Below are 72,089 nucleotides of genomic sequence, written 5' to 3'. Positions count from 1 at the left end.
ACAGCTGCCACGTGAGAGCTTCAATGCAACAGTGCGGTTCCTTGGCTTTACAGTGATGAAATGATGCTTGCTAAGGCTCCAAAGATGTTGGTAGATGATGGCACAATGGACAGTAGCACAAGTTCTTTGCAGATTTTCAGAAAAAAATTCAGATGAAGAATTGAGTGTTTTTGAGAGAAAATGATTCAGATCTCGTTTTTCAAAAGTGGCTAGGGTTTTTCAATCAGAAATGAGTCATATATACTCTGTTTAATAATGCATAAGCTTGGTTAGTGGAATGGTAAGTGAAATTAGCTGAAATGAAGGTGTTTTGGCAATTTGCTAAAAACCACTCAATAATGCATGGGGTGCATGTTAATGCACGAAAATGGGCTTAGGCATACCCCAAATGTAGTTTCTGAACATTTACAATTGATAGAATGTATTGGAAATGATTAATTTGAAAGTTCAATTTTCACCTCACCCCTTTTTTAATTCAAACCACTTGAAAAAAGGCCATTTTGATTGGATGATTTTTGGTAAATTGTGATGAAGGATTTGGATAGAGCATATCAAATGTGACTTGTAGCAAAACACCTCACTCAATTTGGCCAAATGGTTTGGAAGATATGCCACTTTGAAGTTCAAAAATTCTTGAGAATGATTTGATCATAACTTGCCAACCATAAATGAGAAATGAGTGTTCTTGGACTTTTTGGAAAGGTGAGAGTAAGATCTTAAACTTTCATGTTGGACAAAATTTCATTTGAAGCTTGTATGATGATGTAAATTTGAGGAGAAAAACTTTCTATTTTTGGCAATTTCCAATTACAAGTCACCTGCTATTTTAGGAAACTTTTTGTCTGACTTTATTTTCTCCAATCTTGATCTTTGAAATGTCAAATGAGACTTGTATGGACATGAATGAACCCTTTCAAACCATCTCCCACCTTGAAATCCATAAATTCAAGCACAGTTGACCACAGTTGACCATAGTTGACTGTCTAGGGTTTCTGATGGATTGAACCATGACTGATGACTTCTGAGCACCCAATCTTTGACCAAACCACTTCAAAAGGACCCCTAGGTCATGTGAACATGTTGGACCAACCCTAGGGCCTTGTCTCAATGGAAATTGCACTTGCTTGCTTGATTGACTGATCTCCTGACCAGTTTGACCTAATTTGTCAGTTGAACTTGCACTTGGGCAAAGGACAATGCAATGTTATGCAGTGGACTATGTTATGTTAATGACCTAATGTGAAATGAATGTGCAAAAGGTAGGGTGCAAATTTGAGGTGCTACATTTGGTACCGATGTTGATGGTCTCAACCACCTCCTAATAAGGTGTAATAGCTCGGTCCTCCTGTTTCAACAATCTGGCTAACCCTTCAGGCAATTCACAATCTTCCTCAACCCCTTCTTCGGCTTAATAGATAGGATTGTCGAAGTCATACTTGGCCATAGCAGTGTCGTTAGTAGTGAGATCCGGGTGGTCGGCTCTGCATGATGGAGGATCATGCTTTACCTTAGAATGAGAGATTTTTTTTTTTTGAAAGAAAGGAAAAACGAAAAAAGAAACATTGCCATTTTTTTGGTAAAAAGTAAAAAAACTGAAAGAAAGAGAACACAAAATTGTTTGCAAAAGCCGTCCTTTATTGATGATAAAAATAATTGTGAAACGTAACTAAATGGATGGCCCTACAAATGAGCCGTTACACCTTGGGCAAAGTGTAAGACTTTATTATGCATGTAATAAAGGAAAACAATAAAAATCACTCTTTCAGTAGAGTAACCCGGACGGTTTTTTTTCAGACGACCAATTGTCGAGCTTTTCTCCCGGGACACACGGGCGAATCCAGCTATCTAAGTCACAGTCGCTGTCAGCCTTGTCTTCATCTGCAGCATTGACGATGTGGGGAGAAACCAAACCCCCGCTGGAGAGAGTACCGATTTCATTCTTCTGAGATCCCGGAGCATACCCCAATCCAAACTTGTCTTCTTTGATGACTGGGTCCACAAATTTTCCCCAGCCTTGGGCATTACCAGCTTCAACCACTTCGACAGCTTGCTTGTATGAAGAGATAGAAGTCCCGACCTTCTCAAACTCAGGTGAAAAGACAGCTTCGGGCGCGACCTCATTGATGTTTGTAGTTTCGAAACCCTGACACAGCATCTCATGCATCTCGCCATCCATCTCTACATACTTAAATGTAGACAGGTGGCTAACAAAAATATCTTCTTCACCATAGACAGTGACGATCTGACCTTCTAGTTCATATTTGAGCTTCTGGTGGAGGGTAGAAGTAACAGCACCGGCAACATGAATCCAAGGCCGACCTAGCAGACAGCTGTAGGCAGGCTGGATATCCATCACATAAAAGGTGATCTTGAACACCTGCGGTCCAATCTTAATTGGCAACTCAACTTCGCCAAAGACAGCTCTCTTAGAGCCATCAAAAGCCCTCACAACTAAGTTACTTGGCCTCAGGATGATGCCATCGCAATCCAACTTCATTAAGGCTTTCTCTGGAAGAACATTCAGAGAAGAGCCTGTATCAACCAAAACATGGGAAAGCACCACCCCTTTGCACTCCATTGTGATATGCAAGGCTTTTTTGTGATTCCTGCCCTCAGGTGTCAGGTCATTATCGGTGAAACCTAGCCCCCGGCTAGCGTTTACATTGGAAACTACCGACTCCAGCTGGTTAACAGTTATCTCCGGTGGAACATAGGCCATATTCAGTACTTTCAACAAGACTGCTCTGTGCGCCTCAGAACATAGGCCATATCAGAGTAAATTGCAACTGGTGCTGAACTTTCGATGTTCACTGCTGCTGGTTCTGTACTTTCTGGGAAATATATTGTTGTCGGAGCGAGTCTCTCGGGAACATATATTTCTTCAGGAGTGAAATAAAACGTCACCGTCGATACATCATTCTTCACCGGACGGGCCTGATCGAACTGAAGACAACCTTCATCTATCAGCTGCTGAATACCCCTTCTCAAACTGTCACATCCGTTCTCGCCAGCTTGACAATTTCTGCACTCTTCCCCACAGCCCGGGAAAATCTGTCCTTTCAGAAGTCGGTCTTTAACCACCGATAGCGAAGTCTTCACCTTAGTCACATCAGAAACCAAATTCAAAGTTTCCCCACTATCAACAACATTAATCCTCTGCCCGCCGTGAGCCGGCATCGGGTTCTGGATAACATTAGGCACCTGAGCAAAATTGATAGCCTGGGCATCTCTCAGATCTTGTACCTTTAACTGGAGAGCCTTGCGATTATCTGTAGTATGGCCAGGTGCGTTGGAGTGAAAAGCACATCTGGCGTTGACATCATAACCTCTAGGCAAATTATTGGGATCGATTGGTGGGGCCAAAGTTCTCAATGTAACCAGATTCATGTCAATCAGCTTGGGAAGTAATACTGAATAAGGCATTGGGATTGGCTCGATGACCCGGTCCGTCTGCCTTGGACGTTGTTGATAATGTCTCTGCTGACCCGGATTACCTCCTTGTTGTTGATTGTTGTACCTGGGTTGTTGTTGCGGGTGATATTGCGGTTGAGGAACAGGTGTTGGAATGGTGACTGCGGCCACTTGATCTTGATAGTAATTAGGGCGTCCTTTACTCCTGCCTTTACCGGCATACACAGCGCTTGTCTCGCCTTCTTTTCTTTGCTGACCGTTACCAGCAAACGGTCTCTTGGGACCTGATGAGTTGGAAGCACTATTGTCTTGAATGCGGCCCATCTTCAACAGACTCTCGATTCTTTCTCCAGCAATTACTATCTCTGCAAAGCTGATTGACGGGCAAGCAGCCAATCTCTCAATATAATTGCCTTGAAGAGTGTTCATGAACATGTCCGCCATCTCCCTTTCAGACATAGGGGGTTGGACGGACGCAGCAATCTGTCTCCAACGCTGAGCATACTCTCTAAAGGTCTCCTTGGCAGTCTGGGACATACCTTGCAACAAGGTCCAATTTGGAGCCATGTCCAAGTTGTATTGATATTGCTTGATAAAAGCCTCAGCCAAGTCTTTCCAGCTCTTGATGGTAGTACGGGACAAATGAGAATACCATTCACGAGAAGCTCCAGTTAGACTGTCTTCAAAATAGTACATCCACAGCTTTTCATCTTCCGTGTGAGCTCTCAACCTTCCCAAATAAGATTGGAGATGAGTGCATGGGCAAGAAGCCCTGTTGTATTTCTCTAAAGTAGGGGGTTTGAACTTGTGAGGAATCCTTACTCCCTGAACCAGACCAAGATTTGTGACATCAAAGCCTAAGGAATTTTGAGACTCCAAAGATTTGAGCTTCTCAGCAAGCTCATCCATACGGCGAGTGGTCTCGAGGGCTTCGTCGTGCAAAGAAAATTGATCATACTGACAATCTTCAGTAACGGGGTGCCCGTTAATCCGAATTCCTTGATTCACATTGTATCTTCCACCAATACCATTCCCAACATTCCCCGTGTTGCCAACATTACCCGGGTTTCCATCAACATTTACGTTACCCGCGTTTCCAGTGTTCACAGGGTTATCAGCGTTCCCAGGGTTACCAGGGTTTCCCTCAACACTTGGTATTTCCACCTCTGGATCGGGCCTCGGTTGCTCAACCAATTCCCCCAGCTTTTCCTGGCCTGCTGCCATACCAGTCATCAATGTCATGAACTGATCCATCCTTTCACGCATATCAGCCAGCTCTTTCTGTACTTGGTCCATCGCTAGTCGTGGACGGTTTTCCTTTGTTGGGTATTTGTGAACTCGCTTGGGACCAATAACTGCCTGATACAGGGAACAAACATTAGACACTGCGGTGACACCTGCAAAACAGACAAGGGTTAATATGCATGGTATGCGATGCACTGCTTGTTCAGTTTTAAGGCACCCCCGTTTTGAAAGGGAATACCCTGCAAATGAATAAGCATGAGATGTTGGATGCAAATATGCAGATGATGTTATGCAATGCAAAGGCATGTCAATCAGAATTGATGGATTCGCTTGAACATCTGTCAGGTTGCACTGTCTGGAGAGAAATTAAGAGCACACCAAACAAAGGTCATGGGATGGATCATGTTATCCTTAATATCAACCACCCATTTTGGTGGATTATGGTTTACACCTTATCAACACCCGAGTTTCATTGATATTAAGGATACCTGATCGGATTAACCATGAATCAAGGGTTTGTTGCAAGTCACGAGCATGGAGTTTAGGTTAAGAACCACCCAAAAGGAGTGTACTAAGGTTTAAACCTGCCAAACATGTTCTACAAAAGGTTCCCATAGTCATAATCCCATCTTTCGGATATTATCATAGGAACGACTACTCGTATTCCAACAATATTCTCAAGAGAGACTCTTATGAGTGTAGTATCGCGTAACAATCGTATCAAATCTTACATTTGAACGACTTTCGCACTACGTCCTACGAATAGGCCAAGATGGGTTAGGTAAACTAAGGTCCTTGGCTTCTTAGGTCTATATTGGAACAAGTAATGTCTAACCACAACTTACTTGTGTGACATCATTGATCTCAACATGACCTCCACCAAGTGAATGGGCTTGCAAGTCAACTCGCTAAGGAATACTCCACACAAGTTGACAGGACTATGCCATTCTCCTATCTTAAGTGCACTCGAGTTCGGGTATAGAACTCTTCTCACAAAGATCACCAAGCAGCCAGCCAACAGAAACAACAATGATATATACACAATGCAATAAGGTAAAGCAGGTAAATAAATAACCGTACAAAAGCATGAACACCCAATAAACAAACTACAAAAGCTAGGAGGGACTCGCTTAGGGAAGATGGACCAGCAAGAGGTCAACTTCTTTGTTTTCCCCAGCAGAGTCGCCAGCTGTCGCAACCGGAAAAATACAGTGCGAAAAAAAACAACCGGCGAAAGAAAATGACAGAAGAGTCGCCACCGTGCGTTATTCATCCCAAAGGAGGGAAAGGAAACGCTCGAAGTAAACCTGAAAAAGGAAAGGACAAGACAGGGTCTCGCAACCAAATCTTGGGTTCGGGAGTCGGTTATGCGAAGGGAAGGTATTAGCACCCCTACGCATCCGTAGTACTCTACGGGATCCACTTTTGTGTTTTTTGTCTAAAGGGTGTGGGTTTATCTTATGCTGTTTGCCAAAAAAAAGGGTTAAATGAAAATGACTCGCGCGGATGTCGCATCCACTGCATACGTATCTCATCTGAATATGAGAATCAGAGTCTTCGTAGCTCGGCTGACCTATGGGTTGGGGGATGTGTGCTCGCTAAGACATCACGTCTTATGCCTACGTATCTCATCTGGCCTGAGAATCAGAGCAAAACGTAGTTCGGCTAACTACGGGGTTATGGATTGGGTTTTGGAAGAACGACGTCACTACGCAATCTACCGGATGCTCGACCTTTGGAGACTTACTCGCCTATAGTAGAAGGAGTTAACGTGTTGCTTTGGGTTTTAGGGTTTGGGATGCTCGAGGGCAAAAAGGCAGTCCTTGACGAAGGAACCGCGCTACCTGCAGGGATATGAATACAAAACACAAAACATGTATCTCAAAGTAAAATGCCACCAAGGGGCTCAAACGTTGTCTCCTATCGAGGTCTTCCAGCTAGAAAAGCAGTAAAATGCGGGAAAAATGTAAAAGTACCACGCGGATAAAGATCCGAAGTAACAGCAATTAGAGGAATGGGAAACCCTGAGATCTCTCAAGCTAACATCATCAAAGAAAGTGCGTCAGTACAGGTAATCGGAATGAACCTCCAGGGGTTATCCCACAAATAAAGTGGGAAACCACGCAAGTTATCCCTGCAAAAGTCATGTGAGCCCTCACAAAAATTCAACAAAAGGGTTAGTGAAACACCATAAGCATTTTTTTCATGATCAACAGTATGGTTTCAGAAAAACTCAAACCCTGTGGCATACACTCAAAAATTAAACAGTTAAACATTCAAGGCATTGTTTATACATTCATATACATATTAAACCCATGGGCAAAGGTAATGGGAATAATGGCAAACCTGATTGGAGAGCTCACTACGCCAAATAAGGGAAAAGAGGGCGCTTATTTTGGCCTATAACAGCGCTTTTAAGCGCCCTCTAAAGTGGCGTTGGCATAGGTAAAGACAGCGCTTTGTTTTCCTGGAGAAAGCGCTGTCTAAAGTGGCCCTCTAAGGGCCACATTATAGTGCGCTTTCAGAAAAAAGCGCCCTCTGGAGTGGTCCATAAAGGGAAACCTTAGAGGGCGCTTTCTGGAAAAAGCGCCCTCTAAAGTTGTCAATGTAAAGTGTTTAGAGGGCGCTTTCTGGAAAAAGCGCCCTCTAAAGTTGTCAATGTAAAGTGTTTAGAGGGCGCTTTCAGGAAAAAGCGCCCTCTAAAGTTGTCAATGTAAAGTGTTTAGAGGGCGCTTTCTGGACAAAGCGCCCTCTAAAGTTGTCAATGTAAAGTGTTTAGAGGGCGCTTCCTACAAAAAGCGCCCTCTAAAGTGTTAGTTATTTTAAAAAAATTTGTTTGAAAAACAGTGGATATTTAATTGGTAACCTGTTCGCATGCTGCAAAAGTGTAAAATTCATATTGATTTCATCCTTTAATCCAATGTTATACACCATTAATGTTAGACGGTGTGGCTAGTGATCGAGAGGGGGGGTGAATAGATCACCTCTTTTTAATTAACGGATTTAACGTTTTATCAGAGTTTTCAAAAATGGCGGAAAAATCAGTCCCGAATCGACTTCCGTCTATTCTGAACCGCTACTAGAAAGCCGGACACACAAGTGTAATTGCTGGATTTTAATGAGAATGACAGAAACAGTTCACACCAGAGTTTTAACTAATTGAATACGCTTATCATTAAAGTCTATTTCCAATGGATAAAATCTAGCTAACCGTTTTATCAAACAGTTGGTGTGTGTGTGATCGTTAATGAACAGCAATGGAGTTTGATTAAAGTTTTCTTGCCACTGCTGTCTTGAACAAGAAGCAATCACCACACACTAACTGATATTGCGAAAACAGTTTGAAAAACGTAAAGAGGAGTAAGGTAAGAATACGATACGCAGAGATTTGGTAAGGAAGTTCCCCACGTCGTCCTCGCGTGTGGGTACGTCTCCCTCTCAATTTCAAATGAAATTGAGAACTTTGATTATCAATTATTGCCGAATCCGTTGATACAAGGTTTTGATACAAAGACAGAATTCTAAACTCTAAGAACCTCTTCTTGTATAAACCTTCACTTGATCTGAGCACGATCAAGATTTTCCTGCACAAAGTTGCAAACAATTCACCGGTTCCACGACCTGCTTGCGAAATCCCCCGATCTCCAAACGCAACGCTGCGGCTGAATGTGTTCTACAAATGTGACTCCCAAACCCTCAAGAACACTCCAGTTCTTGAAGGACAAACCAGTAGGTTTTTCCTAGAAACCCCCTTCAATCTTCGACTCAGCTAGATCCTCGATCGTTCCACTGCAAACCACAGCTAGATCCTTGATCGTACCACTGAACGTTATCTCTATGCTTCTTTAATCCAAAGAACAAGAATTGTTATGTGTAAATGTTCTTGAAGAAAAGTGATTGAGAAGATGAAGAAGATGAAGTCTCTTTCAGGTTTCTATGTGCTCTGAAAACAATTGCTCCAACACTGCTTTTTGATCTGTGTTCAATTGTTTTCCCTCAATGAATTCGTCTTGTTGCACTGCTGTTGTAACCTGTCTTTTATATGCTGCAAAAACCGTTACTGTTATACCACAAAACAGCTTTATGTATTGATACATGATAGTGTGCATCGATGCATACTGTAAGTAATGTAAATTTTGGTGAAATTTATTATTCATGTATCGATGCAAAAGTCGTGTGTATCGATGCAAGTGCTTATTACACTAGTATGTATCGATGCCTGGTGCGTATGTATTGATACACAGGCTATTTCAATTTGTCATGTATCGATGCAGGGATCGTGTGTATCGATGCATAGAGTATTTTGTCTTCCATGTATTGATGCATGGCTCGTATGCATCGATGCATACTGAACAGAAAGGTTTTGTGATTTATTTCATGCTGCATGTATCGATGCAGAGGCTTTATGTATCGATGCTTACTGACATAAAATGCATTTTAATTGATATTTAAAGGGAAATATCAATGTAGGTTTATATGTACAGTTATGCAACAATATAGTGGGATGAAAAACATAATAAACACACATGTATCATGTAATGCAATGCACAACCAACATTTGGATGATGATCACACAATTTGCTATCATTAAAAATTAATTCAAGGTAAAGAATTCTCTCACAATTAATCCATTGATATATACAACATGAATCCATTTATATACAACATTAATCCTCCATATATACAACATTAATATATGATTCTTTGATCAAGAATATACAACAACATATTCATGATTTAGTAAAAGTACAACAACAATATACAACATATATACAACAACAGCATACAACAACAACATTCCATACATATATGTACAACAATATACAACCTAGCTATATGATTCTTTGATCAACAATGAATTGACACAATTCATCCTTCATTTCATCCAAATTTGCTCTTGAGTAAGATTTGTATTCCTCAAAGTACTACAATTAAGAGAATAAAACATATTCATGATTTAGTAACAAATTAGATGAAATATCCGATAATATTAAAATAAACCCTAAGTTATTATTCAATACCATTTTTGGGATGTCTATACGATTCAACGCAATGATGTCTCTCATAAATCTCAATACAAAAAATCCGCAATCGACCGAATTATTTTGCTGAGGACACTACACAGAAAAACAAACAATATATATATAGTTAATTTCTTACAAACACTATTATAAGCAAAAAAACAAACACTATTATAAGCAAAAATAAGATACTTAATATATACCTGAACTCTGATCCAGGTAATGTCCTTCCTATTGCGGTAATTCTTTTTCGTTCTAAATTTTATTATTGCCCTAACAAAATAAAAACGTATATTGAGATCAATCTGACAGACATAATTAAATATACAAATACACACGAATATTTAGGGGAATTTCACTTACGTGTCAACCGTCTTCTTCATATTCGGATATTTACTCCAATCACCCGATAAAGAATCGAGATAATACACTATTAGTCTCGAAAGATCCATAGCAACCAACACCCAATGACCACTGTAAAATAAAACAAAAATTTAGATGAATGAAAATTTTCTACGTAAAAGATATACATAGATTAGAATGAAATTATTAGAAAGAAAATCTAACCCGTTGCCAGAATTAAACGGTAAAAAATACAAACTGGGTGTAGTATTATCGCCGGCCGCCATGAATCTATCGACTAGATCATTCTTTACGGATGTTGGATTTTTCGTTATTAACGTTGCGTTGATACGGGAAGCAGCAATAAAATTGAAACGGTTACACAATTCATTTTCCCGCATCAATGTTACATACATATACCTTAAATAGAAACATAATAAACATTATACTACTCATTGAAATGTGTAAATAAATTGTTCAACTAAGTAAATTATAGATTGATCGGAGTACCATATGTATGTATGAATGACAGCGATGCCCAATTCGGTGTGTTCAAAAAGTTGTTGGAAGTCCTCCTTTCCAAATATTTCGAAATGAGCAGCTCCGAAAACACCTTCATCAAAATCTATAGTACGAATGGCCCCGTGCATAATATCGGACTCATCCACCATTTTCTCAAGACGCATCATAATTTGAGATTTTGTCCCGGACGTCGTTGGAATATCCTTAGCAGCGCTTTTCAACTTTCGACCGGGAACCTAAAAATTCATATAAAATAAATCATGACTTTTTGTGATGCAACAAAATCGTCGCGTATATAATTCAATGAGTATATATATTTGTACCTCTTTTTGAGATGCAACCGACTCGATGCGTCTTGAAATCCCTTTACCAACTTTATGTGTGGGTCTTGTAGGAGTCTAACATTACCATGTAATAAGGATTGATTAAATATCACAATTGTAGCTGAATTGAAATGTGAATACTAAATATTCATAATCATTTAGAATATATATACCTCGGCATCAGGGAAAATTAGATCTGACGGCCAACCAACAAAGGATCCGACTGCATCTCGCATCAACGTTGTCTCTGAAACAACGTCAGGTAATGGTAGAACGGCGTCCGTATCTAATACAAGGTCAACCGAAACTTTCATAAATCCCACCGGGAGGGGATTATGGTGAAGTAATTCACCCGAAGTATTGTGCACTTTTCCCTTGCCAACCATGCGATAAGTTGGTGACGATAGATACAACTGACAAGGTGAAATGCCCTAAACCAATAATAAATGTTATTGTTAACGTGTATATGTGTCAAGTAAAAAAGTGCTATTTTAATTTCATAATAACATATATAATTACCTCGAGAAATTTCGGTTGATAATTGATACTAGCTCGGTCACTAGTATCTTTTGCCTCGGAGGCGCACCTTTCCTCTCTATACCTTGCATTCTCGATTTGCAGTTGGAGTACTTGTGCCCTTAACTCCGCCAAGGTCTCCATCACCTCTTTGTTGGTAGGATTTTTTGTTTTTGGTTTTTTATAAAATGACGACGGAGTCACACCAAAACCGTTACCCCCCACACGACCGGAATACTCAGGAACATTTAGTACTCGACTAAGTACGCTCCTGCAATCCTGGACCTCGGTTGAAGGTACGGTTTAGGATAAAGTCTCCTGAAATATTATTAGAGGAGATTAAAAATGAATTATATGTCTAACAAAATTTTCGATATAATTAAAGAAATAATGTTACATATACTTACACATTCGTCATAAACATTTTGGACCGCTTCAACGACAGCCCCATCCTTCCCAACCCGAGCAGCCTTCCATAATACGTGCTCCGGAAGAGATGTTGCGTCACTTTTCTCCTCGGCTAGCTACACATTGAATTAGATTATAAGATCATCAATTATAACATATTGTGACAATGTATAAGCTCATAGCATTTGAATATACTCACAATTCTTTGTTGTAACCGTGCGTAACCCGTACGCCCTTTTTTGTACGGATACGCGGGTTTTGATGCCCTTTTCCTATTTTTGTCGCTTACTTCCTGGATAAAAAAGTTTAAGGCATATTAGAACCAAGTAACTTAACAATTGTATAATACCATAATTAATAAACATTACATGGAATTTTTCGTTTCTTCGTTTGGCGACAAAGTTATCCCATTCATCGGCTGAAATAATCTCGGCATACTTCATTGGCCGTTCTCCTTCAACAAATTTTCCTTCCTCATCCTTGAGAAATTTGTTGCACAAAAAGGATCGAAATCCTCGGAGTCTTTTTCCGGCCAATTGAATACAATATTTTTGCCGGCTTTCATCGATGTGAAAGGATCTCTAAAAAACATACACATGGAGTGTGTTATTATAAAGTAATATTATAACAATATATGGTCAACAAATAGTCAACAAAAAAAACATATAACAATATATGGTAAGTACCTGTATCTCCGACCATATTTTTTCTTTGCCAACCTTCAAGTCCGGACTTCTCCAATTATCACATGTAATCGGAATATGTTATCGAACAAGAAAACCAATGTAACTTGCCAACATTGAACCGTTAGGCTCAATTAGTTGGTCTTCAGCACTCCAATGCACTTCAAATTTTACACCCTTGTCTCTTGCACGAATGATTGACTTCATAACAGTCAATCCTCGTTTGATTTCTTTTTCAACATTGTTACGTGATCCATTCTTGTCATGGGTATCGTCTTGGTTAGCCATTTTATCTGTAATATAGAAATGATTCAATAAGACCCAAGTAAGACAATGATTCAATACGTGAACACATTCATATACCTTCTATTTCTCATGCAAAAGACCTACTGCATGCAAAAGACCAATGCAAACTCACACACACCTACTGCATGCAAAAGACCAATGCAAACTTATGGTGTTTGGAACATGAACAAACTTGCATCCATAATCATCAAACTTCCAAGCACAAGCTCAAACACACTTCAAATGATATCAGTTTTCAATCAGAAATAAAAAACTCAGTTTGCCCTAAACAACATTAATCAACATAATGCACAAAATTTAAAACTAAGTTTAGAAAATGCCCTAATCAAACACATGAAGAAAGTGAACGGTAAAGATGGAGAAGAGAAATACCTTCAAGGTGACGGTAACGATGGAGAAGAAAGTGAACAGTGACGGTGGACGTGAACGTGAACGCAGCAGCAGAAAAAGGCGACGGCGACGACGACGGTGAGGGAGGGAGAACGAACGGAGGACGAGAGTAATCGCAGTAGACGGTGGACGCAGTAGAGAGAAAACCCTATTACGTAAACGAAATAGCTTGTAGAAAGGGAAAATAAAGAGACATGCAATATATGTTATAATTTTAATGTTTACTAAAGGGGACCTTAGAGGGCGCTTTTGTAAAAAAAGCGCCCTCTAAAGGGGGCCTAAGAGGGCGCTTCTGAAAGCGCTCTCTAAGGCTTTCCAAAAGCGCCTTCTAAACTGGAAATGTACATGGACTTAGAGAGCGCTTTTTTGAAAGCGCCCTCTAAGGGTAACCTTAGAGGGCGCTTTCACTAAAGCGCCCTCTATTGTTGTCCCTCCATTTCCTCATTATTTTTTTTGACTTCACTTTAGAGGGCGCTTTTTTACAAAAGCGCCCTCTAAAGGGGGCTTAAGAGGGCGCTTCTAAAAGCGCTCTCTAAGGCTTTCCAAAAGCGCCTTATAAACTGGAAATGTACATGGACATAGAGAGCGCTTTTTCAAAAGCGCCCTCTAAGGTTACCCTTAGAGGGCGCTTTCAATAAAGCGTCCTCTATTGGTGTCCCTCCATTTCCTCATTATTTTTTCGCTTCACTTTAGAGTGCGCTTTGTTACAAAAGCGCCCTCTAAAGTGCGCTGTCTATTCTAATAGTATGCTCCTTATTTTTTCTCTTCACTTTATAGTGCGCTTTTGTAATAAAGCGCCCTCTAAGGGGCGCTGTCTATTCTAGTTTTTGGCGTAGTGGCTTGATTGAAATTGAGTTGCACCCGTGAGGTTTACAAAACAATCTTCAGGGTTTATGTGAGGCAGAGGTGATTATGTGTAGTTGAGTTCCCTTCGGGGTTTGGAGGCTGCTCTGAACTCCGTTAGGTCTTCTCTCACTATCTTTTTCCTCAGGGTTTTGTTCCAAGGAAACCTCAGAGTATTTTGCTTCTCTTCCTTCTTCTCCTCTTCTGTGTGTGTGGCTTTTGTTTCAATGAAACTCTAGTATTTATAGGCTAATATTGGTAGCTTAGTGGGCTTTTGAGAAAGGTCCAAGTCCAAGATTTTTTATTATTTATTTTATTTATTTAATTATTTATTTAATTAATTAATTAATTAAAAAAAAATTTATTATGTTTTTTTTTTTGTAAAAAATTATATATATATATATTTTTTTTCGTTTTTTTTTTTAATTCTGATTGACATGATGAAATGCAATATGAAATGCTAAATGAATGCATGAATGAGGAGGGCAAATTTTGGGGTGTTACGCCATAGTCATATTCTGCAACTGTAGCCGAGTAGGCGCCAATTCAGAATTATACTGGTAGTGTTTGTAGAAAGCTGTCGCTAAATCAGTCCAGGTGCGGATGTTAGAGTTTTCGAGCTGATAATACCATTCCAACTGTGTGCCAGATAGACTCTCTTGGAAGAAATGGATCCATAGCTTCCTATCAGTGGTATATGGCTGAATCTTTCTCACATAAGCTCTCAGATGCATCTGAGGACAAGACGCACCATCGTACTTAGTGAAAGTGGGGATCTTGAATTTGCGAGGAATGACCACATCAGATACCAGTCCCAAGCTTTCGAAATCCAAACCGGGCGCCTTCTGACCCTCCATAGCTAGCATACGTTCTTCCAGCAACTTGTACTTACCATCTCTTGGAGAGTACTGTTCATTCTCATAATCTTCATCGTCGTCCTCGGAGTTGAAGAGATCAACATCCTCCTCTCCTGAATCATTTTCTGTCTCCTCTTCTTGATCCTTCGGAAGTCTAATCTTGACTCCTGCAGCCTGTCCTTTAAGCCTTCTTCCCGGGTTAATGTAACCCACAGGTTTCTGGTCTTTCTTCTTCTCGAGGAAGAGAGCCTTCAGTTCTTCCTGCCCCTTGGATAAGCTCAGCATCATCTCCTGGAATTGAGCATTCTGAGCCTGGAGATCTTTGACAGTTTGTTCGAGAGCCATTTTTCTGTTTGCAATGAAGATCGTGAGAATATTGATCTTTTGGGATACCTGTTATGCAATGTTATGTTATGCTATGCAATGTTATGTTATGCTATGCAATGTATGAAATGTTTTCAAGGACTCCTGGAATTTAACTTTGCGTAAACCACCAAAAAGAAGGGAACTTTTATTAATAATTTCTTTAATCAATGTTCATTACAAAAAGGACATAATGAAAATACAATGAAAGCTCAAGTCTCCCAGGGACGGCTTATTTTTGGGCGAAGATATGTATTAAGTCTTCGTTCCTCATTAAGCTGGCTGGTGAGCTCTAATACTTTCTTCCTTTCTGCAACGAACTGAGTCTCAAAAGTATCCCTTTCCTCTCTCAACTGGATCCAGGATCTCTTTAATTCTTCAACATCGGTAGACATATCTGGATAAGGAATGATCTGAGGAGTACCTCCTTCAACTTCTGGTTCAACAATCAGCGCCCCGACTGCAAGGTATGGCATGACAAGTTCACGAACTCTGGCGCGTACCCATATGAGATAAGGTTCCATAGGAATAGAGTTTTTCTGTCCTAAAGTGCTTCTTTTCACCATGCCCCAGGCTCGTACAAATCTCTAACGGAGACCTTGGGAATCGGTGTCATAGTCAAACACCGTGCCTTGAATAATTATTTCATGTGGACTGTCTCTTCGAGCATAACCAAACTGGCGTAGGGCTAAAGTTGGGTTATAAGTAATACCTCCTCTTATCCCCAAGAGTGGTATGTTAGAGAATTCTCCACAACGGTCAATGATGATAACATTTTCTTTGAGATGAGGACACCAACGGATGTCTGAATGGGAGAGCGACATTATCCTTTGAGACCATTTCAGATTTTGCTCATTCTTCAAGACTGATTGAGGAAGGTGCGAAATAAACCACCTAGACAATAGAGGTATGCAGCACATGAGAGTCCCTTGCCTTTTCATAGTACGGGTGTGAAGGGAATGCAAAATGTCTCCAAGCAAGGTAGGCACAGGGTTATGAGTGAGAAATATCTTAATAGCATTCATATCTACGAATTGGTCTGGATTAGGAAATAACGCCAAACCATAGATTAGTAATGCTAGAACGTCTTCGAAAGCATGGACATTCATAACCTTTAAGAATTCTCGGGCCTTATTTATCAGAAACTTGGCAAGTAAACCCTTAACTCCACTTCTTGTTACCCAATTGGTTTCAATATCGGACTTTGTCATGTGTAAAACCGCGGCAACTTCTTCAGACTTCGGAATCTTTTCTAAACCACTGAAAGGTGTTTGATCAAGGATAGGTATCCCAAGCATCCTGGAGAATTTTTCTAATGTGGGTACCAACTGATAATCTAGGAAGGTGAAGCAATGATGTTTAGGATCGAAGAATTGGAATAGAACTCTCATCATATCTTCTTTGAAATCAGTGGTAACCAAATTGAGGAGATGACCATGTTTCTTGATGAACTGAGTCTGATCAGGAAGTTCTGACACTAAATCCTTTAGTTGAGGAGAGATTGCTACAAGATTGATCCGAATGGTCTTTCTGGAAGCCATAGCCCTGTTTCAGAGCAAAGTTAAATCCCTAAGTCCTTGAAATAGTTAGTACAATGCCATGATGTTATGATGTTATGATGTTATGATGTTATGATGTTAAGTAAACAACAAGCACAAACAAGTCACACAACAATCATTCCTAGGTTTTAAGGCTTGCATGAGTTCCATAGGTAAGTACCCTCCCCACTGAAGTTTGGTTGGTTCAACCTGTCCTAGAATAGTAACCGGGTTCTAGAAGGATCTCAAATCATTGACCTTTCCTTAAGTCCACTTCAGTGCAACACCAAGTGGTTGACCAAAGCTTCCCCAAAGTCCAATCTCAACGAGTGTAGTATCGAGTCTCAACCAACCCCAGTCGGAACCGAAGTCAGTTATCTCACTACTTTCTAATGGCTAGGATGAGTCAATTAGGGTTCTAAAGGTCTGGTTAATGTTTTGATGACACCACGCGGAAGCCAAATTTTTCCTCAAGTAAACATGAGGAACATCAGGACATCCAAAGTGTCACATTAACCGTAGCCATCATTTTGACCATTCCAGTATACGCCGGATAGTCGCGATGATCTTTTGCTACTTACCTAAGGTACACTAGATCCGGGTGTAGGATCTTTCACTCAAGCATAAAATACACAAGCAATCCCTTAAAAGTAAATCAGACAATTTGAATAAGTGATCTTGTTTTTAAGGTAACCTCTCTTTTTAAGTCCCCAGCAGAGTCGCCAGTTCTGTCATACGGTGAACTGACTTTGTGTGTTTTTGCTTTGGAAAGCAAATGTCGCGGTTAGCAAGAGTCGCCACCGGCTTTTCTTTCATCCAATAAGGAAAGGTGGAAAAGAACAGGAAAGACCTTAATTAGATTTTGGGTTCGGGAGGTACATTATACAAAGGGAAGGTGTTAGCACCCTTTGTATCCATGGTTATCCATGGGCTCTTAATTGCTTGATCACTTATGTTTGTCTGAAAAAAAGGTGTTTGTGAATTGCTTAAAAATGTTTTGAAAAGAGAGTTTAACTTTGTAATGATTCTTGTACAAATGTATACAAAGTGGTTATCTCGGTTAGTTTTGAAAGTTGTTTAGAAAAATATAACTCGGTAATGATTCTAGTACGAATGTATACCAAGTGGTTACTTTCTAAAAGATGTTTTGAAAAGGTGTGAGGTGTGAAAAGTATTTCGATTTGTGAGTAAGCAATTAAGAGTTATACCTACCCAAGGCCTTTATGGGCATTTCCTATCCTTATGAGGGTAAAACTGTCCTTACTATTGAGAAGTAAGTAGTTTTACCCTTTGGATGTAAAAGGGACATCGTAGGGTCATCGATTGGTCATTGAAGGCAATATTTGTAAGGATACCTTAGCATTCGAAGGGACCATCATCATTTAACCGTAGGCTACAACGAAGGGTCATCGAGGGACAAAATCATATATTCGCGGGCAACATCCGAGGGACTATGATTTATTTTATAGGGACACGATGATTTAATCGAAGGGTCTTTGCTAAGTGTATCCCCACATTCGCGGGACGTGACCATAATACCGTAATGTCGTAAGGCAACAAAGAGAGGTCCAAGATCACATATTCAAAGGCAATATTTTATAATCGATTAGGTAGTTGTAGTCAATTAGGTAATTAGGTCCATATTAATTAAGTAATTAGGATGAATCTCCACATTAAAATCAATTAAGTAAATAGGATGAATCTCCACATTAAAATCAATTAAGTAAATAGGATGAATCTCCATATTAAAATCAATTAAGTAAATAGGATGAATCTCCATAAGGGTATCCCACAAATAAAGCGGGATACCTAGCAAGCTACCCTCTTCGGGAGTATGTGAGTCCTTACAATATTCAGCAAACAGGTCAGAATACCAAATGGGGGTGCAATTGAGGATTACACCGCAAGTGAAACACAACAGTAGGAATGTCAGGCAAAATAACGCATGATTGAAATAGAACAGATCAGATAAGCATAGAACAGAACAGCCAAAATATTAGCGACTGTCACGTTCGCCTCTGCCTCGCCTAGCGAAGGCTTAGCGAATACTCGCTACATGCTCGCTTAGCGATGTGCTAGCGAGCGGCTGCGGGTTTTGAATTTCAGAACAGTACGATCTCAGCATGCTGCACGCCCTATGGCATTCAATTACAGAAATAACATGGTCAAACATTCAGGATATTCAGGCACATTTAAACTCACATGCAAACTCTAATTACATATCCAGGAATTCAATCATGATGCATTATGTATTGAGAGATTACAGATTGGAAGCATAAAACAATAGTGATGCACAAACCTGTTTGCAATTGAATTGCAACGTTGAATTGGCAGGTCACTTTTAGTATCGGATTGAGTTGGGCGGAGGTAAACTTTGTGCAGATGAGTTGCCTTCAGGGTTTCCTTTAGGGTTGCTCTGAATTCTCTCGGTTAGCCTCCAAGGTTTGATTGCTAGGGTTCCCGTTCGTCTCCTTCTCCCCTTCCGTTTTTCGTTCTCCCTCTTTCTGACTGAAGTGGTGGTATTTATAATGCTCTTTTTGTGACCTAATGGGCTCAGAATGAAGCCCGGAATTTTCTGGTATTCGCAAGCTTCGCTAGGCGAGTGGCGTAGCGAAGGGTTCGCTAGGCGAAGGAGTTGCTCGCCTAGCGAGCATGCCAGTTTGGGCCATTTTCTGGATTTGGCCATCTGTGAGCTGGGTCTTGGTTCCTTTAAGGTCAATGCCTTGGAAAATAAGTTGGGGTGCCTTAAAAAATGTCTTGCAAAATTAACGGGCAAATTTTGGGGTATGATAGGTACATATACACATTCATAACAACATATCATCCACAAATCCACCAATGACACATATACACATTTATAACAATATATCATTCATAATTATGCATCACACCATTCATCATGCAATAACCAATTCATGTTACCATATGAATAATATCAACAAATAACAACAACTCATCAACATCTTAACATCATCGACATAACAACATAATTATCACGCAATCATATTACAATAATGCAATGATTCATCACCAAACGTATAACCTAATATATTTATCAATATATTAGGCATGTGAATATTATTAAAACATATTAACAATCAATACCATGTTTTAGGTATGAGCATTAGCTTTCTAACGCTTCAAACGCCACCAAAATCGGACTTACGAGTTAAAAGTTATGATCAAAACCGTGCACGAAGGCATTACTAAAAATTATTGTTTATTAAACTTTCCAACATAATTTTCATCTTCTTCAACCCCCCGAACGTCAATGAAATAATCTCCAAAATTATTTTATTCCTGAAACAAAGTTATAGCCCTCTGTTTCAGCTATCCAACGCTTCGAACGACACTCGATTTGGACTTACGGATCAAAAGTTATATCCAAAATGATTTCGACGATAAAACCTAAAAACAGGCCGCGAGTGTGACGGACAGCATGCAAAATTTTCCGCGGTTTTCATCGTTGGAGGATTTCCGGACCTCCGATTTCAATTCCGTAAAAAACCAAACATTCATAAAATTATAACTCACACAATACTCCGAATATATAACGTTAATTTGCAGTTTTAACACAATCAATCACCACAATCAAGCATAATCATCAAAACCTAACAATCCTAAAATCATGCAAATTAGGGATTTTAACCTAAACATACATCTACTCATTGACCCAATCATACTAACCCATAATAATAAGGATTCCCCCCTTACCTCTTCAATTTGATGGAAACCCTAACTCTTCTCTTTACTTTTCCTCTCCTCTTTCTCTATTGCCTTCAATGATCAAATGAATTCTAATTCTCACTCTCCTCACCTCTTATTATTTATATTATTATTCTAATTGGGCTTAAATCATGACATCCATCTAATTTAATTACTAGACCCAATAATACCTAATATTTAAATATCTCTTATTTAAATTTAAATAAATTAAACCACTCACTATGCACACCAAGTTAGTTAATTCAATTATTTAATTATATCAACTAAATAATTAATTAACACACCAAATGAATTAATATACTCGATCATTATACTACATAACAACCGATTAATTACTTAACACTCCAAATAATTAAATATAATATAATAATAATAATATACGAACTAATTACTAAAATTGGGCTGTTACAATGCACGTTTAGAGGGAAAATGATTACAACTCATTAATGATGTCTAATCCCAACAGTCAGTACACTGCTTGAGGAGATCTCAAGAGATTGTTCCTTGATTACTGCTAGACAGTTGTCTAGAAGTTCCAAGGTCAAACGCAAGGTACTCCACGTGTTTGCTCTATCTGATCTTCAGGAATACCAAAGGATTGGTTCCTGGAGATTTCTAACTCAAATGACTTCTAACTTGGTAAGAGTATTAGAGTCAGAGGCAGAATCCACTTTGTTTACATCAGAATTTTATTTTACAAACTCAAAGGCACATTTTATTCAGGGAAATTTTGAATGTTCAGATTCTTTAAGATAAAAAGGAATATATCTTCAGCTAGGGGTTTGGTAAAGATGTCAGCCCATTGATGATCTGTATCAATGAATTTCAATATTACTACCCCTTTCTGAACATAGTCTCTGATGAAATGATGTTTTATTTCTATGTGCTTAGCTCTAGAGTGTAAAATAGAATTCTTGCTTAAACAAACGGCAGCAGTATTGTCACAGAAGATAGGAATGTTACTCTCAAAGATTTGCAGATCCTCTAATTGATTCTTCATCTAGAGCATCTGAGTAGTGCATAGAGATGCTGAGATGTATTCCTCTTCTGCATTAGACAAGGCTATGGTTGATTGTCTTTTGCTGGCCCAGGATATCAGATTCTTTCCCAAGAGCTGACAATTTCCAGATGTACTTTTTTGTTCCATTATGTCTCCTGCGTAATCTGCATCACAGAAGCCGGATAGTCTATACTCTGATGTTTTCTCATACATCAGGCCCAGGTTAGGAGTTCCTTTCAGATATCTGAGAATTCTCTTAGCTGCTGTTAAATGAGATTCTCTGGGATCTGATTGGAATCTGGCACAGAGACAAACACTAAATAGAATATCAGGTCGTGTAGCAGTTAGATAGAGAAGAGAGCCTATCATACCATGATAGAGCTTCTGACAAACCTTTTGACTAACTTCTTCTTTTCAAGAATGCAAGTTGGATGCATGGGTGTCTTGGCAGGTTTGCATTCAGCCATTTCAAATTTCTTCAGAATGTCTTTTATGTATTTACTTTGATGAACGCAGGTGACTTCTGAAGCTTGATGAATCTGAATTCCTAGAAAGAACTTTAGTTCTTGCATTAAGCTCATTTCAAATTCTGCCTGCATTAGCTCAGAGAATTCTTGACATACAGAGGCGTTAGCTGAACCAAAAATGATATAATCAACGTATATCTGGCATATCATGAGATCATCATTAATATTTTCCCTCTGGTAAAATAATGTTCCAAAAGAAAATTACTTAATCTTTCATACCAAGCTCTGGGAGCTTATTTTAGTCCATATAAGGATTTCTTAAGTTTAAAAACGTGTTCTGGACAATTTGAATTTTCGAAACCTGGGGGTTGGTTGACATACACGTCTTCTGATATATAACCATTAAGGAATACGCTCTTGACATCCATTTGATACAATTTGATAGAATGATTTATAGCGAATGAGACAAGTAAGCGAATAGATTCTAACCTGGCGACTGGGGCAAAGGTTTCATTGTAGTCAATGCCTTCTTGCTGACTGTAACCTTGAGCCACCAGCCATTCTTTGTTTCTGACGATTTCTCCTTTCTCATACAGCTTGTTTTTGAACACCCATCTGGTTCCGATAATGTGAGTGCCTTTAGGAACAAGATCCCAAACGTCGTTCTTTGTGAATTGATCTAGCTCTTCTTGCATGGCTAGAACCCAATTGTTATCTTGAAGTGCCTCATCACTGGAAGTAGGCTCGATCAGAGATACTACTCCCAGAGGAGTTTCTTCAGGTGCCTTGAATGTAGACCTAGTTCGGATAGGTTCATCCTTGTTTCCCAGAATCAACTCTTCAGATATGTTGAGGCGACTTTTAGCTTTCTTTGGTATTGCTTGGGATTTGGTTTCTTCTGAGTTTTGAGTGGCAGTTGCTTCAGGAGCTTTGATCTTCTCGTCAGAACCTAAAAGAGTAATCTCCAGATCTGCAAGTTTCTCAACTAGCTTTGACTTTTCAGGGTCAAGCTTATCATCAAATCTGACATGAATTGATTCTTCCACAATTTTGGTTTCTGTATTGTATACTCTGTAACCTTTTGAGCGTTCTGAGTATCCTAACATAACTCCTTTTTGTGCTTTGGAATCAAACTTGTTCAGATGTCCTTTAGTATTTAAAATAAAACAGGAACATCCAAAGGGATGAAAATAAGAAATGTTGGGTTTTCTTCCTTTACACAGTTCATAGAGAGTCTTCTCCAGAATAGGTCTTATGGAGATTCTATTCTGAATGTAACACGCTGTATTTACAGCTTCAGCCCAAAAGTGCTTAGCCACATTTGTTTCATTGATCATGGTTCTGGCCATCTCTTGGAATGTCCTATTCTTCCTTTCTAAAACTCCATTTTGTTGTGGAGTTCTAGGGCAGGAGAAATCATGGGATATTCCATTAGAGTCAAATAATTCTTCAAAAACTTTATTTTCAAATTCTCCACCATGATCACTTCTAACTCTGATGATTTTAGAGTCAAATTCGTTTTGCACTTTGGAACAGAAGCTAGTGAATATAGAGTGAGACTCACTCTTGTGCTTTAAGAATTTTACCCATGTCCAACGACTAAAATCATCAACAATAACTAGTCCATATTTCTTCCCATTGACTGATGCTGTTTTCACAAGACCAAATAAGTCAATGTGAAGAAGTTCCAGAGGCTTAGAGGTAGAAACAATGTTTTTCTTTTTAAAAGATGATTTTGAAAATTTTCCTTTCTGACATGCTTCACATAGAGCATCTGAAGAAAACTTCAGCTTAGGTAGACCTCTGACTAACTCGAGTTTATTTAGCTGAGATAACTTTCTCATGCTAATGTGGCCCAAGTGTCTATGCCATACCCATTGATCTTTGTGAACAGACATCAGACATTTCACATTTTGTTCTGATGACATGAATGCAGATGAATGCATGAATGCATGAATGCAACAATCACACTCAAGGATCAAGCAAGTCACACCAGACAAAGGTCATGGGAAAGCTCATAGTATCCTTAATATCAATCATCCATTTTGGTGGATTATGGTTTTCACCTTATCGACACCCAAGTTCCATTGATATTAACGGTACATGAACCGGCTCAAACATCCTTAATATCAACCATCCGTTTTGGTGGATTAGGATTTACACCTTATCAACACCCAGGTTCCATTGATATTAAGGTTGTCTGAACGACTCAACCATGAATCACAGGTTTGTTGAGAGTCACGAGCATGGAGTCCTGGTTAAGAACCACCCAAAGGGAGTGTACTAAGGTTTAAACCTGCCAAACATGTTCTACCAGAGGTTCCCATAGTCATCGTCCCATCTCTCAGATATTATCGGAGGAACGAATACTCGTATTCCAAAAATATTCTCAAGAGAGACTCTTATGAGTGTAGTATCGTGTAACAATCGCATCAGATCTGACATCTGAACGACCTCCGCATTATGTCCTAAAAATAGGCCAAGATGGGCTTGGTAAACTAAGGTCCTTGGCTTCTAAGGCACATGATTGAAAGAATAATTCCTAACCACAAATGACTTGTGTGACATTATTAATCCAACATGACCTCCACCAAGTGAATGGACTCGCAAGTCAACTGGCTAAGGAATACTCCACACCAGTCGACAAGACTACGCCATTCTCCTATCCTAAGGTGCACTCGAGTTCGGGTATAGAACTCATCTCACAAAAATCACCAAAGCAAACATCAATTGTATATCAAGCAATTCAAACATTACAATCAATACAGTTATCCCAAATTGTACAAAAATATGTCAAATAACAAATAACAATATCATACAACAAGGGTGAAAAGTAGGCAAAACCACCAAGGAATTTTCTTCCCCAGCAGAGTCGCCACTTTTCTGTAGCGGTGTATTCGTCACTTTATGATTTATTGATTAAACCAAAAGCAAAGCATACAAAGAATCGAGTCGCCACCGCACTTTTATTTATCCTAAGGAATGACTAAAAAGCGAACAAAAGCCTAAGAAGTTTTACACATAGAAAACTAATGAAAAGATCAGAGATCTGGGTAAGGGGTAAATTACGCAATGGGAAGGTGTTAGGCACCCAAAACGTCCTAGGTACTCCTAGGGAGCCCTTTTCACACTTTGTTGTACGAAATGTTATTTGTTTATGAAATATTTATTGTGCAAACATGGATTGAAGGGATGAGAAAAGAATATACAAGTTATTATTTTTGTGTTTGAACGGATGAACCCGTTACCTACGTACCTTCCATGAGAGGTAAGGATCAAAACGCCGTAGTTCGGCTAAAAGATTTCCAAAATATGAGTGGGTTCATTTTAAAACAAAATCCCTAAGGTCTTTCGTTATCCACGGGAGAAAACTCAACCTTATGCAAACAACAAGTCCCCCATGTGAGAAAAGCTTCAACTTGCTAGTGAGGGGTTAACCCTATAATAAGCAAGGAAGTCTTACAATTCAATCACTAAGGACAAAGGTGAGGTTAACATCAACCAACTAGGATAAATCAAACCTATGGCTAATGTATGAAAACTTAACAAGAATGGACAAAGCCACAAAACAATTGAATGAGTTGGATTACCCAATTAGAATTTATTCACAAAAGATGGTCAAAGTATGATTAGAATTTGATTCAAAGAAGTATTATGAAGATGAAGTTTGAAAAAGTCAAAGGCTTAAGGCCTAGGTTTCTAATTTGAAAAGAAATGAGAATGTTTGCACAATATTTTTCAAATCTGGGTTAACACGCAAAGGTGGAAGTTTAAAGAAACAAAAGGATGGAGGGTGAGGGAGTGTAAAACTTCTTAGATGTTCACCTCTTGAAATCATATGAAAGATGATTCAAGTGTGTCCTCATGAATAGGAAATGAGCAAATAACAAGTAAACAAAGTATCAGGCAAGGTTAACAAAGATGGATACCGGATGCCAATTACTGGACTTATACCAATCTCCTAAAGCAAAACAAAACATGGATATCAGATGCCAATCTATCTGGACTTATACCAATCTCCTACCATATCACAGGAAACAAATGCCAATAACTGGACTTATAATTGCCTCCTCAATGGTCATAGGAAACAACTGCCAATAAATGGACTTACAGTTGACTCCTCAAAACAAAATGATCACACAGACATGAACAATGGTTATGCAATTATGTACAATTAATGATGATAAATGCACAAAGGCAACACATAAGCAGATATGCACAGATGAATCAAGCAATCAGACAAACAAGTCAATTAGCACACACTATATAAAAGCAATTAGGCTCAAACAAGGCTAGACTTTACAGTCAACTGGAATGGGGTAAGTTGTGCTCTTAACCTTAACATTGAGAGTTAAGGTGAAGCAGATGAAAAGGAAATGAGGGGTGTACCTCATAGCTTCTATCCCTGGCCTGGGAGAGCTTTGAATATTAGAAGGTGTGGGAGTTCAGAAAGTTGGAACTCTCTCCACAAGTGAATGACTCTATAGATCTTGGGTTAATATCCACAATGCATCAACATGTTATGTGAGCAAAGGGATGACACACTGAATAGTAGGAGATGGACTACACATCTCTTTTATCTACCAATTGCCTTATCAAAGAACTTTTCCTGCTTGGGACAAAGAGTAAACAATCACAAGCATTGCCTCTTAAGGAGGACTTCAGGCAGGTGCCTGACCACATAACAGGCCAGGTCTTCCAGACTACATGAAGAAGAGAAATTATACCTAAGTGGTTAAGCAACCAAGAAAAAGCAAGTTCAAAGTGAACTTAAGCAACTAATGTACCTGTTGAAACATCAAACAAATCAGTATACAAATCGGATAAACAACCAACAGTTAATATCAACAGTCAACCAATAAGCAAAGGCATAAGCCACAAGTCAATCTCAAATGAGTCAACATCAACCTACAAAACACACATTAGTAATTAAAAGCAAATATCAAATGCTCTCAAGATGAGACATCATCAATTGTGTAACTTGAATGTGTAACCTGAAACAAAGCTTCAAACATGAGAGGCAAACCACTAGGTCAAAGCCTAGGGTCAAAGATGAGGAAAAAATCCAAAACAGAAGTTGAAATTTGACATGATGAAACTTCAAACAATTATTGACACATTTCAAAAAGTCTCACATCAATATCATATACCAAATGCATTTTATGAACCAAAGAAGGCAAGGTATGCAAGTTGAAAGCACATTGTGACATCAGAATGAACAAATGCACATAAATTCCAAAATGATTCAAATAATCTTGACAAAATTCATGGATGAACAGAACATACAACATGATCAACACACAAAAAATTAGGGCAATTGGACATGATTAAGCATGGTAATCAAATTCACCAAGTCAAGGCAATCAAAACAAGCTCAAATAGGACACCAAATGCTACATCAACTTAGCACAAGCCTAAAACAGAGATGACAAATGATAAAGACCTCAAATCAAAGCCAAAACAAACTTCAATATGTCTAGAAACAATGTGTAAAATTTCACATCCATAGGATAAACCACAAGCATTTTACAAACAAATGAACATCAAGACTATTCAAAGGCTCATACATGGCAATCCAGAAAGAAAAATCTTAATCAAATCAGAAACCAATCCAAAAATTCCAAGAAAAATCATGAACACTCATAACATCCACAATAAGCAACATACAAAAAAAATCACATCAATTGGAGATCAATAGACAAGTCAAACACATCACATAAGATGAACAAGCAAAGGTGTGACACACATTGTCACACCTACATTGACATGAGCATAAAACAGAAACCACAAATGATAAAAATGCAAACTCAACACCAAAATGTCAAGCCAAGAGTCTAGTTTCAACATGTCAATTTTCAGATTCATTGGATTAAAATTCATCATTTCACAAAAGATATGGCAAGCAATATACAAAATATGATACATGTTAACATTCTCTAGCACCAAATAGAAACCATCCATGCACAATTTGAGTGAAAATAACCAAAACATTCTAGACAGAAAATGGGACCTAACACAAAAATCCTCATATTTTTTGGATGTATTTTCAATTTAATATGGATTTTATAAGATGATGAAAAATTAAAAAAATGCATGAGGCATGGCATGTGAAGCATATACATGAATGTAGAATAAATCAGCATGGCACTTGGATTTTGCTACCACCAGGAAACGAATGGAGGAAATATTTGAAATGGATGGCGCGCTAGCTTAAAACGACAGCGTTTGGCATAACCCTAGACACACGTGCATGCATGCAAAGCGGAATCCGCAGGAAACAATGAAGAACTGGCAGGTAAATTCGCAGCAAACGGTATGAAGGTTGTGGTAAAATCCGCAGGAAAAACGCAGCAAGTTATGAACACGATGAAGATCTTCAAGATCTTCATCTCCAAATTTCTAGAAATTTTTAAAGTCTCCAGAAATTAACATTGAGCATATCATTGTGTTCATCAATCAACATACAACATGAATCAACAAACATTTCATCCAAAGATCAACTAACACGCATGGATCGAATAGAAAAAGAATCATCAACCAAACTTTGAACAACCATATCTCACTCAATTATGCATGGATTCACACGATTCGAAGCCTAAACTAACCAGCATTCAAAGATCTATCATATTAGCATAGTAATTTTAAGAAAATAAGAGGTCGAATTGGAACCTCTTTGATGAACAGAGCTGGAATTGTTGATGTTCAGGTTGTGTAATGACTCAAAAAATCCTCAATGATGCTTGTGAAGTTGATTAGGAGAGAACTCGAAGCTCAAATGCACACAAACTTGCAAGAATTTGGAATTGCCATAGTAGCTTCAAGCTTCACCAATGCTCCAATCTTGCTCGATTTCTACTGGATCTATGTGTAATCCTGCTCAATATCAACTCAATAACAAGAATCCAACAAGAAAATGGATTGGCAAATGAAGAAATTGGAAGAAAATTTGAGAGAGAAATTTTTGTGTTCTAGATCTAGATCTGAAAATAATGAATGTTGTTAGCAGAATTCTGTTATGCTTAGGGTTATATACCCCCTGTTAATCCAATCCTTAATCATGTTTAAGCAATTGGCAAAGTGGATTAGCAAAATGAAGGTGTAAGTGCAAATTAGAAAATTCACCTCATGCATGGTGTGCATGATGAACAGTGCACGTGGCTGAGTTCAAATTCACTTAAAACCTCATTTTGGAGTTATTGGCAATGATAGAAAGCTCCAACAATTGACCAATTTTAAACTTTGAAAATTCCCTCCAAAAATCAAGTGAAAATGCAAATAATTGTGTGATGAGAATTCATGAGATGCAATGCATGATTTGGATAGTAGAAGTCAAGAGAAGAATTTAGCAAAAAGAACCACTTCATTTGGACATTTGGTTGAGAAGTTATGCACATTTGAATCTCCATGTACACCTTACCATGTTTTGATCATATCTTCTTAACCACACATGAGAAATGGATGATCTTGGACTTTTTGGAAATGGGAGAGAAAGATCTACAACTTTCATGTTCAATAAAATTTCATTTGAAGCTTTCTTGATGATGTAATTTTGAGGAGGAAACCTTTCCATTTTTGGCAAATCCAAATTACAGGTCACTTTCTATTTTTGGAAAGTTTTGACCTGACTTTATTTTCTTCAATTTTGTTGTTTGAAATGTCAAATAAGACTTGTTTGAACATGAATGAAGTATTTCTAATCACTTCCCACCTCCAAAATCCACAGTTGACTTGCAGTTGACTTTCTAGGCCTTCAGATGACTTGGCTATGTTCAGATGAATTCAAGCCTCTACGACTTGGGATTTTGATTCAAAATGATATCATATCTCATATAAGCTCTTGTGAATGATCATGGTGCCCAAATTCTCAAGAATGGCCACCATCTATTGCTCAATGGCTGCCTTTGACTGCTTTGACTGTTGATTGCTTCATCTGCAAGACAAAGGTTAGATGACATATTTTTGTACTTTTGGTTAGTAAACAAATGAAAAGCAATGATATACAAATGCAAAACATGCTTGGTGATCAAGAACCACTCTCAACAGATGACCCACCCACAGGGAAGGAGGCAAGGTGCACAATGATCCTTGAGGCAATGATATGATATGATATGATGCCATGAGGGATCTTAGGGACAAAATTGGGGTCTTATACCATGACTGGTGTTTTAACTCTGCTGCATAAGATATCTACAACATAAAAAATCTTATCCTTTGGTACCCAGAGTCTTTTGGGTCCTTTGTGATTAGTTTTCCCAGAGTTTCTTAATACTTTGGGTTTTCTAGCATTATTAAATTGTTGTGCTTGTGTATGTGTATAGTGATATGAAAATGGATATTTAGGTTGGTCATTAGTAGAAGTTTTATCTTCACTAGGATCATACCCAATTCCTCTTCTATTGTTCTGACTGACCCCATAAATAATGGATGTCATTCTGCTCCTTTCTATCCCATTTTTCAGAAACTTTTGAAAAGATTTTACATATTTATAAATTATTGTGTTTGAAGTTTGTGGAGCTTGAGATAACGCTTCTTCAAGTTTTGAGCAATTTTTATTTGTTGAATCTCTTTCTAATATCAACGTTCTGTTTTCATCTTTTAGTTCTAAAATTGTTATCTCAAGTTTGCCACATTCTTCTAATGTTTCTTCAAGAACACCTTTTATAGCTTAAAATTTTTGTTTGAGTTTCTGATATGAGGTTAGAGTTTCAGACATACATGATTCTAGGTAAGATCGAGAAAGTTCAGAAAATACCTCTTCAGATTCAGATTCTTCATCTGAAGTATTCTTGGATGCAGTAGCCATGAGTGCCACATTATCCTGTTCATCAGAGTCGGATTCTGATGAGTCAGATTCATTGTCGTTCCAGGTAGCCATCAGTCCCTTTTTGGTTCTGAAGGAATTTTTCTTGAAGTTCTCTTTTCTGGAACTGTCTTTCTTTAACTTGGGACATTCGTTTCTGTAGTGACCTGTTTCTTTACATTTATAACACGTAACATCTTTGTTAGATTTACCTTTTGAGGTTGATTCTGATCGATCTCCTCTAGATCTTGGTTTTCTGAAATTATTATTCCTTTTTCTCCAGAGTTGTTTTACTCTTCTGGTAAGAAGGGATAATTCTTCCTCATCGTCAGAATCTTCCTTTTCAGAGTCATCAACGTCTTCTTCTTCGGCCTGGAAGGCTTTGTTTCTGTCAGACTTGCGCCTTTCAGATCTAGACTTTAGTGCTACAGACTTGATCTTCTTCTGAGGCTCATCTTCCTCCAGTTCTATCTCATGACTTCTGAGTGAACTGACAAGTTCTTCAAGGCTGATGTTGTTCAGATCCTTTGATAACTTTAAGGCTGTGACCATGGGTCTCCACTTCTTTGGCAAGCTTCTGACTATCTTTTTGACATGGTCCGCAGTTGTGTATCCTTTATCTAGCATTTTGAGACCTGTAATTAGAGTTTGAAATCTAGAAAACATTACCTCTACAGCTTCATCATCCTCCATTTTGAAGGCTTCATATTTCTGGATTAGAGCCAGAGCCTTTGTTTCTTTGACCTGAGAGTTTCCTTCATGAGTCATCCTCAGGGAGTCGAGTATTTCTTTAGTTGTTTCCCTATTGGTGATTTTTTCATACTCATTGTAGGATATGGCATTGAGAAGTATCGTTCTGGCTTTGTGATGATTCTTAAATTCGCGCTTCTGATCATCTGTCATTTTGCTTCTGGGAATAGCAACTCCAACATCTGTTACAGGAGGTTTGTATCCAACTGTGACATTGTCCCAGAGATCAGCGTCATAGCCCAAAAAGAAACTTTCAATTCTATCTTTCCAATAATCAAATTTCTCTCCATCAAAGACTGGACGCTTAGCGTTGTAACTATCTCTTTCATTGGTGTTGGCCATAGTTTTCTCGTTCTGGATCTCTCTACACTGTTAAGTGTTTGATTAGAAAATAAATAACAGAGCCGAAGCTCTGATACCAACTGAAGGTGAGAAAAACAAGAAAGGGGGGTTTGAATTGTTTTAGAAATTAAAAGCTTTTTCAACAATAAGAATACACAGAATTTTATACTGGTTCGCTTATAACACAAAGCTACTCCAGTCCACCCGACCAAGGTGATATCGCCTTCAAAAAGGACTTAATCCACTAATCTTGAAAGATTAATACAACCAAACGTCTAAGAGAATGATCTCTTAGCCCTCTCAAGTATACAGACTACGCAGAGTCACCTGAGGAACAAAAGCAATTTAGACAAACTAAACTTGTAATAGGAAGTGCTTTTAAGAGTAAGCAGATATTATAGCAAAATATTTAAGCAAGGATTTTCACGTATGAGCAGCAACTCGTGAAAAACTAAGAGAGAATGTAAAGAATTTTCTGTGCGTTGTTGTGTTTTTCTCAATGAGGTAGGCTGTCCTTTATATAGTAGTGAGAAGGACCGTTGGAGTGATGACAGAATATTTGTCTTTGATGAGCATTCAATGTTATTACTTCTGTGTTTCTTTCCATAACCGATTTATCTCCCTGAATAACTTCTTTCCAAAAATACTTCATTTCCATAATGAGACTTTCTTTCCGTTACTCTTTCTGTTATTGGAGAATCTTCATCAAAGTCTTTGTCTCGGAGTCATACGTCAGAATGAGATTACGTTGAAGTTACATCAGAGCTTCTCAGGGTACTGGTCTTCTAGATCATCAGAACTAAGACTCGTTGGATGTTAGAGACCTTCTGGTTCTTTCTACTGTCTTGCTTTTCTCAGATTCAGAACTTCTTGAGCGCACTTCTTCCTTAGATGCTTCTGATCTTCTAGTGCTTTGTATCTGATCTTTGTTTGTATCTGATGAAATGATCAGAGTCCTTTGCTGCTGTTCAGTGTCCTGCACACTTAGAAAAATTTCATTAGGGTGCCATTTTTGGTTTCATCCTTTGTTATCATCAAAATCCTGGAATTCTATTGTAGAACTAATTTTGTTCTTACACTTTTTTCCATTTCTGAGAGCTACTGGCATACTTGTTGATTTATCGAAGTTGGAGCCCTTCTCATAGGTGATGTCTTGGTTCATGTCTTCATACTTGTGAATGAATGGTTGAGTGTTCTCTAAGGAATGAAGTAAACAATTGAAACTCTTCACTAACATTTGACTAACATTTGACTAACATTGCTTTACTCTCAAGTCATTTACTTAATGCAATTTAAATTTCAATATCTTTATCATTCATTGTCATTTACATTTCATGCAAGATGTTTATGTTTCAGTCATTTTTATCTTTGCTCACCAAAGCCATATCATTTGTGCTCGTAAATATTGTGTGCTTTTGATTTTGAAAAAGGAGGTGAAGAGCCAAAAAATTCTTAATAAAAGTGAAGCTGAATTCATCTGACAAGGTGAATGGTGCAATTGGCTTCTCGTTATTAATTCTTGACACCATAGGAAAATCAATACCATTCAAAGTTGTGCGATCCAAACTAATGTTAGAAAAATGCTCTTTGAAAAATCGACATCCTTTCTAAGTTGAGTCAAATATTCTACCCAAGTGTGTGACACTGTTCTCAAATCACATGAAACATTCAACTTCTTTTTTGACTTGATGCAAATGTGGATATAACTCGAGTTTGCATCACATTATTTCAATGATTCAACCATCTATTTCGAGAGCATTGAAAAATTACTAACACTTTTTTTATTTGAACATCATCCACAATTCTTCATATCGACTTTGTATAGTGTTAACCAGTGTCAATTTCCGTAACCTAAAAGTGTCAATATATGTCTTTCAATTCAATCTCCTAAAAAAAGCACATCCATATCTCTAGATTCACCCTTCTTCTCCCATCTCTAACCATGCACCACACACCATCTCCAAACCCACTCTTGACATTAATATGATCTCCCAAAGACTTTACTTAGCTCATACATAACATTTCGCATACACATTGCCACATAACACCATTTTTGTTCTAGCAACATATCCAAACAAACCCAATACATTATTAGTAAAGTGCCTATTACAAACATAACTCCAGCATAACATTTGTTCAATACAATGAACATTCCAATACTAAAAAAAAAAACAATCTACCTTAACAACCTAATAACAATACACACTAACACACAATCTTAAAAACGATAACATAATGTTCTTCATAAGAGGTTTCTAAACTTATAGAATTACAATAGGACTAGTCACTATGTGGTTACCATTTGTCCATCTCAAACTCCCAAATACTGGAAAACCACTAGGAGGCACACTTGCTACTTCAAGAATCACATGAAATGTTTTCTTTTCTCCAATTTTTGTAAAAGTCAAAGAATTTGGTTGAACATAAACCTTAAACTCTTCAGGATGTTGAGCTTGAGCAACATATGTGCTTGGAGAACCAACATTGGTAACGGTACGAGTGATGTTTATAGTGTTTAATCCTCGATTATATACCGTAATTGAAGGATAGTTGAGATTTTCAATGTTGTAATATTCAGGACAAGTGAAAGAGGTTTCGTTAAAGAACTTTAGTAAGTTTTGACTGTGAGTAGAAGCACATATGAAGTTCAAGTAATCTGTTGTGTTTAGATCATAAACAAGACCAGGATCCGTTGCGAGGTTAGGTTGAATATGTCCAGAACCATATTCAAATGGAGTCGATATCTTATCAAACGCGTCACGGATCGGTTGATTGGTGTTATCGAGCCTGGAAGCTGCAAGAAGAACATAGCTTTTAGTAAGGAAACTAAAACGTTTTACATAGAAGTAGAGCAACATTTTATTTTTCATAGAATCGTACCGGTAGTCATGATGGCTGATTTGATAGCGGCTGGACTCCAACTAGGATGAAGTGTCTTGAGAAGACCAACAATGCCAGCAACATGAGGACAAGACATGGAGGTTCCTTGTTGCAGATTGTAAGGAATTCGACGTGGATCGGATGGTAGATTAGATGGACTTGTGCCTAGTGAATATGCAGCTAATATGTTCACTCCAGGAGCAGTTATGTCAGGCTGAAACAGAAAACAAAAGCATTGCAATCACAAAATGGAGGAAGGAGAGTACATAAAAACTGCTTAAGACTCGACGACGAGGAGCGTTTCTACTTATAAATGTTTGCAGACCTTGAGTATCAATGGCTGCACTGCACTAGGACCCCTAGACGAAAATCCAGCCATAATCGGAGCTGGCTTTAATCCGGTATATGTTGTCGAAGCCGACATGTAAGCAAGCATTCTCCTGCAGTATAATTTAATTCAACAAACTTCTTCATTTGCTGCAAGTATTTTTAGAATGTAACATATATATAGATTTTTTTTACACTGTCAGTGGATAGTCTTTAAACTTGTATGGTTTACCTAGTAATGTTATTGTCTGTACCACCTTTTCCAAACCATTCGCGCTCATCGATATCGTCATCTTCGTTAGCATCCATACTGGCACCAGGTAAAGGATGAGGCTCAGCTAGAAGTAAACTTCCACTTTTTTCATCATTAATCACAAAAACTGCTACTGCCCCTGCAAGAGCAGCTTCAAAGCCTTGAGCAATAGATGTTGTTTCATGGAGTCGAGTGCAGACTAATATCTTTCCCTTTACTTTGCTAGGATCAAGTGTTCTGGGCTTGCAATAGCGACTGCAATAACACATGTATATGTAACAGAAATTCATACAAAACAATGAAAAAAAATATTGGAGATACTTGAAACAAGTTAATGGGAAATGTACTTACGCGTCTTGAATTGTTGCATTGAGAAATCTAGCATCGATAGAATGAATCATTGGATATATTTTCTTTGATGGACCTGATGGTAAGCCTTTACTAAGACTTGCACCCTGAAATTCATTACAATACAATATAATGGAAAGACGCATTACCCGACAAATCACGCACCCCTAAAATCTAAAAGTTGCAAAAATGTTATGCCGGTTCCACTTAGGCAATTGCCCGCTAAAAAATGGAGCGAGATGGGCTAAGGCAAAAAATGGAGCGAGACTGGCGAATCTGATAGACTCGTCTCCGTTTTGCCACCTCTAATTATAGTTAATAGTAGAAAGAAAACATGATACCTTAATATAATGTTTGCCACCAATAGAAATCTGACTAACAAATTCCCTATCAATTGTACTAGCCGCCACAGTAAAAGACCAAGGAGCAACATTCGTAACAGTCCTAGGACCAGGTCCATCATTCCCAGCAGAACAAACAACAACAACATTCTTCGCAACAGCATGAAATGCCCCAATCGAAATCCCATCCGTAAACAAAGCTTCCACATAAGGATCAGAACCACCCAAAGAAGTCGAAATCACATCAACACCATCATTTATAGCATGATCAAACGCTTCTAGAATATCAGCTTCATGACATCCAGCTACATCTGTTTTCGACCAACATACTTTGTAGGATGCTACACGTGCTCTAGGGGATCCACCTTTTGCAGTGCCATTGCCATTGCCGAAAATTGTTACGTCAGGTGAAAAGTTACCTGCGGCTGTTGATAAGGTGTGTGTTCCATGGCCAATAAAGTCACGTGCTGTGAGGTTTGCAGGGTTGAGATTTCCATATCGTGCTTCATAGTTTTTGCTGAATATTCTTGCTCCAATTAGCTTTCTATAATTTGTCACGTAACATAGCGCTTGAGAAATGGACTTAAAAATATTCAATTTTTTATCTAATAATTTTATGGAAGAATTTGACTCTGATGAATAAATGAGATGTTACTAAGTCAAACTAACGAAAAATCTGATATATTGATATAATTATCAACTAAACTGTATTTAAGAGAACAAACACATAAAGTGGATGGTCATGATTGTTCTAATTCATTTATATAAAACTGACTTTATTATGAAACTTGAGATTTTCTCAATATTATACAATATCCAATGTTTATGATAGGTAGAGAAATGATAAGTTTAATTTAGAAAACGACAACAGTTAAATAGTACTATGAATTTAATTCTGAACGTGAGTTTAAGTATAATAATTTCCCTCATTGCTGGAAAAAGGGAAACATATTGATTCATGCAATGATGTAGATGTACTATAGTAAGAAAAAAAAATGATACTCTTGTGGGGAATGAAATAAGTGAAGAAAATGACCTGTTACAGAATGTTGTTGCATTAGAAGAAGTAATAAAATGATCAATCTCACAGACCCCATTCCCACGCCACTTTGATGGCACTGGACCGTATCCAATACCGCTGAAGCTCACATGTTCTGGCCAAACGCCTGTTTCAACAACAAAGCTCTCATCAATGCTTTGAAAATATATATATATATATATATATATATATATATATATATATATATATATATATATATATATTCATGCTAATATAATCATCACAGTAATAATTTGATAGTGGAATTCAAATCCAAATACTTATGAAATTTGAGTAAAATCTATTATATTCTCTATTTAACAAATAAATTATATCGAAAAAATAATAATTTTACTCAAATTTAATATTTTTAAAAATATTTAATTATGGAGATGAAGAAAGTAATATTTACATATTCATATTTTAAAATTTCAGTAATATGAAATTAAAAAAAGAAGAAGAAGAAAACAACCATACATTACAGCTTCAAATCTTTTCCTCTATTATATTTACATGTAATAGGAAGATTTTACTTGAATATTTTATTTGATCAACAAGTATTTTTACCTGAATCTAAATTAGCAATGATTGAATCTTCACCAAATCTTGCTTTCCACCAAGCAGAATCAAGAGAAATTCCTCCATCTTTTTCCAATCCAAGGAAGTCCCATGACCTTGTAGTATGCAACTTATATTCTTTGCTCAAGAAAACAGAAACTACATTCGAGTTCTCTACACCAACAAAAACATGTGTCAAACAAAATAATGTCTTAAAAAAATGACAAAAGAACTTATCCATATTTCTCACTTTCAATCTTTGATGCCTCTTCATCTTCAAGTAATGCAGCAAATCCATTTATGTGCTTATTGTAAGAATACATAACTGCTTCCTTTGCCTTCTCATGGCTGTTACAAAAACACAAACATTTGTATAGTACTAAATTTCTCAAAATATGTAACATAAATAAATTTATAGATTCTATTTATAAATATATATACCTTCCTAAGATTGAAGCAAGTAAATCATAATGAGAATTTGTGGCTGAATCAAGATCATCAAGAGAAGGATTTGGACCATGAGAATGTCCTCCCAAGTATACAATATATGTCTACAAAAAGAGAAAACAATTATGAAAATATATATTTTTTGTTTTCATGAAAAATACTTGTTATTTTAAAAAAAAACATGTGAATATTATTATGAAGGGATTAAGGACATGCTTGCCTTTTTGAGGGCATGAGTGTGTTCTTGGAAGAGAATGCAAAGAATGAAGGATAATAAAAAAAATTTGGAGGTAGAAGATGATGTCATTTTTCTTCCGGTTCTGAAAATGTTTATAATGGGTTCTATTGCTTATATAATGGATTTATTGGTTTTTGAAGATGTTTATAATGGGTTCTATTGCTTATATAATGGATTTATTGGTTTTTGAAGTCAAATTTGATTGATTTGCCAACTTTTTCCTCATAAATATTTGAGGAGCCTTCTAGGTGCAATTTCATCATAAACATAACTAAAAAGTATTTAAAATGATTACAAGTTACGATCTTAAAATTTGATTCACATTGTTATTAGGCCAAAACTTTATTTGGTTTACTACATGTTTACTCCACAAAAGAAAAATTTGTTCATGTCTGGTTCAGTGAATATAAAGGTTTAAATTAAGATTTAAAATGAGCTATTAAAAATGTTAGAAATAATCCATATTCAGTAGTAGTATTAGTTTTGTTAAGTTTAATCTAACTAATGTAGGTTAACATTTTTGTCGACGTAACATTATTGTTTGTGTATATAAACAAGTGTAGCTTTCAATAGTATGTGTAATCATTCACTATAACCATTTTGCAAGAGTAGTAGAAGTTTGTTATTCAATTCTCTCTTTTCTCTCTCTTCTTCCATCTTCATCTTCTTCATCTTGTGCACTAACAATTGGTATCAAAGCCTGGTTCAATTCACAGGACAACACGAGTGAACGGTGAGAAGTGTGTGATTGATTTTGTTTCTTAAATCCACGTTAAATTCATGATCGGAATCGTAACAGAATCGCATTTCTTGATTTTGCGGGATTGGGAAACACGAGTGTTTGGTGAGATCTGAGTGAATTGCACAAGGTTGAAGATGAACGAAAACAGTAATCTGAGTACTAAGCTTCCAATGTTCGATGGCAAGAACGAGAATCGATGGATGATTCAGATGCATATGTTATTTGATGCTCAAGATGTTCTTGATCTCGTCAACGACAGTTACGTTCTGGTTGCACTTTAGGAAATGCAACAGATGCACAGAGGAATGCTCAGCGTGATCTAAGGAAGAAGGATAAAAAACGTTGTTCTACATCCATCAGTGTGTGGATGCGAACGTGTTTGAGAAGATCGATGATTCGACAACGGCGAAGGCTGTGTGAGACACAATAGTAGGATGCTACGGCAATGATGCATTAGTGAAGAAGGTGAAGCTTCAGTCTCTACGTAAGCAGTATGAGAATCACATCATGAAGAATAATGAGAAGGTATCTGACTACATCTCGATAGTGATTCTAATCATAAATAAGATGAAGTCATGTGGAGAAACTCTCTCTGAAGAAAGGATCATTGAGAAGGTAATTAGATCTCTTACTCCTCAATTTAATTACATTGTTGTAGCAATTGAACATTCTAAAGATCTTAACACCATGAGAATTGAAGAGCTGCAAAGCAGTCTAGAAGCATAAGAATTATGTTTGACTGGGAGAAACTCTGAAATGGAGGTAGAGCAGCAGACTCTGAAAGCATCTTCTGGTAAGAAATATCAAAAGTAGTATTCTTTAGAAGCCAGGAAGAAATCTGACGGTGTTCAGAAGTCAGAAACCTCAACTTCTGAAGGGAAAAAGAGTGCTCAGAAGGGAAAGGAGAAGTTGTAAGAACAAAAATAGTTCTACAATAGATTCCATGATTTTGATGATAACAAAGGATGAAACCAAAAATGGCACCCTAACGAAAAGTTTCTAAGTGTGCAGGGTTCTAAAGAAAGAAGAAATAAATCTGATGATGTCATCAGATGCAAAACAAGATCAGATGCAAAATCTCAAGTATCAGAAGCATCTAAAGTGAAATCTCGTTTTAAGAAGCTCTGACTCTGGACAAAACTGCAAGTATCAGAAGCATCTGAACATGAAGTAAAGTCTAGAAGCTCTGACTCTGAACAAATGCCTTCTGTAAACTCTGAAGTTATCAGCGCTTTCTGAACATTCAAGAAATAACATCAGAAGCAAGTTTCTCCAGATACACAAAGACTCTAATCAGAATTGTTAATCATGATGAAGTAACGTTTAAGCCAAGTTAAAGTTCTGCAAATGGATTTCCTCAATTAGAAAGAGACGTTAATCTCCTCTTCCAAGAGAAAAGATACTAATTGTGGTAAGTAGTCACTTCTAAGTGAAAAAGTCTACTGCAGAAGCTATTAATGGAATGGCGTAATTACATCTCAATATCCAACAGATTCAACGCTACTTCAACTCTACTTCAACTCCTATAAATAGAGAAGAAATCTCATTCAGTAAATACGAAGAAATCACTAGCCAAAACTATACTGAAATCATATCACGCTCAAACATCTTTGTTCTTCAAAGATTTTCACTAAGCTGTTGCTTATCAAGTGAAAAATTTGTTCTTAAGTTTGTAATATTTGCTTTCTTAGAAGCACTCTAGATTACACATCTTGTATCTTATTTTTATTTGATTTCCTCAAGTGACTCTTTGTAGTCTGTAGACTTGAGAGGACTAAGAGATTTTCTTCTCTCTTAGGGGTTGTTTGTAATCTTTCAAGATTAGTGGATTAAGTCCTTGTTGAAGGCGAAATCACCTTGGCCGGGTGGACTGGAGTAGCTTTGTGTTATAAGCGAACCAGTATAAAATCATTGTGTGATTTCATTTTGCAAAAGCGCTTATTTTTCAAACAATTCAAACCCCCCCTTTCTTGTTTTTCTCACCTTCAATTGGTATCAGAGCTCCGGCTCTGTTATTGATTTTCAAATCAAACACTTAACCGTGTAGAGAGATCCAGTGCGAGAAAAACAAATGGCCCACTCAAATGAGAAAGATTCTTACAATGCCAAGCCTCCTGTTTTTGATGGAGAAAAGTTTGATTACTGGAAAGATAGAATCGAAAGTTTCTTTCTTGGTTATGATGCTGACCTCTGGGACATTGTCACAGATGGATACAAACCTCCAACCTTAAATGGAGCTGAAGTTCCCAGAAGCAAAATGTCAGAAGATCAAAAACGTGAGTTCAAAAATCATCACAAGGCCAGAACAATACTTCTAAATGCTATATCATACAACGAATACGAAAAGATCACCAACAGAGAGACGGCTAAAGATATACTTGACTCTCTGAAGATGACCCATGAAGGAAACTCCCAAGTCAAGGAGACGAAGGCTCTGGCGTTGATCCAGAAATATGAAGCCTTCAAGATGGAAGATGACGAAGCTATAGAAGCTATGTTTTCCAGATTCCAAACTCTTATTGCAGGTCTTAAAGTGCTAGACAAAGGATATACTACTGCAGATCATGTTAAGAAGATTGTCAGAAGTCTGCCAAAGAAATGGAGACCAATGGTTACTGCTCTGAAGTTATCAAAGGATCTGAACAACATCAGCCTTGAAGAACTTGTTAGCTCTCTCAGAAGTCATGAGATAGAACTAGAGGAGGATGAGCCTCAGAAAAGAAACAAGTCAGTGGCGCTGAAGTCCAGATCTGAAAGACGGAAGTCAGACAGAATCAAAGCTCTCCAGGCCGAAACTGCAGATACTGACGACTCTGAACCTGAAGACTCTGATGATGAAGAAGAACTGTCCTTACTAACCAGAAGAGTTAAGCAACTCTGGAAAAGAAGGAACAACAACAACTTCAGAAGATCAAGACCCAGAAGGGATAGATCAGAGTCAACTTCAAAAGGTAAACCTAATAAAGATATTACCTGTTTTGAATGTAAAGAAACAGGTCATTACAGAAATGAATGCCCCAAGCTGAAGAAAGATGACTCTAAGAAAGAAAGCTTCAAGAAAAATGCCTTCAGAACAAAGAAGGGATTAATGGCCACCTGGGACGATAGTGAATCAGGATCATCAGAATCTGACTCTGATGAACAAGCCAACGTAGCATTTATGGCTACCACATCCAGCAGCTCAGATGAAGAATCTGAAGAGGTATTTTCTGAACTTTCTAGATCTGACTTAGAATCATGTTTATCAGAAACTCTTACCTCTCTTCAGAAATTAAAACAAAAAGTTAAAAGTATTAAAGGCCTTCTTAAAGCAAAATCTGAAGAATGTAGTGAACTTGAGACAACAATTCTAGCACATGAAGATACAATCAAATCTTTAACGTTAGAAAGAGATGGAGCTAAAACAAAAAGCTTAAAATTAGAAGAAGTGTTGTCTCAAGCACCACAAACTTCAAATGAAATTATTTATAAATATGAAGAAGCCTTTCAACAATTTCTGAAGAATGGGATAAATAGGAGTATTATGGCATCCATGATTTATGGAGTAGGTCAGAATAATAAAAGGGGAATTGGGTATGATTCTGATTCTGATAAAACTTCTACCAGTAACCAAATTAAATCACCTTTTTCATACCACTATACACACACACAAGAACACAAATTTAAAAATGCTAGAAGACCCAAAGTTGTAAGAAACTCTGGGAAAACTAATCTGAAAGGACCCAAGAGATTCTGGGTACCGAAAGATAAGATTATCTATGTTGCAGATATCCTATGCAGCAAAGTTCAGACACCAGTCATGGTACCTGGACTCTGGATGCTCGCGACATATGACGGGAAGAAAGTCTATGTTCCAAAGCCTGGAACTTAAAGACGCTGGCTTTGTAGGCTTCGGAGGAGATCAGAAAGGAAGGATCAGAGGCTCCGGAACTATTGGTAATGGTACTCTTCCCTCTATATCTGATGTTCTTTATGTAGAAGGATTAATGCATAACTTGTTATCCATAAGTCAATTAAGTGATAACGGTTATGATGTAATCTTTAATCAAAAAACGTGTAAAGCCATTAATCAGAACGATGGCTCTGTCCTTTTCACAGGCAAGAGGAAAAACAACATTTATAAAATAAATCTTTCTGATTTAAAAGATCAAAATGTTAAATGTTTAATGTCAGTTCACGAAGAGCAATGGGTATGGCATAGACGCTTAGGCCACATTAGCATGAGAAAACTTTCTCAGCTAACTAAACTTGAGTTAGTCAGAGGTTTACCTAAACTGAAGTTTTCTTCAGATGCTCTGTGTGAAGCTTGTCAGAAAGGAAAGTTTTCAAAAACATCTTTTAAAAAGAAAAATGTTGTTTCTACCTCCAAGCCTCTGGAGCTTCTTCACATTGACTTATTTGGTCCTGTGAAAACAGCATCAGTCAATGGAAAGAAGTATGGATTAGTAATCGTTGATGATTACAGCCGCTGGACATGGGTAAAATTCCTAAAGCACAAGAGTGAGTCTCACTCTGTATTCACCAGTTTCTGTTCTAAAGTGCAAAAAGAATTTGACTCTAAAATTATTAGAGTCAGAAGTGATCATGGTGGAGAATTTGAAAATAAAGATTTTGAAGAATTATTTGATTCTAATGGAATATCCCATGATTTCTCCTGCCCTAGAACTCCACAACAAAATGGAGTTGTAGAGAGGAAGAATAGGACACTCCAAGAAATGGCCAGAACCATGATCAATGAAACAAATGTAGCAAAGCACTTTTGGGCAGAAGCTGTAAATACAGCGTGTTACATTCAGAATAGAATCTCTATTAGACCTATTCTGGATAAGACTCCCTATGAACTGTGTAAGGGAAGAAAACCCAACATTTCATATTTTCATCCTTTTGGATGCATTTGCTTTATATTAAATACTAAAGAACATCTGAACAAGTTTGATTCCAAAGCACAGAAAGGTATTATGTTAGGATACTCAGAACGCTCTAAAGGCTATAGAGTATACAACACAGAAACCAAAATTGTGGAGGAATCAATCCATGTTAGATTTGATGATAAGCTTGACCCTGAAAAGTCAAAGCTAGTTGAAAAGTTTGCAGATTTAGAAATCACTCTGGTAGAATCTGAGAAAACTCCAGAAGCAACTGTCACTCCAGACTCTGAAGAAATTAAATCTCCAGAAATTCCAAGGAAAGTCAAGAGTCGTAGCAACGTATCTGAAGAGTTGATTTTGGGAAACAAAGATGAACCTGTTAGAACCAGATCTACCTTCAGAACTTCTGAAGATATTCCTCTGGGACTAGTGTCTCTGATTGAGCCTACGTCCTGTGATGAAGCTCTTCAAGATAATGATTGGGTGGCAGCTATGCAAGAAGAGTTAGATCAATTCTCCAAGAATGATGTCTGGGATCTCGTTCCTAAACCCAGAGGCACTCATGTCATTGGAACCAGATGGGTGTTCAGAAACAAACTGAACGAGAAAGGAGAAGTTGTCAGAAACAAAGCACGACTGGTAGCTCAAGGTTATAGTCAACAAGAAGGTATTGATTATAATGAAACTTTTGCTCCAGTCGCAAGGTTAGAGTCTATTCGTCTTCTTGTATCATTTGCTATTAATCACTCTATAAAATTATACCAAATGGATGTCAAGAGTGCATTTCTAAATGGTTATATTTCAGAAGAAGTGTATGTTAATCAACCTCCTGGTTTTGAAAACTCAAATTTTCCAGAACATGTTTTCAAACTTAAGAAATCCTTATATGGACTTAAACAAGCTCCCAGAGCTTGGTATGAACGCTTAAGTAATTTTCTTCTGGAACAAAATTTTATCAGAGGGAAAGTTGATTCTACACTCTTCTGTAAAAATCATAAAAATGATCTCATGATATGCCAAATTTATGTTGATGACATTATTTTTGGTTCTGCTAATATCTCTGTTTGCCAAGAATTTTCTAAGTTAATGCAGGCAGAATTTGAAATGAGTCTAATGCAAGAACTAAAGTTCTTTCTGGGAATTCAAATCAATCAAACTCCAGAAGTCACGTACATTCATCAAAGCAAGTACATTAAAGACGTTCTGAAGAAGTTTGATATGTCTGAATGCAATTCTGCAAAGACTCCCATGCATCCAACTTGCATTCTGGAGAAGGAAGAGGTAAGCAACAAGGTTTGTCAGAAGCTCTATCGAGGTATGATAGGCTCTCTTCTCTATCTGACTGCTACTCGTCCTGATATTCTCTTTAGCGTTTGTCTTTGTGCCAGATTCCAATCAGATCCTAGAGAATCTCATTTAACAGCTGTTAAGAGAATTCTTAAGTATCTGAAAGGAACCCCTAACCTGGGCCTGATGTATGAGAAAACATCAGAGTATAGGCTTTCTGGTTATTGTGATGCAGATTATGCAGGAGATAGAATAGAACGAAAAAGTACATCTGGAAATTGCCAGCTTCTGGGAAACAACTTAATCTCCTGGGCTAGCAAAAGACAGTCAACAATTGCTCTATCAACTGCAGAAGCAGAATATATCTCAGCGTCACTATGCACAACTCAGATGCTCTGGATGAAACATCAGCTAGAAGATCTACAAATCTTTGAGAGTAACATTCCTATCCTTTGTGATAATACTGCTGCTATTTGTTTGAGTAAGAATCCCATTTTGCATTCCAGAGCCAAACACATAGAAATAAAACATCATTTTATTAGAGACTATGTTCAGAAAGGGATAGTAACGCTGAAGTTCATTGATACAGAACATCAATGGGCAGATATCTTTACTAAGCCTCTAGCTGAAGATAGATTTCGTTTCATCTTAGAAAATCTGAACATTAAAAATTGTCCTGAGTAAAATTTGGCTCTGAACATGTAAAATGAGACTCTGATAAAAACAAATATACTTCTGCCTCTGACTCTGATACTTCTACCAAGTTAAGAAGATATCTGAGTTAGAAATCTTCAGAAATCCTTTGGTTTTCCTGAAGATCAGAAACATCAACACGTGGGGAACATGCGTCTAACCTTAGAACTTCTAGACAGCTGTCAAAAGAAATCAAAGGTCAGAACGCTTGAAATCTCCTTGAGCAGTGTGCTTACTGTTGGGATTAGACATTCATTAATGAGCTGTAATCATTTTTCCCCCAAACGTGCTATTTTGGTTTTTGTGCTAACGCTGGTATGTGTGTCGTTTTGCATGTGTTTTTACCCTTAGTATATAAACACTTTTCTCACATTTCACACACTTATCACTCTCACTCACTCTTAAACCCTAAACCCTCTCTCGAAGTTTTCTCTGCAACCTTCTCAGTTCTTCATCTTCTTCATCAATCTTCATCATGAATCCTCAAGAACAAGCTGTTTTTAACTTCTCCCAACAAATGGAAGCTGCTTCTAACCCCCAAACTTCAAACACTCAAACACCCATGGTTGTAGATGTTACCACGACCCCAGTTTACAAAGAACCTCACATTTTGGAACGTGAACAACACATTCATCTTTCTACTCCCTTTGAAGGTTTGGATGTACTGTGTGAATCGCTGGTGGACTTTGAGAATTTGAAAAGAAATGGCGTTGATTTAACTGAAGATCTTCGCAAGCAAGGTTGGGAAACCTACTTCAACAGATTGTATGGTCCAATCTATCCTCTTCTGGTGAAGGAATTCTGGAGATGTGCAGATGCTGATGATGAGTTCATCGTTTCTTTTGTTCTGGGTGTGAAGATCATTATCACAGAAGCGTCTATTGCTTCTTTGCTGAATATGGAGAAAGCTGGAGGTAAAAGGATTTACAACATTCCTCCAAGGTCCAAGCGCATCACAGAAGTCATTAACCCTACAATCTTCAAGGCAAATGTTGAAGGAAACCCATCTAAGAATAAGGAGCTTCATCAGAACCTCCGAGTTTGGCTGAAGATTATCCTGGGAACAATCCATCATCGTCCAGCCTCCAACTCTTCAGATTATATAAATGCTGATCAGAAGTGCATCCTCTACTGTATTCAGAAGGGTATTCCAATCAACCTCCCTGTTCTTCTCTTCAGATATCTGAGGGATTCAGTCAGAGAAACAAGGAACAATATGAAGCCCAGATCCTACATTCCTCTGGGAAGATTGCTCTCTGACATCTTCATTGAGCATGGGCTGGTAGATGCTCTGGAGAAGACCAGATGTATGGATGATCTGGCAATTGACGTTGGAAAGCCTCTGAATGCCAGAAATCTGAGGAGTATGGGAATCATCAAGGACATCAGAGTCAAGCCCACTATGAATGTGACCTGGGAAGCTCTGAAGGATCAGAGGAAGATGCCTCATGGCCTTGAAAGGTTCTTCAAGAACGAACCCAGAGATGCCATTGCTATCTACCTTCAGGATCGTCTGGATGAAGGCATTGATATCTCTGATTTTCGCCTAGAAGACTGTCTGGATTCTGTAGAAGATCTGGTCAGATACAAAAGAGGCCTTTCTGAGAAGAAGATAGCTGAGGAAGCAAGGAAGGCAAAGAAAGCCAGAATTGGAGAAACCTCTGGCACCAAAGCTTCAGCACCTCTGAATGTCTCCTCTGGTAAGTCCATTCCTCCTGTCTCTTCTGAATCTGTAATGGCTTCCTCTAACCCTCTCTCCTCTCAACCAATATATACCACCGCTGAAATACCACCATCTACCATCAGAACCTCTCAACCTCCACCTGTTCTAAAAATTGCCCGTACTTTTACAACAACCTCTGACCCTAATCAACTATATCACCACAGTTCTTCCTCATCCTCTGAGTATGAGTCACCACCTTACCTTTCCCCTTCTTCTGACCAAGAGTTCTCTGATCATGAGTCCTCTGATCAAGAACACTCTGACCCAAACTCTCCAACAATAGCTGAAATTTATGCTAAAAACTTCGCCCCACAAACTCAAACACAAACTGAAGTAACCTCTCCCCTCCGAACTTCTATTCCACAACAAACAACCACCATTACCTCTGAAAATCAAACTTCCCTTCCATCACAAACAACCACCACACCCTCTGAAACTCAACCATCTGAAATTCGCCCATCTGAACCTTATATCACTCCACCATTAATTCCCGCTGTACCTAGCCCAGATTCTGACCCATTAGATGTAAACCCACTCTATGCTTCATCCCCCAGTCTTCAACCAGACCCAGATTCTGAACTTCAACCAGAAGCAGAATCTGAACCCCAGCCAGAACCAGAAACTGAACCTCAACCTCTAAATCTCAGTCCTCAAACCTCTCCACCTCATTCACCTGAACCTGAACCTAAAATTATCACACCTACCCTTGAGGAGGCCATTATACAGGTTGCAGAAGCTTCAGTCCAGAAGATCAAGTCTCTGGCTAAAAATTCTGAAGTCAGTGATGATCCTAAATCTGTTAGGACACACTGGAACAGAGTTATTAGTTGGATGACCTCTGAGTCTTATAGGCTGAAGAGTATCTCTGAACAAGTCAGAAATGGCTACATCAGAGACTCTGAGGAAAGACTCCAGGAAAGACTGGCTAGAGAAGCTGAGGCCAGAAGGTTAGAGGAAGAGAGACTGGCTAGAGAAGCTGAGGCCAAAAGATTAGAAGAAGAAAGGTTGGCTAAGGAAGCTGAAGAAGAAGCTAAGAGGTTGGAAGAAGAACGCCTGGCAAAGGAAGCAGAACTTCTGAGAATTCAGGAAGCTGAAGCCAAGGCTAAAGCAGATGCAGAAGCCCAAGCTGCTGCTGAAGCTGAAACTCAGCAGGCTCTGATTCAGGGGGAGTCTTCCTCTGCGATCCCTCTGATTCTTAACACTCTGAAGGAGATCAAGCAAGATCAGCAAGAGATCAAGCAAGATCAGAGTGAGCTCCGGGCAAGAATGGACAAGCAAGACGCTCTGAATGAAAACCTCCAGAATATGTTTGCCATGCTACTACAGAGACTTCCTCCTCCTCCAAACCCTTAGGCACTTAGGATTTCTTTTGTTTGCCTAGTGTTTTTTGCTTCTGTCTTTTCTTTTTTAGCTCTGATATTTCTTTGAATCTGTTGTTTTTGACTGCTGTTTGCCTTTGTGCTTTTTAATGAAGTGTTTTTCTCTCTATTATTCTTTTTATGTTTTATGCCTTTTTGATTATGCCAAAAAGGGGGAGAAATTATTAAATAGCTCTGATGAAAATTATGTCTAAAACCTTAAGCATTCTGCAACAATTGTAAAAATAGTTCTGATATAAATAGCTCTGATTAAATAATAGCTCTGATTAAATAACTCTAACTCTAAAGTTAAGCATTTGCAGAAAGTTTTCAGAAATCTAATTACTTGGAAAGCTCTGGTAAGAACTTCTGAACTCCCTAGCGCTAACTCAGGGGGAGCTTTTGTCTATCTGATCTAATATTTTTCATGTTTCATCTGATAATTTTATTTGTTTTGTCATCATCAAAAAGGGGGAGATTGTAAGAACAAAAATAGTTCTACAATAGATTCCATGATTTTGATGATAACAAAGGATGAAACCAAAAATGGCACCCTAACGAAAAGTTTCTAAGTGTGCAGGGTTCTAAAGAAAGAAGAAATAAATCTGATGATGTCATCAGATGCAAAACAAGATCAGATGCAAAATCTCAAGTATCAGAAGCATCTAAAGTGAAATCTCGTTTTAAGAAGCTCTGACTCTGGACAAAACTGCAAGTATCAGAAGCATCTGAACATGAAGTAAAGTCTAGAAGCTCTGACTCTGAACAAATGCCTTCTGTAAACTCTGAAGTTATCAGCGCTTTCTGAACATTCAAGAAATAACATCAGAAGCAAGTTTCTCCAGATACACAAAGACTCTAATCAGAATTGTTAATCATGATGAAGTAACGTTTAAGCCAAGTTAAAGTTCTGCAAATGGATTTCCTCAATTAGAAAGAGACGTTAATCTCCTCTTCCAAGAGAAAAGATACTAATTGTGGTAAGTAGTCACTTCTAAGTGAAAAAGTCTACTGCAGAAGCTATTAATGGAATGGCGTAATTACATCTCAATATCCAACAGATTCAACGCTACTTCAACTCTACTTCAACTCCTATAAATAGAGAAGAAATCTCATTCAGTAAATACGAAGAAATCACTAGCCAAAACTATACTGAAATCATATCACGCTCAAACATCTTTGTTCTTCAAAGATTTTCACTAAGCTGTTGCTTATCAAGTGAAAAATTTGTTCTTAAGTTTGTAATATTTGCTTTCTTAGAAGCACTCTAGATTACACATCTTGTATCTTATTTTTATTTGATTTCCTCAAGTGACTCTTTGTAGTCTGTAGACTTGAGAGGACTAAGAGATTTTCTTCTCTCTTAGGGGTTGTTTGTAATCTTTCAAGATTAGTGGATTAAGTCCTTGTTGAAGGCGAAATCACCTTGGCCGGGTGGACTGGAGTAGCTTTGTGTTATAAGCGAACCAGTATAAAATCATTGTGTGATTTCATTTTGCAAAAGCGCTTATTTTTCAAACAATTCAAACCCCCCCTTTCTTGTTTTTCTCACCTTCAGAAGTATGACAAAAGGAAGGTTCAATGCTACTGTTTTAAGAAGTTTGACCACTTTGCTGCTGACTGTTGGTCAAACAAAGAAAGGAAATCAAAATAAGAAAACATAGCCCGAGGAGATTCTGATGATGAACCTGTGCTATTGATCGCTTCTGAGTCTGATAGTGCATATTTGGTAGACTAGTGATATATGGACGCTGGATGCTCAAATCACCTAACTGGAAACAAATAATGACTTGTTGATTTTGACTCTAGAAAGAGGACAAAAATCAGATGTGCTGATGATAAATACCTTAATGTTAAAGGTATGGGAAATGTCAAAGTCAATGTGAAGAATGGTAAAACTGTTCTGATCAAGGATGTTTGGTATGTTCCTGGCATAAAGAGCAATCTGATGAGTGTATGTTAACTCATTGAGAAATGTTTCTCAATTACTATGAAGAACAATCTCTTGAAGTTGTATGATTCTGAGCAGAAGTTGACTATGCGATTTGAGCAGGGAAGCAACCGAACAATCAAGGTGAATATGGAGACAACTGAAACTAAATGCCTTAGTGTAGAAGGCGCTGAAGGTGACAATGAGCTATGTCACAAGATATTGGGGCATCTTAATTTCAGAAGCTTAGGGCATCTGAAGTCTAAGAAGATGGTATATGGCATTCCCAAGATTGTGAAGCCTAAGAAGTCATGTGAGATATGCATGAAAGGAAAGCAACCTAGATTGCCACTTGCATCAGAAGTATACCAAAGAGAAAAACATGCTTTGGAAGTCGTACATTCTGATGTTTGCGGACCATTTCAAGTATCTTCACTTGGAGGAAAAAATATTTTGTTTCAATTGTAGATGAGTTCACAAGAATGACATGGGTAGCCCTCATCAAGTTTAAGCATGAAGTGTTTGCCGAGTTTCAAAAGTTCAAGGTGAAGGCTGAAAAACAGAATGTTCAGAAGTTGAAAGTTCTCAGAACTGATGGTGGAGGTGAGTACAACTCTACATAATTCAAGAATTTTTGTGAGGAGAATGGAATTGAGCATGAGGTGTGTAACACCCCAATTAAAATAAGATAATTATTTAATTTAAATTAATATTTTATTTATTAATTAATTGAATAATTGGAAGTTGGATTATTATTATTATTTTGGAATAATCATTATTGGGTTATTATTTTATTGGAATAAAATAAGTTGGAATAATAAAAAGTCCCATTTGTGGTAAAAAGGGTTTTCACGTGAAAAGGAACAGAGAAGCGGCTGAAAGTGGAAAAAGGCAAAGAGGCAGAGCAAGAGAAGAGGAAAAGCTTGAAGCTAACGGAATTTGCCGGATTGACTCAGGTAAGGGGGGTTTATCATCGATTAACGGGTATTATGGGATGATATGTACTGGGTAGTAATAAACTATTGTTTTACCTCTGATTTGATTGATGTATGCTGAAAATGGTGAAATATTGGATGAACGAAATTGGGATTTTAATCGAAGGAATTCGTAGAAATTATATGTAGTGATGTTAGGATTTGTGAAATCGAATAGGGGATGATTCGGGTTAGATGATATGAGTAATATTGTGTGAAATTTGGACTGTGGAAGGGTGAATTGGATAGATCTCGTAGCAGAGAAAGCCATTGCAGATCTGAGAGTTCTGGTTTCTGGTCATACGCGTATGGCACTAGGCAATACGCGTATGAGATGGCTGGTACGCGTATGGCACTAGGCAATACGCGTATGGATGAGGAAGATGATGTTTTGAACGTGTTTTGGTCTCTGTTGGTACGCGTATGGGAATGTGATACGCGTAGCATACGCGTATGGGAGTGGGCAATACGCGTATGGACTTGGTCAGGTTTGGGCAATACGCGTATGGGCATAGGCATTACGCGTATGGGCAGATTTATGATTTTCCTGAACAATGGTTGTGCAGTTTTTGGTTGTTTAGGCTGAGTGATGTACTTAGCTGAGGTATGATGTTGTAGGGATCACTTCCCGTTGTTTTGAATAGTATAGGTATTAGTAGAGTGTGCTAATACTATGATTAATTATGTGGCATGATATGATATGCTTTTGTTGATGATATGTGATGGTATACATGATGATGTGAATGTATGCATTTGTGAATAGACTATTTTATGGCTTAGAGTGTGAGCATGTGTCTATTCTTAAATTGTTGTTGATGTTGCATTGCTAGGTGATTAGCATGCATATTGTGGCCTTATGGTGGTAGCTAATTCCCATGGTGAGGAATTAGTGAGTAAATCATTGTGATTGTTGTTGTTGATGTTTGCATGCTAGGTGATTAGCGTGCATAGCATGGCCCATTTGGGGTGGTAGCTAATTCCCATGGTGAGGAATTAGTGAGTGAGTCACTATGTCTCAAATGAGTGGGACTAGTGAGCTTGGTAGCCGTGCCTGGATTTGGACGGTGAGGTTGAACTATATGTTCACAAAATAGTCGGTACCGCATGCATGGAGTCTCATTGCATAATATCTGTATGGCGTGTAATATGAATGGATGTATTCCAATATTACACGTGTGTTTGTGTTGGTATGGTTGTGTTGTTATAATGTATGATGTTGAGTTGATATGGCTGTTCCTGAATGTGTGTTTTGATTAGGGTGATGAAGTGTGTTAAATCACTTAACATAACATGATGTTTTATAATATTCATTATATTGATTGAGGAACTCACCCTTACAACTATTTTTCAGGTAACGAGCAGTGAGTTGAGTAGAAGCTAGTGCTATGGAGTCTAGTGTCGTCCTTAGTGGGTCATGCTCTGGTAGATGTAACATCGGGAGGGGATGTTTGACTATGTTTTAATTTAGTTGTTGATCAACTTTACATGTAATGTAGTACATGATTTGAATGTCGATGTTTTGTATCCGCTGCGAATTATGCAAAAGAGTCTTATTTTGATTTAATAAATGAGCATGACAGGATATTTTGATAATTGTTGTGAAAAGATTGTGTGACACCCTTCGGGGCATAATTACTCTGATTGATATGTTATTATTTTAATTAAATATTTTGGGGTATTTAGAAGGGTGTTACATTAGTGGTATCAGAGCATAGTCGGTCGAGTCGAGTCGTAATTATTCTGTTTCCCCTGTGCGGGATGGGTGTTGTGTAACCCTATCAGTACTTATTGTTTTAGTTTGTTGGGTTTTCAGAATAGAGATGGCTGGAAGAGGTAGAGATGATGCTGCGATTGCTGAGGCTCTGGGTATGCTAGCTGGAGTACTTGGAGGAAATCCGAATGTCGTGGGAATGGGAGCTGCTCGTCAACTGAGTGAGTTCCAGAAGAATAATCCTCCAATGTTCAAGGGAGCATACGATCCAGATGGTGCTCAGAAGTGGTTGAAGGAAATCGAGAGAATCTTCAGAGTGACTGAGTGTGCCGATAACCAGAAGGTCAGGTTCGGTACGCATATGCTGTCAGAGGAAGCTGATGATTGGTGGGTTGCTACCCGCACTGAGTTGGAATCTGCTGGGAATGCTGAGATCACTTGGGCAGTGTTCAGAGAGAGATTTCTGAGGAAGTACTTTCCAGAGGATGTCAGAGGAAAGAAAGAAATATAATTCTTGGAATTGAAGCAGGGTAACCGGTCTGTTACTGAGTATGCTGCTAAGTTCACAGAGCTGTCAAAGTATTATACTCCCTATAGTGAGGCTACTGGGGAATTTTCCAAATGTGTGAAGTTTGAGAACGGGTTACGTCCCGAGATCAAGCAGGCGATTGGATATCAGCGGATCAGGGTGTTTTCTGATTTGGTTGACTGTTGCAGGATTTTCGAACAGGATTCCAAGGCTAGAGCAGAGAGCTATCAGCAAAGGGTTGATAGGAAAGGTAAGAATCAGATTGATCGTGGGAAACCGTATGCAGCTGGCAAAGGTTTCCAGAGGCAGAGTGGGATGAAGAGGCCTAGTGGGGGAGACTCTAGTGCTCCTGTTAAGTGTTACAGATGTGGTCAGGCTGGACATCGTATCCATGAGTGTACCAGTAATGAGAAGAAATGTTTCAAGTGTGGAAAAGGTGGTCATTTAGCTGCAGATTGCCGGTTGAGGACTGTGACTTGTCTCAACTGTGGAGAGTTGGGTCATATCAGTCCACAGTGTCCTAAGCCGAAGAAAGAGAATCAGTCAGGAGGCAAGGTCTTTGCTTTATCGGGTTCTGAGACTTCTGCAGATGATCGTTTGATCCGAGGTACGTGTTATATTAATGGCTTTCCTCTTGTAGCTATTATTGACACAGGTGCGACTCATTCTTTTATATCCTTGGATTGTGCTGTGAAACTTAAGTTAGAGATATCTGAGATGTTGAGTAGTATGGTGATTGATACTCCTGCGAAGGGTTCAGTAACTACTACTTCAGTTTGTCTAAGTTGTCCCTTGAGTATTTTTGGTAGAGACTTTGGGATAGACCTTGTGTGTCTTCCACTAGTGCAGATTGATGTTATTCTGGGCATGAACTGGTTGGTGTTTAACCGAGTCTATATCAATTGTTTTGATAAGACTGTGATCTTTCCTGAGGTTGAGGAAGAAAAGAGTTTGTTTCTATCAGCAAGGCAAGTGAATGAGGAAATAGCTGATGGGGCGGAGTTGTTTATACTGTTAGCGACTTTGGAAGCTAAAGATAAACTGGTGATTGGCGATCTCGCTGTGGTGTGTGATTTTCCTGATGTGTTTCCGGAAGAAGTGAATGAATTACCGCCAGAGCGTGAAGTTGAGTTCTCGATTGATTTGGTACCTGGTACTAGGCCAATATCGATGGCTCCGTACCGTATGTCTGCTGTTGAGTTAACTGAATTGAAGAGTCAGTTGGAAGATTTGTTGGATAAGAAATTTATTCGTCCGAGTGTGTCACCGTGGGGTGCACCAGTGTTATTGGTTAAGAAGAAAGAAGGTACTATGAGGTTGTGTGTGGACTACAGGCAAGTGAATAAAGTGACGATCAAGAATCGGTATCCTTTACCGAGGATTGATGATTTAATGGATCAATTGGTTGGTGCTAGTGTGTTCAGCAAAATAGATTTGAGATCTGGGTATCATCAGATACGTGTGAAAACTGAAGATATTCAGAAGACTGCTTTCAGAACAAGGTATGGACATTATGAGTATTCGGTAATGCCTTTTGGTGTGACTAATGCGCCTGGAGTATTTATGGAGTATATGAATAGGATTTTCCATCCGTACCTAGACAAGTTTGTGGTAGTGTTTATTGATGACATTTTGGTGTATTCGAAATCTGAAGAAGAGCATGCTGAGCATTTGAGAGTGGTTTTGGGAGTTCTACGAGAAAAGAAGTTATTTGCTAAACTCTCTAAATGTGAATTTTGGTTAGAAGAAGTTAGTTTTCTTGGTCATGTGATTTCAAGAGGTGGTGTTGCTGTTGATCCTTCTAAGATAGAAGCGGTATCTAAGTGGGAAGCTCCTAAGTCTGTTGCGGAGATTCGAAGTTTCCTTGGTTTGGCAGGTTATTATAGGAAGTTCATTGACGGATTCTCTAAGTTGGCGTTACCGTTGACGATGTTGACTAGAAAGGGGCAAGCATTTGTTTGGGACTCAAAATGTGAAGAAGGTTTCCAAGAGTTAAAGAGAAAGTTGACTACTGCTCCTATTTTGATATTACCGAGTTCGTCGGAATCGTTTGAGGTTTATTGCGATGCTTCATTGTTGGGTTTGGGTGGTGTGTTGATGCAGAATAAGCAGGTTATAGCTTATGCTTCGAGACAACTGAGGATTCATGAAAGGAACTATCCGACACATGATTTAGAGTTGGCAGCTGTGGTATTTGTTCTGAAGTTATGGAGACATTACTTGTACGGGTCAAGATTTGAAGTTTTCAGTGACCATAAGAGTTTAAAGTATTTGTTTGATCAGAAAGAGCTGAATATGAGACAGAGGAGATGGTTAGAATTTCTGAAGGATTATGATTTTGGTTTGAATTACCATCCGGGTAAAGCAAACGTAGTAGCAGATGCATTGAGTCGGAAATCGTTACATATGTCTATGTTAATGGTTAAGGAATTGGATTTGATTGAGCAGTTTAGAGACTTGAGTTTGGTGTGTGAGAGTACTCACAATAGTGTTAAATTGGGAATGTTGAAGTTGACGAGTAATATTTTGGATGAGATTAGAGAGGGTCAGAAATCCGATATGCTTTTGGTTGATAAGTTGACTCTAGTGAATCAAGGTCAAGGTGGTGAATTCAGAGTTGATGAGAATGGTGTTTTGAGATTTGGTAATCGGGTGTGTATTCCGGATGTTACCGAACTTAAGAAGAGTATTCTTGAAGAAGGACATCGTAGTGGCTTGAGTATTCATCCTGGAGCTACGAAGATGTATCATGATTTGAAAAAGTTATTTTGGTGGCCGGGAATGAAAAGAGAAATTGCGAGTTTTGTTTATTCTTGTTTGACTTGTCAGAAGTCAAAGATTGAGCATCAGAAGCCGTCTGGGCTAATGCAACCGTTGGCTATTCCAGAGTGGAAGTGGGATAGTATCAGTATGGATTTTGTTTCTGGTTTGCCGAGGACAAGTAAGAATTTTGAAGCTATTTGGGTGATTGTGGATAGATTGACGAAGTCGGCTCATTTCATTCCGATCAGAATGGATTATCCGTTAGAGAGATTAGCTGAGTTGTATATTGAGAAGATTGTAAGTTTGCATGGTATTCCGTCGAGTATTGTTTCGGACAGAGATCCTAGATTTACATCGAAATTTTGGGAAGGTTTGCAGAAGGCTTTGGGAACTAAGCTGAGATTGAGTTCTGCATATCATCCGCAGACTGATGGTCAGACTGAGAGGACGATTCAGTCATTAGAGGATCTTTTGAGAGCTTGTGTTTTGGAAAAGGGAGGTGCTTGGGATTGTTATTTGCCTTTGATTGAGTTTACCTACAACAATAGTTTTCATTCGAGTATTGGTATGGCACCGTTTGAAGCTTTGTATGGTAGGAGATGTCGGACACCTTTATGTTGGTATGAGTCCGGTGAGAGTGCTGTGGTTGGACCGGAGATTGTTCAACAGACTACAGAAAAGATTAAGATGATTCAGAAGAAAATGAGAATTGCTCAGAGTCGTCAGAAGAGTTATCATGATAAGAGGAGGAAGTCACTTGAGTTCCAAGAGGGAGATCATGTGTTTCTTCGTGTTACTCCGATAACTGGTGTTGGTCGAGCTTTGAAGTCGAAGAAGTTGACACCTCGATTTATTGGTCCTTATCAGATTTTGGAGAGGATAGGGGAGGTAGCCTATCGTATCGCTTTACCGCCGTCGCTTGCGAATTTGCATGAGGTTTTTCATGTGTCTCAGTTGAGGAGGTACATTCATGATCCGTCACATGTAGTCCAAATAGATGATGTACAGGTGAGAGATAACCTGACTGTGGAAACATCACCTATGAGGATCGAGGATCGAGAGTTGAAGTAGTTGCGGGGTAAAGAGATCGCCTTGGTGAAGGTAGCTTGGGGAGGACCAGCAGGTGGCAATGTGACTTGGGAACGTGAGAGCCAGATGAAGGAGTCTTATCCGGAGTTGTTCGCTTGAGGTATGTTTTCGAGGATGAAAACTCTTTTAGTGGGGGAGAGTTGTAACACCCCAATTAAAATAAGATAATTATTTAATTTAAATTAATATTTTATTTATTAATTAATTGAATAATTGGAAGTTGGATTATTATTATTATTTTGGAATAATCATTATTGGGTTATTATTTTATTGGAATAAAATAAGTTGGAATAATAAAAAGTCCCATTTGTGGTAAAAAGGGTTTTCACGTGAAAAGGAACAGAGAAGCGGCTGAAAGTGGAAAAAGGCAAAGAGGCAGAGCAAGAGAAGAGGAAAAGCTTGAAGCTAACGGAATTTGCCGGATTGACTCAGGTAAGGGGGGTTTATTATCGATTAACGGGTATTATGGGATGATATGTACTGGGTAGTAATAAACTATTGTTTTACCTCTGATTTGATTGATGTATGCTGAAAATGGTGAAATATTGGATGAACGAAATTGGGATTTTAATCGAAGGAATTCGTAGAAATTATATGTAGTGATGTTAGGATTTGTGAAATCGAATAGGGGATGATTCGGGTTAGATGATATGAGTAATATTGTGTGAAATTTGGACTGTGGAAGGGTGAATTGGATAGATCTCGTAGCAGAGAAAGCCATTGCAGATCTGAGAGTTCTGGTTTCTGGTCATACGCGTATGGCACTAGGCAATACGCGTATGAGATGGCTGGTACGCGTATGGCACTAGGCAATACGCGTATGGATGAGGAAGATGATGTTTTGAACGTGTTTTGGTCTCTGTTGGTACGCGTATGGGAATGTGATACGCGTAGCATACGCGTATGGGAGTGGGCAATACGCGTATGGACTTGGTCAGGTTTGGGCAATACGCGTATGGGCATAGGCATTACGCGTATGGGCAGATTTATGATTTTCCTGAACAATGGTTGTGCAGTTTTTGGTTGTTTAGGCTGAGTGATGTACTTAGCTGAGGTATGATGTTGTAGGGATCACTTCCCGTTGTTTTGAATAGTATAGGTATTAGTAGAGTGTGCTAATACTATGATTAATTATGTGGCATGATATGATATGCTTTTGTTGATGATATGTGATGGTATACATGATGATGTGAATGTATGCATTTGTGAATAGACTATTTTATGGCTTAGAGTGTGAGCATGTGTCTATTCTTAAATTGTTGTTGATGTTGCATTGCTAGGTGATTAGCATGCATATTGTGGCCTTATGGTGGTAGCTAATTCCCATGGTGAGGAATTAGTGAGTAAATCATTGTGATTGTTGTTGTTGATGTTTGCATGCTAGGTGATTAGCGTGCATAGCATGGCCCATTTGGGGTGGTAGCTAATTCCCATGGTGAGGAATTAGTGAGTGAGTCACTATGTCTCAAATGAGTGGGACTAGTGAGCTTGGTAGCCGTGCCTGGATTTGGACGGTGAGGTTGAACTATATGTTCACAAAATAGTCGGTACCGCATGCATGGAGTCTCATTGCATAATATCTGTATGGCGTGTAATATGAATGGATGTATTCCAATATTACACGTGTGTTTGTGTTGGTATGGTTGTGTTGTTATAATGTATGATATTGAGTTGATATGGCTGTTCCTGAATGTGTGTTTTGATTAGGGTGATGAAGTGTGTTAAATCACTTAACATAACATGATGTTTTACAATATTCATTATATTGATTGAGGAACTCACCCTTACAACTATTTTTCAGGTAACGAGCAGTGAGTTGAGTAGAAGCTAGTGCTATGGAGTCTAGTGTCGTCCTTAGTGGGTCATGCTCTGGTAGATGTAACATCGGGAGGGGATGTTTGACTATGTTTTAATTTAGTTGTTGATCAACTTTACATGTAATGTAGTACATGATTTGAATGTCGATGTTTTGTATCCGCTGCGAATTATGCAAAAGAGTCTTATTTTGATTTAATAAATGAGCATGACAGGATATTTTGATAATTGTTGTGAAAAGATTGTGTGACACCCTTCGGGGCATAATTACTCTGATTGATATGTTATTATTTTAATTAAATATTTTGGGGTATTTAGAAGGGTGTTACAAGGTGACTGCTCCATATACTCATCAACACAATGGTCTTGCTGAAAGAAGAAATATAATTATGCTTGATATGACAAGGATCATGATGAAAGAGAAGAAGCTACCTCACACCTTGTGGGGAGAAGCTATTGCCACTTCATCGTTTGTGCTCAATAGGTGTCCAACAAAGAAGATGAAGGAAACTGTTACTTTTGAGAAGTGGACTGGTGATAAGCAAAGTGTGAGTCTTTTCAGGGTATTTGGTTATGCTTGTTTCAAACATGTTCCAGTTTCTACTAGAAAGAAGCTGGATGGTAGAAGCAAAGTAGTATTGATGATTGGGTACCATAGTACAAGTGCGTATAAGCTTTATTGTCCAGTCACTAATAAGGTTGAAGTCAGCATAAATGTCATTGTGAAGGAGTTAGAAGCATGAGACTGGAGTAAGTCTCAATCCAACTCTGGTGTAGTGCCAATACCTGAGTTAACTTATGAAGATACTTCAGAATCCGAAGGTTCTAAATATGAGTCTGAATCAAAAGATGGTTTTGAAGGTGACTCTGAAGACGAGTGTGACTCTGAAGGTGAATATGATTATGATCCAGATTATGATGGTGATTCAGACTTTAGTGGTGATCCAGACTCTGGGAATATTCCAGACTCTGAAGATGGTCATACCTCTGAAGGTGTTACTTCTGGGGTTCCAGCATCTGATATTGTTCCTGAAGGTGTAAAAAAACAAGAAAGGAGGGGGGTTTGAACTGGGTTTTAAAAACAAAAGCTTTTTAACAAATCAAAAACACCATACAATACTAAGAACCAATAGATGAAAACACAAGTATTTTTATCCTGGTTCGCTTGAAACTCAAAGCTACTCCAGTCCACCTTCGAAGGTGATTTTTCCTTATACAACTGGACTTAATCCACTATAATCAACTGATTACAAAGGTCACAAAGAATAACCTTCTTTGTCTTATCAAGGATCTGACTATACCCCAATCTCCTTAAGGAAAATCACAAAGAATAACTTTCTTTGTCTTCTCAAGGATCCGACTAAAAACTAGTCTCCTCAAGGTGAACATGTTGAAAGTGGCATTCGAAGTGGGAAGATACAGGCGACTACCTTTGATCCTCCGGAGACTCCTAATGGCATCACTGCCCCTCCGCCTAATCATGACGAGACTGTCAATGCTGTGGAAGACATTGATAACGATTATGACTTGGATAGCTGGATTTTCCCAATAATTGATGACGGACTCAATAATTGGAAGGCTGAAGACACTATCCCGATTTCCTTTAGTCAGGAGTAATTGTTGTTGCTATTTTTGTGTTTCAAAACATTGTGTCTATACCCGGGGCATAATAGCTAATTTTAAGGGTTTGTCATTTTCATAAGCATATTCATATTCAATAAATCAATGGACTTTTTGCATTCAAATATTGCGCTCTTTATCTTTCCTGTCATTTTTCAAACAAGCTATGTTTTCTTGCACACACTCACGTAACAATTTGCCGATCCATATCCACTCTGGATCCTGTTGGTAATAACTCTGCTACTGTTCATTATGACTTTGAAAATCCGATCTACCAAGCCGAGGATGGAAGTGAGGAAGATTGTGAAGTCCCTGGAGAACTTGCCAGACTGTTACTACCATACAACCGCATGAGGAATCGATTGAAATTGTAAATCTGGGTACTGAAATAGACGAGAAAGAAGTCAGAGGTTTCTTGGGACACTTGAATTACATTGCCCGATTCATTCCACACTTGACTGCTACCTACAAACTCATCCTCAAGTTACCAAAAAGAAAAATCAAGAGATGGGATGGAATGATGAACGACAAAATCAAGAAATATCTCCAGGAACCTCCAATTCTGATGCTACCAGTTGAAGGAAGACCTCTAATCATGTTTTGACCGTGTTAGAAAATTCAATAGGGTGTGCTGGGGCAACATGACGAGTCTGGTCGAAAAGAGCATGTCATACACTGCCTTAGCAAAAGGTACCGACTGTGAAACAAGATACTCACAGCTCGAGAAAGCTTTCTGCGCTTTGGCTTGGGCTGCTCGCCGACTAAGACAGTATATGTTGAATCATACCACTTTATTGATTTCTAAGATGGATCTTATCAAATATACATTCGAGAAACCTGCTGTCTCCTGAAAGAGTTATCACTGACAATGGTACTAAACTGAACTCTGCATGCAGTTCAAAATAAAACATCATAACTCTTCTCCGTACCGGCCAAAGACGAACGACACCGTGGAGGCTGCTAACAATATCAAGAATATAACAGTAACATACAAAGACTGGCATGAGATGTTACCTTTTGCTCTTCATGGTTACCGCACTTCGACAGGGGCAACCCCTTTCTCTTTAGTCTATGGAATGGAAGCCGTTTTACCAGTGGAAGTTCAGATTCCCTCTCTAAGAATTATGAAAGATGCAGGCTTAGATGAGGATGAATGGATTCAAACTCGACTCGATCAGATAAACCTGATTGATGAAAAGAGACTTGTGGCTGTTTGTCATGGGCAGATATATCAAAAGGGTATGACCCAGGCATTCAACAAAAAGGTCAAGAGACGAGTGTACCAAATCAGCAACTTAGTTATCAAGCGTATCATTCTACCACAAGGTGATCCCAGGGGCAAATGGGTTCCCACATACGAAGGGCCATTTGTAGTTAAGAAGGTATTCTCCGGTGGAGCCATGATACTTGCTACGATGGATGGCGAAGACTTCCCGCATCCCGTGAACGCAGACATAGTCAAAAAATACTACGCATAAAAGAGACCTGCTAGGTCGACGTACCTAGGCAAAAGTAAGGGCATCCCGGCGAACCAAAAAGGTTCGGGCAAAAATTAGGGATAAACAAAAAAAATGTGCACCCGGCAAGTCGAAAACCTGAAAAGGCGGCTTGGGCAAAAAGGGGTATCCTGGTGGATTGAAAACCTGAAAAGGCGGTCCAGGCAAAAATTAGGGATTAAAGCGTATGACTATGTCCCGTTCTCTGTTAGCTTCCACCAAGTTCCAAGGACTGAACAAGCCAATCACTTCTATCCGACAGCAGGAGATGAGAGGCTTGAAGACATAATGGCAGTAGTGGAATTAAAGTCAATAGGACGTTTTCGGCATAGCTTTCTCTTTGTTTTCTTGACAATTTCCTCTTACTAGGATTTCTGTCTCCTTGTACACAAAGTGCCTGTTTATAGGCCCTCTTTCAAAATCAATACAATTTCATTTCCAAAAAGATGCTTTTGTTTTACCTTTTCTGTTTTGTTTGCGTAAACGTCCATTGATTTACTTCGAATTTATTTATGCATTTGAATATGACCAGTGTTTACCAAAAATGCATGCCTAGAATAGTAATAGCAATTACTACTAGACTTCAGGATCGAGGAGAAGGGCTAATCATGCTTTCCAATGAATCCGTTGCTAATTCTATTCCCCAGCAAAGCCAGTCATTCCCAGAAGAAATTGGCATTACTAGACAAATTGGTCATCTCTTCCACCCCTAGCCAGGCTTCTGTTAAATATTTCTACCCTCAGCCAGGCTCGGTTAAATATCTCTGCCATCAGATAAAAGTCAAATACCCCTAGCTAAGGAAGGGTCATCAATACAAATGTCTCCAACCAGAAGAACGAGATTTATTTTCCCAGTAGAGTCCCCTGGAAGAACGTTTCAGACACATAGTGCATTCATTACATCATTTCACATCACATACCTACATACAATTTCTGTTCCGCATCATATACATTACATCATTTCATAACATGCACATGTATACAATGCTCTCATTTATTCCAGACGCATAATTCACTCATTACGTCACTTCACAGCACACGCATGCATACAACATTTGCATCTCATGCATCATGACATGGCATGAAGCTAACTTTATTCTTCCAGGTTAATTATCCTCTTGATACAGTCAAAACGAAGGTCCATTCAGACAAACATCTTTATCAATTACATTCAAAATTCAACTATAACCCTCAGATACTGCCTAGCGTACGATATATTCCGAGGTGTAGTCTAGCGTACGACTACTTTCTTCTTCAGATACATCTTTCAGATATACTCCATGTCAACATTCATTCTGACATTCTCCTAACGATGGCATCTATGAGCTCATCCCAGATGTTCATTGCAAATACAGCATCTACAAATACGATCAGATACAGTCTAACGTACGGTTCATTCTGATTCAGCCCAACATATAACTCCTTCCACTCAGATACGATCTAACGGACGATCCATTCTGATCTTCAACTACTCCAACACGGTCTAATGTACGACCCAGTTGGACCTTCACTTCTCAGGTACTGCCTAGCATACGGTCCATCCTGATTCATCTCAACATATGACTCCTTCAACTCAGATACGATCTAGCGTACGATCCATTCTGACCTTCAACAACTCAGATACGATCTAGCGTACGATCCATTCTGACCTTCAACCACTCAAATACTGTCTAATGTACGACCAAGTTAGACCAGAAGCTGCTCAAATACAGTCTAATGTACGACCAAGTTAGACCAGAAGCTGCTCAAATACAGTCTAATGTACGACCAAGTTAGACCAGATGCTGCTCAAATACAGTCTAATGTACGACCAAGTTAGACCAGAAGCTGCTCAAATACAGTCTAATGTACGACCAAGTTAGACCAGATGCTGCTCAAATACAGTCTAATGTACGACCAAGTTAGACCAGAAGCTGCTCAAATACAGTCTAATGTACGACCAAGTTAGACTAGATGCTGCTCAGATACGGTTTAATGTACGACCAAGTTAGACCTTCATCTGCTCAGAGGCTACCTAGTGTATGGTACAAGCTCTGAAGTGTAGTCTAGTGTACGACTACCCCTCTTTTATCATCAGATTCAGCCTAATGGACGGCTCATTCTGCTCAGATGCGGTTTAATGTACGACCCAGTTAGACCTTCATCTCCTCAGATGCTACCTAGTGTACGGTACATTTCTGAAGTGTAGTCTAGCATATGACTACCCCCTTTCATCATCAGACACAGCCTAACGGACAACTCATCCTGCAACTCCAATACGGTCTAGCATAAGACCCATTTGGATCTTCAACTCAGATACGATCTAGCATACGATCCGGTCTGATCTTCTATCCCCGATGAAGTCACCCGCTTAATGGAGGTGTCGTTCTACAACTCAGAGACGATCTAGCGTACGATCCATTCTGATTTTTCATCCTCAGCGAAGTCATCCGCCCGATGAACAACTCACTCTAGTATTCAGAGGCGATCTAGCGTATGACCCATTCTGATCCCTTATCCCCAGCAGCGTATAACACACTCTGACTCGGTACGACATCCATGTCTTCAGATATCGTCTAATGAACGACGCACCCTGAAGTTCTCATCATCAAATTCCCTGGATGGCATCTTTAAGCCCATCTCCATCAAGACTAACTAATTGACAAATGCAAATTTTTGGGGCGTTCTAAGTGTTCAATAATCTTCCACCTCCAGACCACGAATGGCGTACATACCATCCTAACTCTCTCGGTTCAAGAATATTGAACAGGGGCAGCTGTCATACCCCAAAATTTGCCCATCAATAGTTCAAGACATTTTTCAGGGGCATTCCGACTCATTTTATGGCACTGATCTTAAAGGGACAAAGGCCCACTCACGAATGTCCCAATCCAGAAAATGGCCCAAACTGGCCTGTTCGCTACACGCTCGCCTAGCGAACGTTACGTTCGCTACACGCTCGCCTAGCGAACGTTCGCTACACGTTCGCTACCAGCTCGCCTAGCGAAGCTGACAGACAACAGAAAATTTCGGGCTTCATTCTGAGCCCATTAGGTCATCAAAGGAGTATTATAAATACCCCAATTCCAGAACGAAAAGAGAACGAAAAACGGAGAAAGGAGAACCCTAGCAAGCAAACCCTAGCGCTCACAGACGGAAAACCCTGAAGGAAAAGCCGGCGGCAGCAAAGCTACCTCCGTCCAACTCAATCCGGCTCGCCAACTCAAGGTTGCAATTCGATTGCAAACAGGTTTGCATTACTATTATCGCTTCATTTTCTTAATTTGCATGTGATACCGCTTTATGTTCTTAACTTGCATGTGATATTATAATTGAATTCATAAACATATTTGAGGTTTTGCATGTGAGTTTAAGTATGCCAGCCTATCCTGAATGTTTGACCATATTATTTCTGTAATTGAATACCATAAGACTGGCAGCATGCTGAGATTATACTGTTCTGAAATTCAAAACCCGCAGCCGCTCGCTAGCACATCGCTAAGCGAGCATGTAGCGAATATTCGCTAGGCCTTCGCTAGGCGAGGCAGAGGCGAACGGGACAGTCACTTATATTTCGTTTGTTCTGTGCTATGCTTCTCTGATCTATTCCCTTATCATCATACATTATTTTGCATGACATTTTTGCTGTTGTATTTCTTTTGCGGTGCAATCTTTGATTGCACCCTGATTTGGTATGCTAACCCGTTTGCTGAATTTTACAAAGGCTCATATGTCCCAGAAAAAGATCGTCGTTTAGGCCTTCCACTTTATTTGTGGGATACCCTTGTGGAGGCCCACCCTAAATTGCTTAATTAATTTTAATGTGTTAATTTTAATAATTAATTTTAATGTGTTAATTTTAATAATTAATTTTAATGTATTAATTTTAATGTATTATTTTTAATGTATTGATTTTAATGTGGAGATTCATCATAATCACCTAATTAACTTTAAAATGTGGCCTTTAAATATGTGATCTTGGACCTCTCTTTGCTGCCTTACGGTATTACGGTATAACGGTCATGTCCCGCGAATGTAGGGATACACTTAGCAAAGACCCTTCGATTAAATCATCATAAAATAAATCATAGTCCCTCGGATGTTGCCTTCGAAAATACGATTTTGTCCCTCGATGACCCTTCGGTGTAGCCTACGGTTAAATGATGATCGTCCCTTCGAATGCTAAGGTATCCTTACAACTGTTGCCTTCAATGACCTATCGATGACCCTACGATGACCCTTAAACATCCAAAGGGTAAAATTACTTACTTCTCAATAGTAAGGACAGTTTTACCCTCACAAGGATAGGAAACGTTCATAACGACCTTAGGAAGGTATAACTCTCAATTACTGGATCATAACCTAAAACATTTTCCACCCCTCACACTTTGCAAATCCTAGAAAATCACCACTTGGTATACATTCATACTAGAATCATTACCAAGTTACATTTTTCTAAACCGTTTTCAAAATCAAACGAGATAAATACTTTGTATACATTCATACGAGAATCATTACAAAGTTAAACTCTCTTTTTCGAAACATTTTTTAAACAGTTCACGAACACTTTTCAGACAAAAATATAAGTGATCCAGCAATTAAGAGCCCATGGATAACCATGGATACAAAGGGTGCTAACACCTTCCCTTTGTATAATGTACCTCCCGAACCCAAAATCTATTGAGGTCTTTCCTGTTCTTTTCCACCTTTCCTTATTGGATAAAAGAAAAGTCGGTGGCGACTCTTGCTATCCGCGACATTGCGATAAAAAGCAAAACACCCCAAGTCAGTTCACCGTATGACAGAACTGGCGACTCTGCTGGGGACACTTACAAGAGAGGTTACCTTAAAAAACAAGATCACTTATTTAAAATTGTCTGATTTACTTCTAAGGGATTGTTTGGGTATTCTTGAGTGAAAGATCCTACACCCGGATCTAGTGTACCTTAGGTAAGTAGCAATAGATCATCGCGACTATTCGGCGTATACTGGAATGGTTAAAATGATGGCTACGGTTAATGTGACACTTTGGATGTCCTGATGTTCCTCATGTTCACTTGAGGAAAAATTTGGCTTCCGCGTGGTGTCATTAAAGCATTAACCAGACCTTTAGAACCCTAATTGACTTATCCTGGCCATTAGAAAGTAGTGAGATAACTGACTTCGGTTCCGACTGGGGTTGGTTGAGACTCGATACTACACTCTTTGAGATTGGACTTTAGGGAAGCTTCGGTCAACCACTTGGTGTTGCACTGAAGTGGACTTAAGGAAAGGTCGATGATTTGAGATCCTTCTAGAACCCGGTTACTATTCTAGGACAGGTTGAACCAACCAAACTTCAGTGGGGAGGGTACTTACCTATGGAACTCATGCAAGCCTTAAAACCTAGGGATGATTGTTGTGTGACTTGTTTATGCTTGTTTAACATCATAACATCATAACATCATGGCATTGTGGCATTGTACTAACCATTTCGAGGACTTAGGGATTTAACTATGCTCTGTTTTGTATGTAAAAAAAAAAAAAAAAGAAAAAAAAAAGAGAGTTTCCTTTTTTGGTAGTTTATGCAAAGTTAAATTCCAAAAGGCCTTGAAAACATTTCATGCATTGCATAGCATAACATTGCATAACAGGTACTCTAAAGGGATCAATGTTCTCACGGTTTTCCTCCAAACAGAAAAATGGACCTCGAACAAACTGTCAAGGATCTCCATGCTCAGAATGCTCAACTCCAGGAGATGATCTTGAACTTATCCAAGGGGCCGGAGGAACTGAAGGCTCTCTTGCTCGAGAAGAAAAAGGACAAGAAACCTGTGAGTTACATCAACCCGGGAAGAAGGCTTAAAGGACAGGCCACAGGAGTCAAAATCAGAATTCCGAAGGATCAAGAAGAGGAAACAGAGACAGATTCAGAAGATGAGAATGTTGATCTCTTCAACCCTGAGGACGACAATGAAGATTATGAGAATGAACAGTGCTCTCCAAGAGATGGCAAGTACAAGTTGCTAGAAGAACGTATGCTAGCTATGGAAGGCCAGAAGGCGCCCGGTTTGGATTTCGAAAGCTTGGGACTAGTCTCTGATGTGGTCATCCCCCGCAAATTCAAGGTCCCCGCTTTCACTAAGTACGATGGGGCATCTTGTCCTCAAATGCATCTGAGAGCTTATGTGAGAAAGATTCAGCCGTATACCACCAATAGGAAACTATGGATCCATTTCTTCCAAGAGAGTCTATCTGGCACACAGTTAGAATGGTACTATCAGCTCGAGAGCTCTGACATCCACACCTGGACTGACTTAGCGACAACCTTCCACAAGCACTACCAGTATAACTCTGAACTAGCACCTACTCGGCTACAGTTGCAGAATATGACTATGGGATCTAAAGAAAGCTTCAAAGAATATGCTCAAAAATGGAGAGATTTGGCTGGCAGAGTCAAACCCCCTGTGACCGATCGAGAATTGGTGGACATGTTCATGAGCACACTGACTGGCCCATTCTACAGCCATCTATTGAGGAGTTCCTCATTGGGTTTCACTGAACTTATATTAACAGGTGAACATGTTGAAAGTGGCATTCGAAGTGGGAAGATACAGGCGACTACCTTTGATCCTCCGGAGACTCCTAATGGCATCACTGCCCCTCCGCCTAATCATGACGAGATTGTCAATGCTGTGGAAGATACTGATAACGATTATGACTTGGATAGCTGGATTTTCCCAATAATTGATGACAGACTCAATAATTGGAAGGCTGAAGACACTATCCCGATTTCCTTTAGTCAGGAGTAATTGTTGTTGCTATTTTTGTGTTTCAAAACATTGTGTCTATACCCGGGGCATAATAGCTAATTTTAAGGGTTTGTCATTTTCATAAGCATATTCATATTCAATAAATCAATGGACTTTTTGCATTCAAATATTGCGCTCTTTATCTTTCCTGTCATTTTTCAAACAAGCTATGTTTTCTTGCACACACTCACGTAACAATTTGCCGATCCATATCCACTCTGGATCCTGTTGGTAATAACTCTGCTACTGTTCATTATGACTTTGAAAATCCGATCTACCAAGCCGAGGATGGAAGTGAGGAAGATTGTGAAGTCCCTGGAGAACTTGCCAGACTGTTACTACCATACAACCGCATGAGGAATCGATTGAAATTGTAAATCTGGGTACTGAAATAGACGAGAAAGAAGTCAGAGGTTTCTTGGGACACTTGAATTACATTGCCCGATTCATTCCACACTTGACTGCTACCTACAAACTCATCCTCAAGTTACCAAAAAGAAAAATCAAGAGATGGGATGGAATGATGAACGACAAAATCAAGAAATATCTCCAGGAACCTCCAATTCTGATGCTACCAGTTGAAGGAAGACCTCTAATCATGTATTTGACCGTGTTAGAAAATTCAATAGGGTGTGCTGGGGCAACATGACGAGTCTGGTCGAAAAGAGCATGTCATACACTGCCTTAGCAAAAGGTACCGACTGTGAAACAAGATACTCACAGCTCGAGAAAGCTTGCTGCGCTTTGGCTTGGGCTGCTCGCCGACTAAGACAGTATATGTTGAATCATACCACTTTATTGATTTCTAAGATGGATCTTATCAAATATACATTCGAGAAACCTGCTGTCTCCTGAAAGAGTTATCACTGACAATGGTACTAAACTGAACTCTGCATGCAGTTCAAAATAAAACATCATAACTCTTCTCCGTACCGGCCAAAGACGAACGGCACCGTGGAGGCTGCTAACAATATCAAGAATATAACAGTAACATACAAAGACTGGCATGAGATGTTACCTTTTGCTCTTCATGGTTACCGCACTTCGACAGGGGCAACCCCTTTCTCTTTAGTTTGTGGAATGGAAGCCGTTTTACCAGTGGAAGTTCAGATTCCCTCTCTAAGAATTGTGAAAGATGCAGGCTTAGATGAGGATGAATGGATTCAAACTCGACTCGATCAGATAAACCTGATTGATGAAAAGAGACTTGTGGCTGTTTGTCATGGGCAGATATATCAAAAGGGTATGACCCAGGCATTCAACAAAAAGGTCAAGAGACGAGTGTACCAAATCGGCAACTTAGTTATCAAGCGTATCATTCTACCACAAGGTGATCCCAGGGGCAAATGGGTTCCCACATACGAAGGGCCATTTGTAGTTAAGAAGGTATTCTCCGGTGGAGCCATGATACTTGCTACGATGGATGGCGAAGACTTCCCGCATCCCGTGAACGCAGACATAGTCAAAAAATACTACGCATAAAAGAGACCTGCTAGGTCGACGTACCTAGGCAAAAGTAAGGGCATCCCGGCGAATCAAAAAGGTTCGGGCAAAAATTAGGGATAAACAAAAAAAATGTGCACCCGGCAAGTCGAAAACCTGAAAAGGCGGCTTGGGCAAAAAGGGGTATCCTGGTGGATTGAAAACCTGAAAAGGCGGTCCAGGCAAAAATTAGGGATTAAAGCGTATGACTATGTCCCGTTCTCTGTCAGCTTCCACCAAGTTCCAAGGACTGAACAAGCCAATCACTTCTATCCGACAGCAGGAGATGAGAGGCTTGAAGACATAATGGCAGTAGTGGAATTAAAGTCAATAGGACGTTTTCGGCATAGCTTTCTCTTTGTTTTCTTGACAATTTCCTCTTACTAGGATTTCTGTCTCCTTGTACACAAATTGCATGTTTATAGGCCCTCTTTCAAAATCAATACAATTTCATTTCCAAAAAGATGCTTTTGTTTTACCTTTTCTGTTTTGTTTGCGTAAACGTCCATTGATTTACTTTGAATTGATTTATGCATTTGAATATGATCAGTGTTTACCAAAAATGCATGCCTAGAATAGTAATAGCAATTACTACTAGACTTCAGGATCGAGGAGAAGGGCTAATCATGCTTTCCAATGAATCCGTTGCTAATTCTATTCCCCAGCAAAGCCAGTCATTCCCAGAAGAAATTGGCATTACTAGACAAATTGGTCATCTCTTCCACCCCTAGCTAGGCTTCTGTTAAATATTTCTACCGTCAGCCAGGCTCGGTTAAATATCTCTGCCATCAGATAAAAGTCAAATACCCCTAGCTAAGGAAGGGTCATCAATACAAATGTCTCCAACCAGAAGAACGAGATTTATTTTCCTAGTAGAGTCCCCTGGAAGAACGTTTCAGACACATAGTGCATTCATTACATCATTTCACATCACATACCTACATACAATTTCCGT

General features: G+C 38.7%; 1 protein-coding gene across 1 annotated transcript; it reads right to left on the bottom strand.

Moving 5' to 3' along the window:
* Nucleotides 1-33,858: 33,858 nt before the first annotated feature.
* On the bottom strand, nt 33,859-38,446 carry LOC127117999 (subtilisin-like protease Glyma18g48580). Its single transcript, XM_051048131.1, has 11 exons — nt 38,267-38,446; nt 38,041-38,150; nt 37,850-37,947; nt 37,609-37,773; nt 37,039-37,168; nt 36,003-36,546; nt 35,665-35,768; nt 35,293-35,568; nt 35,059-35,173; nt 34,734-34,947; nt 33,859-34,647 (listed from the first exon to the last, which is right to left on the bottom strand). The coding sequence occupies exons 1-11, from the start codon at nt 38,351-38,353 to the stop codon at nt 34,115-34,117; spliced, it is 2,376 nt and encodes a 791-aa protein (XP_050904088.1). The 5' UTR covers nt 38,354-38,446; the 3' UTR covers nt 33,859-34,114.
* Between the last annotated feature and the right edge of the window lie 33,643 nt (nt 38,447-72,089).

This window comes from Lathyrus oleraceus, chromosome 2 (genome assembly GCF_024323335.1).
Source record: "Lathyrus oleraceus cultivar Zhongwan6 chromosome 2, CAAS_Psat_ZW6_1.0, whole genome shotgun sequence".
Taxonomy (NCBI): domain Eukaryota; kingdom Viridiplantae; phylum Streptophyta; class Magnoliopsida; order Fabales; family Fabaceae; genus Lathyrus; species Lathyrus oleraceus.
Note: the sequence above shows the minus strand (reverse complement) of the source record. Positions and strands in the feature narration are given on the sequence as shown.

Bases quoted from the DNA above. Each gene is read 5' to 3' on its own strand.
- LOC127117999 (XM_051048131.1), bottom strand. From the start codon at position 38,353: ATGACATCATCTTCTACCTCCAAATTTTTTTTATTATCCTTCATTCTT. The intron at 38,151-38,266 runs GCAAGCATGTCC...CTCTTTTTGTAG, and splicing joins ACACTCATGCCCTCAAAAAG to ACATATATTGTATACTTGGG. The intron at 36,547-37,038 runs GTCATTTTCTTC...GACAAATTATAG, and splicing joins GCAACAACATTCTGTAACAG to AAAGCTAATTGGAGCAAGAA.